Here is a 72,089-nt window from a genome sequence, read left to right as displayed (position 1 = left end):
GTTTGACATATGTAGACTTGGATTTCTATAATGTTCTTCATACTTTGCTCGTATGCACTAGCGCCAACATGAATATCACCAACATTACTAACGCCACCACTAATAGCACCAACACCACTAGGTCCAGCACAGCACAGATATGTCACCAATATTGCCACTATCATCTTTGCCCTTCCTTTTTGCGTTTCCACACAGCCAAAGCCATCAGAGCTGCCTTCAATGAACAGTGGGTCCTTTCCACCATCCCGTTGGATGCAGGGTTATATGCCGTCGTACTGTGAAGAGTCGTCCCCATCAGGTGTGCCAGGAAGACCCTCTGTCTGTAGATATTCTTCCATCATCAGGGTTGCTTCCAGCCGTCTTGTGGAACGGTCTGTGACCATCAGGAGGTATCTGGCGACTGCTGATTGCGGCAGAGGCCCTACAACATCTACATGGATGTGCTCGAAATGCCGACATGGTTGAGGGAAATCTCCGATGCCTGATTCTGTGTGTCGGGTGATTTTACTCATCTGGCACGGTATGCAGTTCTTCGCCCACTCTCAAACATCCTTCCTGATCCCATGCCATATGAAATTTTCTGTCATCAGGCACGCTGTTGTTCGTCCTGATGGATGGGAGAGTCCATGGATGATGTCAAACGTCTGCTTTCTCCTCGACACAGGTGAGTGCCGTGCGGTAGACTGCTGTTTCCAGGTCCACGGCTTGCTCCTTCACCAGGTCCTCGTAGTCTATGCCCAGGTGGACTGAATTTATCTCGACTCTTGAGAGGGTGTCGGCCACTGGGTTTCTTCTTGCTGGACAGAGTAAATGGTGCAGCCAAACTCGGAGATAGCAGCCAGGTGTCGTTGCTGCCTCGCCAACCATGCGTCTCCTGCCCTCGTGAATGCATGCACCAACAGCTTGTGGTCTGTCAGGATGGTGAAAGGGCTACCTTCCAAGAGGGACTTGAAGTGCCGCACAGCTTGGTAGATTTCCAGCAGCTCCCTGTCGAATGCACTGTAGCAGGTCTCCGGCGGCTTTAACTTGTCGCAGAAGAAGGCTAGAGGGGGGGGGGACCACCTACTACCTGCTCCAGCACGGCTCTGCAAGCAATGTTGCTGGTGTCAGTGGTAAGTCTCAGGGGGCAGTGGGGTCCTTCGTCTGTTGATGTGTTAAGGTGGTGGCTTTGGCACTCTGGGGCTGACCATGTCGACGAAGTGGAACTCCTGCCAAGGGACTTAATGGACTTTTGGTGTTGGAAACTTCTTCACTGTGTCCACTTTGGAGGCCATAGGGTGGACACCTGCCAGAAAGATCTCACAACCCAGGAAGTGTACCTTTTCCGCTCTGAAGGTACACTTGTCGAACCTGACAACCAAACCATTCCACTGCAGGTGCTGCAGCACAGCCCAGACATGGAGCAGGTGTTCCTCTGGGGACCTGGAGAAGATTAGGATGTCGTCTGTGTAGCAAACGCAGAAAGGTAGGTCCTCCAAGATGGTGTCCATAAGGCGGAATGTGGCCCCAGTATTCCTGAGGCCGAAGGTGGAGTAGGAGAAGGTATATGTCCCAAACAGCATGATGATGGCTGTCTTCGGAACGTCGTCAGGGTGCACTGGTACCTGAAAATAAGACTTGAGCAAATCCATTTTTGTAAATACTTTGGCCCCGTGCAGGCACCTGTGATAGGTCCTGCATGTTCAGCAAGGGATAGTGGTCTGGTGTCGTTACTAGGTTCAGCCAATGATAGTTCCCACAGGGCCTCCAAGAGCCGTCTGGCATCCTTATCATGTGGAGGGGGGATGCCCACAGACTCAATGCCTTCCTGTAGATTCCCATCTGTTCCATCTCGGCAAGGCTCGTTTAGCGTCTTGGAGTTTTTTGGGTGGCAATTGACGGAATTTGGCATGTGTTGGCAGGCCTGTTGTGGTGATGTGGTGGATGCCTTGCTTGGCCTGGGCTCCCGGCAACTGATGCAGCTCTGGCTTGAAGGCGTCTGGGAACTCATGGAGGAGGGAGCTGTATCTGTTCGAAGAGATGGAGCAGACAGCGGGCATCCCCGGCCTGGTGGAGAGCAGCCGGGAGCAGCAGGTTCTGGTATCCAGCAGGTGTTCGGCCGACATCTACCAGAAGTCTGTGGTGTGCAAGGAAATCGGCGCCTAGGAGAGGAAACTTGACGTCCACGATGACAAGGGGCCAATCATATTTAGGCTATGGCCCAGGATGGATATTCTGCGGGTCAAAGTTCCCTAGCAGTGGATGGGGCTTCCATTTGTGGCCACCAGTGCAGTTGCGGCGCTGGACATGTGGTCGCAGTCCTCCCTCAACAGTGGAAACACCATTTGCATAGCCCGTGTGTCTACCAGCATCCGTCATTTTGATATGGCATTGTGGATGAAGAATCCTACTGGCCGGGGCTCCTTAAAGGTTTGCGGCCACTGCTGTTATTTGTGGCTGAATTTCTCGTTTTTTGTGAAAGAACAGAGGGCTCTGCAATTTCTGGCGGTGCTTCTGAACCTCCGATGGAAGTTACATCAGGCTGGGTTTGTCCACGTCCTCTACTGCTGCAGCAGCGCCCTCTTCCTGTATACCACGTTCGTGTCCTCTGCCTCGGCTTCTTCTGTTACCAGGTTACAGGCTGCAGGTGTTGCGGCGTGTTTGGAGGCCTTGGTGGCCTCGTGGAGTTTGTGTGCAACGTTCACCAATTCGTCCATTGAAAGGGCATCCACATCCGTGATTTGCCCCCTCACCTCCTGCAGAAGGCGCTGCAGGAATACATCTCGCGACAAGTTGATCTCCTTCCTCTGACCGTGCGCGTCGATGCCCGGCAACATCAGGAGACCTCGTAGTTCGTCCCAGGTGTCCCTGGGTGATGCGTCCCACAGGGACTGGGTCATCAGGTCAAGGGCGAGTTGGGCTCTCTCTGGGATGGGCGTGGAGTATGTCGATGAGCTTATCTCACAGGTCTCTGTACTTGACTTTCCCCAGCTGCGAGTCCAACCATGGGGTGATTTTGTTGAAGACCTCCTCTGGTAGCATTGTCATGGTTACGTCCGCCTTGGTTTCCTCATCTGTAATTTTCGCCACTTGGAAATGGACATTTGCCTGCAGAAACCAGGATGCAGTGTTTTGTCATGAGAACGGAGGTAGTTTTATCGCCTGGCTCATTGCTGCCTTCAAAGGCGAGAGGGGGATGCAGAGGATCTGTGCGTCCTTGGAATGACTTTCTACCTCAGTGTCTGACATTTTTTCCTCACACCAAAACGCAAAATACGCGCCATATTTAGTCCGTTAATGGTGTTTGGGGCTTGTCAGAAGTCAAAACTATGCGCTGCATGGTTCCATTAATGACTTCTGAGTATGGTCAGACGTGAATCATAAATGGCGGGGCCATACCATTCAAGCACGCCAAAACGTACCTGGAGAGGTACACCATAATTAGTCCGTTAGTGGCGTGGGTGTTCTCCAAGGAAGGAGCTTTCAGAGGCCTAGACTTTTATTGCCATGTGGTTCCGTTGAAGGCTCTCTGAAGGTAAAGTGGCCGTAGTGAGTCCGTTAATGGTGAAGCCAAAACTGCTGTGTTTACTGTCAATCCTCAGGTCACCAGTTGTGTGGACAAAAAGGTCGAACTGGGTATTAACTGATTTATTCACCTGGGCTCGGGTATACATGGCAGTGTGTGGACGGAAATGTAGTGCCCGACCTCCGATTGCTGTGATCTGCACTCTGAGCAATTTGTGATTGTTGACAGTCAAACAAATGGCAATTTTAAGAGACATAACATACAACGATAAAATATATATCGGCAGAAAGGCCAGGAAATTCTACATACGAATATTTACATGAGATTCTTGACACGTTAATAAATGTGATGCATGAAGGTGATTGATGCGAAATGAAGAGATGTCAGACATCTTTACAGGCTAATTTAATTATTAAAAAAGGGAGGTGGAGTCAAATTAATGGTAAAAAGGGGGTTACAGCTGGGGGTCGCTGCAGACATCCTTTTATAATGCCTACAGTTTACCATATGAAGTGCACTGTTGATACTTATTTAGGAGATACACTGCTACAAGGATTTTCAAGCTATGGTAAATAGTTGGAACCATTTGAAATAGCCTTAATTTGGATTAGGTTGCCAAACTAAAATAGAACACTGAACTTGCTTTAGTTTGACTATCCTAATTAGAATTTATGCTTGTTTCAAAAGGTTCCAATGATTTACAGTAGCCTGAAAATCCTCAAAGCATGGTAGTGCCATCAGTTATCTCGTAGGACACTGTAGGCATTACTAAAGGATGTTCAACTCTTCGGACTCTACCTGCACCATACAAGGGGCAAAGGAACGCATAAATTGCAATTAAAAAGATGTCAAGGATAGCTGAATAAATGCATCATATTGGTGATCCAGCCTATTCCCTAATGACATCAGTTATGATATACTTTTTCTTTGGTGTAAAAAAGTTCTTGTTACCAAATGTGTTTATCAAGTACTGTAAGAACGCCAAAATAGACTGCAGCAAAGACAATGTATGCATAGCCACAATGACTTCATGTTGTATGCATAAGACAAAATAGGTTAGGTGGTGAGTGGTAGCTTGTAAAAGTTCTGTACAAGTGAGCTGTGAAATAAGAGGAAATACTCCTGCAACTAACTTGATAGTTTTAAATCATGAAGAGATTTTTACAAAGTGTGGTTCCATAAAAAATTAAGTGTGGTTCCATATTAAAAAAATTTCTTTACTGCTTGGGAGCCAGGATTGCAATGCCCGGAGGAAGGAGAGTCCTCAGCATGCGGTACTATATAACCAATCAGTTACCTGCTCAGCAACCGTCTTAGAGAGATGTTGGCTAAGTTGACAACTGATTAACAAGATGAGGAAAACAAATTACCTCCCTTGTATTTTCCCCACTTAGATTCCCGTTTTCTCAGTCACTTTCAATCGTTGACGACGTATGCAAAGGAGTCTGAGGAACAGTCGTAGGGGTAACGTTAAACCACTAAAACATGCCTTGGTTGACATTCTTATGGCTGTGTCGATAAACAAGAAGTCTGTCTTAACGAGCATTGTTGCGAGACATGGTGTGAAAACCCCTTAGAGTTTTGACACCAGAATTTGTTCTGATGGAAAGCATAATGACTATTGTAGTGCTTTTATGGATGACGTGTTAAAATAATCTACGGGGTAAACATGTATTTTCGACATGGGTTCTCGTTTTTCGTTGATTTCAAAGCACACTCTCTCTCTCTCTCTCTCTCTCTCTCTCTCTCTCTCTCTCTCTCTCTCTCTCTCTCTCATCTTGTTACAGAAAACGAGTATTTTACTCCACATTCATAGAAAACCGAAAAGCACTAAGCAGATAGACTACATAATAAAATTGTACTCTAGTGTTAGTCATTTAAATATTGTCTTTGTAACTGTCATAACCTTAATTTTGAGCTCAAATTAATTACTCGCTTATATATAGGGATATTTAACCTTTAAAATATTTTTACATGGTAAACTCAATGGCTTCTTGATAAGAAGTTAACTATACATTTTTGGTGCCAGAACATTGGTATATTCCAGCATTTTGCAACAGAATTTGACAAAGTTGTCAAAAATGATGACATAACTTAAAACCAGCCATGTTTCTAAACAAGGAAGACTTCGATTTCGCCTCCAGCACTGACCCTCTGATGTGAAATGTTACGGCTAAATGCTAAAATTATAATGGAAAACAATTGCCATGGCACCTTTCTCAGTATAAAAATACGTGAACTATTGACTTTAACTGTTCTTTAAAAACTACAATTTCACAGAACTTTTTAAAACTTAAATGAACAATTTTGACTGTTATGTTAATAGATTGCTTTCCTTCTACAGTTATTTGTCAATACTGTACATCATATTTAACAATTTGTGAAACACCAATTACCAGATTGCAAATTCACTCACTTGGTCAGAATTTGTTTTTAACCGATATTAACGTTTAGTAATAATGCTATCAGCAATTATTTGTTATATTGTTAGTTTTAGCTATTTTACTTGAAACTTACAAAAAATACAATATTTCCTGAAGGTTTTTTTGTCACGTGTACTGATTTTCGACATTTAAAAAATAGCAACTTTATGATGATGTGCACATTCATCAACATTAAACATTTCAATATTCTGTAAACATTTTTAAGAAATCAGTATTAAATTTCATGACTAAATTCAACATTACCACTTTTTAAAGTTATATATTTAACTTGGTGCCACTCTTATTTATAGTAGTTTACATGACATTTACCTTTGTATACAATATTTATTTAATAAGCTTGAATATTCCTATACATTCTTCTCAGATGTCTTCTAAACTAGAGATTTACAGACATTCGCAAGTAAACTTAAGACAAAATTAAATGAACTTTAACTTAAAACTATAAGTCATCCTTCTGTGTTTGTTACAACAAAAGCAGACAACTGACTCAAATGCCTAATAAATCGTCTTAAGCTCATCACCATTTAATGTAATTGACTGACTGAGGTAAATGGTCAGAGACGTGCAAAGCTATTGTCCTCCTGCCACGTTCTTTTCATCCCCAGCAGAGCAGCAGGTTGGACTAACGTCAGCCTTCACATGTACATGTGGACCATCAGGCCAGTTTACATTTCCGTGTGATAACGCCTTGCAAAGTCATCTCATTGCCAGGTAATTAGAGAGGAATGTCCTGCACCTAGTTGGAACATTCCTTCAGGTGTTTCAAGGCTTGAGTGTTAAATCAAATCTTTCAAACTGTAGTTTTTAAATAACTATGAAATTATAATTTTGTACTGATCATCTCATATTGTTCACCAAATAAACGACTATAAACAATTCTGTTTGTTTGCTTACCTGAACAAGGCCATATAACTGTAAAAATTGCAGTAATGTACTGAACAGGCCAACAAGTTTATGTAAATTACAAATTTTACATTGCTCACTAGAGCAGACCTAAATATCAAAATAACTGTTTCACATGCTAACTACAGTACAAGAGGGATAAACATGCTTCCCTTAATTTTTAGCATGTTCTTTGGTCAATTAAAGATATATTCTTGACCTTTTATCTCACTTCCTCATGAATAACCCTCTTAAAAACTTAATCAACAGACAATCTCAAGCATCATACTTTGGGTGAAAAACTCTCCCAAACTGACATGCTTTACATACAAAATCCTTCCAAATTGACACACTTTTTAGATATAATATCCTCCCAAACCAGAAAACTTTTTAGGCACAAAAATCTCAACCTGACGCTTTTTAAGCACAAAATTCTATCAAACTGATAGAATTTTGTGCTTAAAAACTGACAGACTTTTTAGGTACAAAACTTTCCCAAACTGACATTTACAGGGTACAAATCTCTCCCAAACTGAGCTTTTGGGTACAAAGCTCCCAAAATGACACCTTTAGGTACAAAACTCTACCAAACTGGCACACTTTCAAGGTATAAAACTCTCCCAGACTGACACCTCTTTAAGGTATAAAACTCTCCTATACTACCACACTTTTTGGATATAAAGCACTCTCACACAACAAAAAAAAAAAAAAAAACGCTCCCAAATCGATACATTTTTGGGGTACAAAACTCTCCTAAACTGACGCATTTTCTATGTACAATACTCTCCTAAACTGACGCATTTTCTACGCACAAAACACTCCTAAACTGACATTTTGTGGATACAAAAATTTCCAAACGTGTACTTTTAGGTAAAAAACTTTCCCAAACTGACACTATTTAGGGAAAATCTCCTAAGTGACAAACTTTTTAAGTACAAACTCTCAAACTGACACACAATTTGGGCACGAGATTCTCCCAAACTGACGCATTTTGTAGATAATCCTCCAAAACTGACACATTTTGTGTATACAAACTCTCCAAAAGCAACAACACTTTGGATACAAAACTGACACTCTATGGGAGTTCAAAATATTACCAGCTGATGCCATTTTTAGGGGGTTTGTAAAAATATCCCAAACTGGCCCACTTTTTTTGTACAAAACTCTGAAAACTGAGACACTTTCAGAGTAAATTCCCTCAAAACTTGTAGAATTTTTTGGTAAAAAAAAAACCTCCAGTGACATTTTACAGGCAAAAACTCTCCAGTTTTTAGGCAATATACTTCCCTAAACTAACAAACTTCCAAAGTAAAAACTCACAAACAGACTTCCCGAGTAAAACTCGCTCTTTAGGTGGTAAACCAAGTTTTTCCATCCAAAAAATATAAGCATGAGAATTTCCACAGAAAAAAGAGGCTCCCTTGAATTAAGAAGCTTTCCTTGCACAAACCTCACCCAAATAAACACCATTTATCCTAAAGACAAACACTTTCAAGAAAAAAAATCCACTTTATTGACACTTTCTGACCAAGCAAACTGCCCAACAAACACTTCACAGAAAAAAAAAATTTTCTATGTGTAACTTTCAAGGCAAAAATCTCACAAACTAAAAGTTTTGAGCAAAAAATTCACAGATCATAACTGAATGAATGGACTTAAAAATAAAAATTACGCAGACTAATAGACACCAACTTCAAAAATCCCACAAATAACAAACATTCTGGACAAAATGCACTAAAATAGATTTCCTAGGCAAAACAGGTAACAGACTTTCTAGACAAATACATCTTACACTAACAAAATTTCTAGGCAAAATCTAACAAAAAGTTTTGAATGCAACAGCATTTTAACAGACCAACAGACTTCCTGAAAGAGAAAGCAATCGCACAATCACACTGTCTATGAACATGTATCATCAACAATCTTTCTTCAGGGCTAACAGACTGTCTAAACCACAAAACTATCACAAACAAACATACTTCCTGAAAGCAGATATAAAATAATACTTTCTGGAGGAAAGTATGAAGAAGAAACAGACTTTGTCAAAGTCCAGTTTCGCAGTTTAACAGATTTTCTAAAGGACCACAGAAAAACAAACCTCTAGACTGTGAAAGCATTTGACAACTTTCTGAATGCAAAATATAAGAATCTTCCTGAAATGCCAAAAAACATAAACCAATACGTTTCATAAATTGTAAAAGTACCACAGATCAGCAGACTTTCTAAATGGAAAACTATCATAATCTAGGGCACTTTCTAAATCAAAACATAACAAAGAACAGAGACTTTCTGAATCCTAATTACCCAGAGAAATACTTTCTGAATAGCCATTATTCAAACACCAAATGACGCATGCATACTACACTTTTATTGAAAATGAAATTGATGAGTACTCAATTTAATAACTGATGACCAATAAGACAATTCCAAATTATCATCTGAACTCAAAAGTACTAAAAAAAAAAAGTACAAATTGAATCTCCAAGTCTATATCACAAACTGATACAATAACATCAATCTCGGGTATTAAAAACACACCGATAGACAAAATCCACTGTCACAAAGGAATATCACAGCACCAAATTTCACTCCCGTTGACCAATTTGTGCATACTAAAACCCACTGTCACTAGGTGATTTCTTAATACCAAATCCACGGTCACCTACAAAGGGGCCGAATACTAAAACCAGTCTCTACTTGATATTTGAATACTGAATCCACCGTAACCCAATAAAATCTGAATACCAGACTAACACAACACTTTCTACATACCAAACACCCCTATCGCTAATTCTTTCCATATTACATACTCCACTGTCATGAACAAACCTTTTTCTTGATTCAAAACTTAACCAGTATGAAGGCACATTACATGAACCACACACTTAATAAAGAATTGTTATAATCTACCTTTAAGAATCATAACCTACACATGATCAAGACTTTTGTACAACAAAATCAATATCAAAATCTCGATGAACACAACACTGATCATAACCTCTTATAACAGCCTCCTTGAACCAATTAACAATACTTGTACATGCTTAATCCTAAACTCTGATTAACTTCAATAGAATTTTCCAATGCCATTCCAAAATAAATATAAAATTCAGTCTATTTACACTCCTGAAGGTCAAACGTTTGAAAACATCTACATAAACCCAGACATCTTGAAAGGTATATTGCATACGATTGTCAGGTCTATTATTTATTATACTGATCTGTTATTATCTTAATATGTATAAAAAACCGATCGTCCTGACATCTGTAATGTTTACGTTCTCAGAATCGGCTGATTGAGTCTACTATTGAAAGAATTGGGAAAATCATTTTTTAGTTGCTAAAAGAAACGAATGTACTAACGGAATTATTTTTTATTTTGTACATAAAAGTTTATGATACAGTAATTCATGTTTCATTAAGAGAGAGAGAGAGAGAGAGAGAAATACAATTCATACACTAGACAGTACGTACACAAAGCATCCAAGCTACAAGCTATTAGATTGGCTACTTACAACCCTTCCAGCAAATTACCATCGAGAAAAGTTGATACCCTGCCATGTGATTTGCTACTTCAAACCATTCCAGCCAATAGCAAGTCATCATGGAGAGAGAGAGAGAGGGTGAACTGATGTTTAAATTGGTAAAAACAATTACAAATGTTGGGACGATCATTTTTTATACATATTACAATGATAGTAGATCAATATAACACAGTATAAATGGATTCTGTAAGTGAAATAACATTTTATTGGTATTTTTGCTGTTTTTTTTTAAATTAAAGGATATGTATACTAAGAGAGAGAAGGAGCCTCAATGGCTCGGTCGGTAGAGCAGCAGACTCGGACTTCATAAGAAGTCTGTGTCGCGGGTTCAAATCCGTAGCCGGCTGGTCAGAGGGCTGACACTTTGCTATCCGTGTAGACACCCCGGGATTATGTATGTAATCAACGGATAGGTTTGCTGAAAGCAAATGGGTGTTACAGACTAATACACACCCAAACAAAGCTACTCCAACATCTTCTAAAAACATAACAGACGCCTTACACATCTCGAACTGTCGGCCTAAACTGCTCACGTCTGCTCGCTGCTAGGGGAAAGGGAGCTGGGGATTTGGCACGATACATATACTGTACACGTGTTACCGGGGTCTAAGCGATGTCAGGCAGGGCAGCCGATCGAGGCTACGGCCTATCCCAACGCCAAATCAAAAGTCCTTCAAAAGAAGGCATCGTGCTTACCCCATATGAAAAATGGGAAAAAGCACATTAAACAAAGAAGAAGTATACTGACAGAGAGAGAGAGAGAGAGAGAGAGAGAGAGAGAGAGAGAGAGAAATACAACTCATACACTAGACAGTAGTACACACAGCATCCACGCTACAAGCTGTGTGATTGGCTACTTACACTTCCAGACAATCAGCATTGAGAAAAGTTGTACCCTGCTCTGTGATTCGCTACTTCAAACTCTTCTAGCCAACAGTGTGTCGTCTCGGGGAGAGAGAGAGAGAGAGAGAGAGAGAGAGAGAGAGAGAGAGAGAGAGAGAGAGAGAGAGAGAGAGAGAGAGAGAGATGAGGAACGTTTCCTCATATGACAAGGAAAATCAATGTTCGGTATATGTATGGAGATAGTACAATAATGCTTCCAACACGAGAAAGGCTTCATTATTAAACATTACCTTGGTAAACTTGTCAACAATATTTGTATCTGTCAATTCTAGGACAAACACATCCTTCAAAATTCCTTCAAGATTTATATATACACAATTGCTTGTGTTTAATTACTATTTTATCGATTTGTAAGATTTCTCACACATGATGTAATAAAATACACAAAATGAAAAGTCAGACTACGAAAAGAAGGTGTTTAAGCCCCAGCCTGGTACCCCCTTTTAAGAAGAAAGCATGTTTACGATGTGTGATTAAAAGTATTGTCATTTATTTGACCAAAAGGATAACTTTCAAGTTGCAGTTCAAACGAGCTCTCACAACTCCTTAAAAACTTGTTTAAGGTATTCGAAGTGTTGAGTTTTCTCGATTGGGCAGTGGGCTCTCTTGCCCGTAAGATTAAGGACTGTCCTACTATTCCTGAAGATAGTGCCTCCCACTTGCTGGGGGTCCTCTCGTGTATCCATAAAGGAATCAGGGACGGTTCACAGGAATTAGCTTCCCTTTACACAATGGGAGTTTTAAAGAAGAGAGAACGACCGTGTTCCTACACCTCTAGGGGAGTGACTCCCTCCCAGAAGTCGGCCCTTCTGTTTTTCTCGCTGGATCATCACCACCTGTTCTCGCAGGCTACAGTTCTGGAGATTTCTTCAAGAAGAAGAATACACAAGATGATCTTGCTCAATCTTCTAGGCGACCTAAGGAGGTACCCGCTCATGCCTCCAGGACAATCTCCCCACGCTTTCGTGGGCAGGGATAGTCACCTAGCCAAACAAAATAGCGCGATCCGCGAATTTCAAAATCTTTAGCTGCCGGTTAATAGAAACTATAGCAGTGTAATTACTTGGTAAGTTACTTATATAAAGATACTTTTCCCAAAAACTTATTCTTGCTCATTAAACACTTAGCCTTATTGGAGCACTGCACAACTTCCGTAGTTTATTTCCTTCAAACTTAACAACTATTTCCTCCAAGAATTTACAGGCTGTCGATCACCTGGAAAGAGGAGGAAAAAGTTAATTAAATCATGAAAAACTAGTCTTTTTGGCTTACAAGTCATCATAAAAAGGACATAATTAGCTATAATCAGGCTTCAAGCACCCTATTTCCAGGGGTCTCTGACTGAAAGGAGCACAGATGGATTCTTTAGTGATTTACCAAACATTTCAACTTAAATCTCAGTAACAGTAACTGTTAATGTCATAATTTTTGGCCTACAATGCGAATGTATTATTATTATTATTATTATTATTATTATTATTATTATTATTATTATTATTATTATTATTATTATTATTATTACCTTCGCCTTAGTGGTCAACAACCTCACCTCTCTAGTTAGAGACCAGAGTTCAATCCCACTGAAGAGAAACATTTTTGTCTGTTTCATGAAAAACCCACGGTGCACTTGTTGACCTAAGCAGTAAATTATGTACCTAATGGTAAGTCGACTGTGGATGGTCAAAACCAGAGCAGAAACAGCACAGGACCACTACCCTCATCCCAACAAGCCAAAAGGTTAAGGTAAAAATCCTCTATAGCCAATCTCTCTAAAAGGAACACGAGCTGGGTAAAAAGGATTACTCGGGCCTAAACATATCTATACCTAGTTAAGTCTCTCAACACTGCCAAAATGTAGTAAAATTTATCTGCCCAACATTATGATTGGTTACTTTAGCAAACGGATTTTTCCGTAAAGACTTTTTATGAGCTATTGGTAATACAATAGGTAACCTTTATTCTGTCTCTCACTCTTACTCATTCCCTGTTCACTGTTTAGATCTTTAAACTGTACTGAGTTCAAGCTTCCATGAAGAAGAGAGAGAGAGAGAGAGAGAGAGAGAGAGAGAGAGAGAGAGAGAGAGAGAGAGAGAGAGAGAGAGAGAGAGACTGATTTAAGCAGCATTATTTAGAAGCCTACTTATAAATAATCAAAACCTCTATAAACCTTTTACAATGGAGAACTAAAACCATTTCTGTACGGCCAGATCTTTTTATATAATCGAAATTTCTACAAACCTTTTAAAACAGACCTGACAACATTTCTGTCATACAAAACTTATTTACAAAAAATCTAAATTCCTATAAACCTTTTAAAACAAAAAACTGAAACCATTATACTAATTAAAATAAAACTCTTGCAGTAACTACCATATTTACATGTTCTGTGCTTTACAAAACCCCATTTTCAGATGCAAAAATAAAACTTCATATTACGATACTTACTCCAAATAAATTAATCATTACTGCAGTTCACTTCACAGCTCGTTGACAGCAGTTTATGCTGCGAGTAACATCAACAGACCTGTAAAAGAAAAGAAATTCTTTTTAATTCTAGAAACCAGTCAAGTTTTCATTTTGCTCACATGACATACATAATGTTCAGTTGACCCCCCGGTATTCGCGGGGGATGAGTACCACAACCCCCTGCGAATAGCTAAAATCCATGAATATTTGACACCCCTCTAAAAATGCTTGTAACTGCCTATTTTGATAGTTCAAACACCAAAAAAAAACTCTAAAAACACTTATACCCGAGTATTTTAATAGTTTTATGACAAAAAAATGCATTAAGTCAAGCAAATGATGTGAAAATACAGTAATTAGTGAATATTTCTCTATGAAAAATATCACGAATAGGTGAATTTCCTGCAAACAATGTTTATATACGTTCCACAGAAAAATCCGCAAATAGGTGAAAGCCGCGAATAAGCGGGGGTCCATTGTACTTGTTTAACTACAGTTTCATTAGGTACTATTAATAATAACAAATCAGACATTTTCCCCAAATATGCAAACCTAAATCTTTTTCATAAGCACATTCCTTCGTGTCAAGGATTATAATAAATTTTAAAGTACTTTTTATTTTTGCTACACATACAAACCAGAGCCTTTTAAACAGAAGTATCCACAGTGCAAGATGGAATGGTTGTTGAACTTAAACAAGTTGCTGGCTGCCAGTTACTGGGGTGACTGGGTGGTTACCCCTTACTAACCTTCTATTAGCCACGTTTTCCTTCAGCCACAGGCTGCTGTGGGATTATGATAAAAGTCTCTGGTTTGTATACCTAAAAAAAAATTACTTTAAAAACTTGTTACTCGTTCCTACAGAAATACAAACCGTCACCTTTGACTTACCCCCTGGGTGGGAGCTCGACCTTAATAACTGACTAGAGTTGAATGTTACCTAAACTGCCAGGCTTCCATTCACTTTTCCATCCCTTGCTAGGATTCCTAAAACCTCCTATTTGGTGTGGCATATACGATAACAGAGTGGTAGGGCCCCAGGCATGAATGAGACTACTTGAGAGAGGAAACTCACTCAAGTAAGGAGAACCCTGAAATCCCCCATAAGGGAATTAAGTCAGCTAATCCTTGCTAATACCAAGTGATGGGTCTAGGTAGAAGGGAAGTGGTTTGTTTGACTACTGGGAAGCAGGGAACCCTCTGATACTTAAGCATCATCCAGTTGCTGCAACAGCAGACGTACCAGACATTATTATAAGGGTGGGCATATGGTCCCCAGCCTTCTGCAATACACCCTGGGAGGGGGTGTACTCAGGGAAGGAGAAAGGCCTTCCCAATAGCAATAAATGCTTCCCACACGGTTTTTTTAGGATGGGGAAAAACACAAAGCGAGTAAAATGCAAGGATGTAGTTGACCTTATCTAAATTAAGGCAACAGGTCCTTAATTTGCCAGGGAGCAAAGTCGCCACTCCAGTAAGCTAACCTACTATGAGATTCAGAGCCTTTGTCCCGATGTTTTTCCGGAATAACTTTTTTTCTGTGCATTTGACAAAGATATTACTTAGCCATAGTATACTTTACATTCCTACCTAATTTCGGCAGCATTCTTTATTACTTATATCAGAAAAAAGTATATTCATAAGAGTAAAATAAAGCAGCCGAAGCCAGTGGCGGAACACTCTAATGTATGGGTTCAAAGTTATACATGACGTAAACATATGGATGGATGGATGTATGATATTTAGGGCAAAAGCCCAGGCACTGGGGCCAAGAAGGCCATTCAGCGCCACACGTAAACATATGACGTCCCAACTCCTCCCACAAGGTAACGACGACAACAGCTGTCTCTGAAATTCTGAATGAATATTCGTATCTTGTCAAGGCTTCAAGAATGGCGGCTATAAGTCATTGTCCCCGTGGTTGCAGGACAGCTTTTGTGATTCGACTTGCACAATTGTTTAGAAGTGAGGAGGCCCGTGGCAAACCCTACGTAAGCTTGTACAGGTAAATGAATAATAGGGCCCCTTTTTTGGATAAGGAGTACACCCGGACATCCAAGGCTACCAAGTTTTGTCATCTGTTGACTTCCAAAAGGTGCAGAAAGATAATTATATTCCATAAAGTGTGTAAGGAAGGTACTGAGTGACATACTGGCTGAGTGTTGTCTAGTTTATTACTGGTTCCTTACTGAAAAAAATGTGCATTGTTGTTTTAGATTTAGCTGGCCTTGTGCCAGCATGGGCTCTTGCTCCTAGAGCAACCCGTAACGAAAATGTACAGAATCTTCTTGGTTGTTATTGGCTGGTGCGAGCCACAACGTAGTTTCTACCCACAGACAAGACAGAACATAGTCATTGATGATGAGGAGGATGACCTTCCTGGAGAGCGATGGAGAATAAATTGTTTTTTTGTATGGGATGTTTCATTTCTGTACTTACAAAATATGTTTTTGAAACATATAAGCCTAACAATAGTTGTTTCCATTCTAAAAATGTATTACACATATTGATACTTATCAATAAATTGGAGTATATCGATTTAATGATCTACTCTAAAAACCAACTCCTCAAACAGCGACAAAACTTACAGAAAATACACCTTTATGGTGTTCAAGCCACTTTATAAATAAATGGCAATCTCCATTTTAATTTCCCTATCACTTATACTTGACAGGTTACTATTTTAAACTGGACAGTCTTCACAGTGGATTGGACTGATTTAGATAATGGAATTTAGGGCATAGCCTAAGGGTGGAACCTATTAATGTCATTCAGGTCTGAGTAGTTGTTGGAAGTGTTGGAAAGCAAGCACGGAAAAAGCAATGCATAAAAATTACAGAATATTAGCAAGAAAAATAGAGGGTTGTTGGTCATTTTGTGTTAAGATCACTTACCAATCTAATCCTATGCAACTGTCTATTTATGACAATGATCGTCACTTTCATATTAGGAAAAGTATCAAAGGAGCTACGAAGAATGCCAAAGTTTTCTTCACTTTGTTAATTGAGTTTTAATTATATAATTTTTCAATGGAGAAATAGTGATAGAAAGTAACTTCTCGGATTACTTGCAGAAATTCTTTTCTTCAAGGATTCTAGCACTCGACCTCATGGCATAAATCCTATATACTACTACCACTACTACAAAGTGTAAACAAGGAGTATTGGTTGTATTTCATTGTTGCCATTGTATTTCATTGTTGCCAGAGGTTGAGACTTTTTCACGAATAGCCAATCATCCATCGAGAAGGAGGCAAGTAAATGACGTCATAAGTTACGTCATTATATCTGAGTTTGCTGGCAATGTCTACAAGAATTTGGAGTAACTCTTATAATTACCGGAATTATGCAACTTTCCTAATACAGAATACGGTCAAAAATTAGGTAGGGATGTAAGATACCCTGTGACAAAGTGTCATCTTTGTCAGGTAGGCGTTGATAAAATTTTATTCTGTAAAAACACCGGGACACCGGTTGCAAATCTCATAGTAGGGTACTGCAAATTAAAATAAATACAGTAATACGCTTGTGACCAAACATAAGGAACTGGGTCCACCACTGGCTAAGTAGGGGGTGCCTCCTGCCCCCAAACCCCCAACCTAATCTAACCTACAATAAATCAAATAAAAAAAATGTTGCAACACAACTCAGCCTAACCTAACCTAGGATGCTGGTTCCCGAAATTATATACTTATCTAGTGTGTGGTCTCTTTTAAAAACATCCAGTAAACTTTACCCTAACAAGAATCACAACTTGCTGAAGTAGGCTATCTTGGAGAGTCTAAAACATATCTTGTCATTTCACCATTTTGCATTTTCAACCATCAAAAAAACCCTGGTTTTACATAGTCAATATCCACAACTGTAAGATATTACAGGGTTTCTGTATCTTTAAACTGCTAATTTATTACCAAAATGAACATCATCATCATTCAAAACACAACTGATAAAATTTAAATCAGTCAAAATAATCCAAGGAAGAAATGTCACAAGTCTGTACCAAAAACAACTTTAAAAAGTCCCAATAACAAAATTTTTGGCTGTTAGTAAATATCTCACTAGGGGTAAATTTTTAATAGATTTTACTATGATTTTTGTATTCAGCATATTACCGATAAAATTACTTGCCCTGCATATTTCTTTGTTACCTTTGAGTGATGGGTTAGTTCTCTCCAATGTTACAAAATTCTAATAATTTTTTTTCTAGATTTGGAATTTCTCCAAAGCATCCTTTCTGAGAAAGTGAACTGATCCTGTATCGCAATTTCCTTAAGCTCCCCTACAGTTTGAAAAATACGTCCTTTGAAGCCTTTCATTTTTTTATGGGGATGAGGGATCACTTCAGGTTTTTCCATCAACTATCTGACCCTACGACTATATCCTAAGGTATTCTAGGTCCTGCTAACTCTGTCTAACATCTAAAATATGCACAACTTGTGTAACAAGTTAAATACCTAGGCTATCATCAGTAGGTTAGCTTAGCCAGAGAATGGGTTCCATTCATGACTTAACCTCTAACTGTGAATTTTAGGCTTCAGGCAACAGTCCAATGTAGAACTAAACAAACAATCTTAGTAAAACACTTTAATCGATGAAATTCCGTCACAATAGTCTTATCAGCATGAAGTTATGGCCAATTAGATGTCAATAGTCTGGGGGAAACTAGTTTTTAATACTTTTTTGCAAGTTAGCAAATATATGGCTTTGATCTACCAATATACCCATTAATCTGCCTTTAACATACAAAAGACTTGACTTACATTCAGTATACGAAAGATGAACTGCCAATTACATCATTGTACAATAATACGGATGAACTAGTGACATTTCAGGAACAGTAACGTCAGTTGACACCAGTTCCAATATTATCCCGACGGGATTTGATGTCGAACACTTAAAACGACAAATATTTAGAGAAATTTCTCAATATTTTTTAATTAAAAGATCTGAGTATAAGAAGCGTCCATTAATACTGAAATTTTAATATGGACTGTTGATATATCAGCACAATATAATAAAAGCCCAGTAAATAATGCTATAGCACTGGAGTGATTAAAACGTATTTTACGCAAATATACAGCTAAAAGTCAGACTACGGAAAATACGAGAAATCTCGTGGCTTCTGTTGTTTGAGACAAGCAGGTAAATCCTTAAGAGGAATGAAAATAAACAAATAAGCATAAAAGGAAACCAAAAGGAATAAAATAGGGTTATATCTATGAAGTGTTCCTTTTCAGCTATATTACAAATTCATATTAAGATATCTTATTTTAATTATTCATCGCATCTAGTGGTTTCGTAACGTTTCCGCATTCGAACTGCATCTTGGCTCAACTAACTTGAGACCATATGTAGTTATTCTTGTGTTGACTCCATCCGCTGGCTCTTATGTGCAGCAAGTCTTTCAAATGTTTTGGACGCCCAGTCTTTAAAGCTTGGTGAGTCGTTACATAATTTTAAACTTTATTCTAGCTTTGATAGGGAGCCAGCGCAACTTAAAACAATAAAGCAGCACACCCAAGTCACGGACTCTGACAGCAATCAGAACTGCATTACTATCTATAATTGGCCGAACATAACTATAGGTTTCTTAAGTTTTTTTTCCGCAAACATAATTCAGTTTGTTTCATTTTAATTGTTTATATGTCATCAAGTCCTTGACACTTGTAAGAACATCATTCACTTTTTCATTTGTATCCCCGATGTCGTATTTAGAAAAACAAAACTTTCATGTGCAAATAGCTTGAACTTAACCCCCTGAGTCTGAGGTACATCCGGTTGAACATGTGCAAAATATGGTTGGGCCTACTGTACATTCTTCCTTGGGGTACTCCTCCTCTTATTGTTTTGTGAGATGGCTATGGTTTCCAAATTGTACACAGTATTTTCAATCATGCAGGTAGTATATCAAATACTCAATGGTTTCTCCAGTAATTCCAATGGAGCGTAAATCATTTAGAAGTTCATTCACAAGTGTACCAGAAGCTGTGCTGGGATCGAGTAAGACCAAAATACCACATATACTTCATCTATTATCATTAATAGATCATTTACAACAGAGCATACAGCAGTCTCCTCAAAATATAATTGTCTATAAGCTGGCTGGCTGTTTGACAAAATATTTACCCTTTCCAGGTGAATAATTAATTATTCAAAAAACACATATTCTAGCATTCTGGAAACAAATGATAAATTTGAAGCAGGTCTGTATGAACATAAATTTTGATAAACAAGTGCAACTTTCACAACTGCTTTAGCACTAGCCACTTTCTCAGATGTAGCGAGTCTGCATTAAGAGATGCTGACAACAATTTTCATCATTATATCAGTAAGGCTTGAAAATTCTTCCACTCCAGCAACTTCAGATATTAGTATCAGGTCACTGTCGCAATTTTCTCCTAAAAAATTCCTGGAAAATGTCAGTCAGTTCTTGGTCACTGAAACCTTAAGGGAGTCCTTTTGTAACCCTCAACATTTCCGGTTAAGCCACAAAGAACTCTATATAATTTTTTCAGATTTATTTGTACTTATTTTTATTAACGATTTTTTAAAAGCCTGCAATCTTCCCATGCAGTTTTAGTCTTTATCCTTCGCCACTTGTCACTATTTGTTGTCCTTTGTTTCCCCTCTTTGGTCTGTCTCTCAACTTGACCGTAAGTAGTCTACACCTGATAATCATGCGTTTCTGTCTCCACGGGCACATATGTTCACTTTCGATAACCAAATTACAAGCATCCATAACACAATTTGCATTGTTCTCACTAGATCTACGTTATCATGATCACAAGGAATATTTATATCTTCACTCATTACCGGAATCCCTTCATTAACGAAAACACACAAAGATAAATTCGACCTGTTCCTAAAACTTGCGTTCTTTAGCACATTGCATTTCAGTACCGATATTTTAAATGTTATAAGCTTTGTTTACACGGGAGATAATACACTACTCAACACTAGTGCAGTACTCCTCAAGACCAATAGCCGATAAAGTTATTTACGATGTCATTTACAGTAAAACATGATCTAAAATGTGTATCTGAGTCTTCAATCGATTCCAATATCCCTCATTATACCTCAAGTTTCGAAAAATTAATTTCAAACTTAACTAGATAGCTTTTGTAAGTTGCCGTTAAAGAAGTCTGTATTATAGGCTTTGGTATTGATGTCAGCTGGTAATTCGTCTGTCTCGCGTGATTTTGGCCCATAGCCAAAAACAGTTGGCCGGAGACAAATTATTTATTCGTCTTTAAAAGAAAATAGCAAAAATTACAGTAGCCAATAGGGGTTACTCTTACAAAATTGTTGCTGTATTGTTCAAGATTTTGGTGGACAGTGACCACATTTTGTTCTTCAAAGTCCGTCTGAATTTCTGCCGTAAGCTGTTGATGAAAACATTGCATTATCTTCAAACATTCTCCTTATAAAGTTAAAAAAATAAATTTCTTTAAATTAAAAATGAACAACAAAAACTAGTTTTTCAGTGGCTTTGAAATACGTTCATTTGCACATACCAAGTTTTTATTTGATTAATTTTACCGTACTGGAGGTACAGGAGAACTGTCAAGTACCCCACAAGTGGGGCGGGGGCGTCACCAAACGAGACCTCACTTTCCATAGACTTAAAAGCCTAAGAGTTATGGACAATTAGTTTAACGACCGAGTTGCCATTCTATACTCTTATAGGGCTAGCTCGTAGGGTTTATTCCTAATGAACACATCAGCTCTACTTCAATATATTGCAACTCTTAAAAATTAAATTTTTGGATAAACTGTCAAAATTTCTGTCGGAGACTTCCTTCAGAGACCTGATATATGTCAGTATGTCAAAACTGGAGATTCACCATAGATAAGGTTGCCCATAAGTAGTGTCGTGCATTCTGGGACTGGGTCTTGCGAGTTATTCATTAAATACCCAAGAGGTAAGACATGCAAGATCAATTCTGAAAGACTGAATAGGAAATACACTTGGCGGGGCAGTTTTTTTTTTACGTGACTGAGCTAAAAAGATTTGCAGGTTTCGAAAGTGTTTCCACCGTAAGACACAAAAGACTTCTGGAGCTTCCTTTTGTTTACTATACCTTTTCCACTGCCAAAAAGACCAGCCAGCACATTCCCTGCAACAGTCACAGCTTTCTCTTTTTTCGTACAGCAGTTATACCAGATGTAACTCTCTCAATCGAAATTCAGTCCAACACTTTAGCAAAAATACTAGTAAATAAAAAATTTTGATTGATAGCACAGTGATGAGACGTATGCACAGGATGGCGGAGGATGAAGAAATGTCGGTGTCCAATAGATGAGTGACCCACCTGCCTACCACGTATAAGTACCTTGTTACTAAGCTTCAGCCAGAAACAGCTCCTAGATGGCACTGGCTAGCGAATGAGACCTGGAGTACAACGAGTAATAGACAAAAGTACAAGGTACATGCATTCAATTTTCAGGGAGGATATGATGAACACAAGATAGAACATACTATGTACTCAGATCTTAATAGTGAAGGCAAATGAAGTGAAAAAGGGACAAGAATAGATATTTGGATGAACAGGCTGGTGTAGTTGATAAAGTGGCACTAGTGTTAAGATAGCCCTCAAAATTATTAATGGAAAGAAAATACCTGTCTGAGGGAGGGATTATTCAGCACTAACATCAGAAGAAAAAGAAAGATAATGCTGGGCGGTACATTTTTGATAAGATAGCAGAGATGAAGGGGATAATTTGAATGATATACTAGATGAAGACCTGAATATGCTTAGAAATGATGTTGCTAGGAAATACTTCCCTATTGATGGCACTGGTTAGTTTACATACAAACATAATTAAGTTCACAACCTTTGAGGAAACTATTTCTCCAATGTGTAATCTGGTCTTCAAACCATTTACATGAGTGTAATACTGTATGTATACGAAGGTTTCTGTGGTCTAAGGCAATTGATGTTTCACCATGCATGTGACGGCTGGAGTGTAAATTTCAGTTTTTGTAACTGGTTTCACATTCTTGGGTTTAACCGTTTCATTAATAGTTAGCAATTTCCTTTTTCTGGAATCTTTTTGGTACATTTAATTTGAAGTGGGGCTTCTTACTCACTGGTCCATTTTTGTGGCAATGGTTTGTTTCTTGATAACAGTTGTTTATAAATTACTTTTTGTTTGACAGATTGATAGTTTCACTGTAATTTGTGTCCAGCTTTTTTAACGAGCTCTTTCTAAGGCCTTTTCTTTTATTTTGAAGTTTATATAGTATTGTCATTATTTTCACCTCGTTCTTCTATAATGTCTTGCTTAATTTCCTGTTTCTGTGTGATAGTGGGTACGTATTAGAGATTTGGGTCTTTCATGCTAATTTCTTTCTGGGTTGTATTTTTGTCTAAGCTCTGTTCTATACCTTGTCATGTATATTATTTTTTCTGTTTTACTTGATTTTTTAAAAATCTTAAGCTGAAAACCCTTATGGACAGAGTCAATAGACTATAAAACCAAGAGGGCTCCAAACGGAAATCAGCCTGCAGAGAGAAAAAGTTACAGGAATTAAATACCTGGGAGATTAGAAGATTCCTGCACTTGACAAGCTATTCTACATTTTAGTTGCAGCCAAGATGAAACTCCTGGCAAACGGTTTTGTTTTTTATGTTTACAAGTTATTCACATGAATGTTAGCTAAAAATTGTTGCTTATGGTTACAGTATTTCATTAGGATATATTGAATTCAGTATAGAATTTAGGCCAAAGACCAAGCACTGGGACCTATGAGGTCATTCATCACTCAAACAGAAATTATGAGTAAAAAGGTTTGAAAGGTGTAACAAGAGGAAAACCTCGCAGTTGCACTATGAATCAATTGTCAAGAGAGGGTGGAAAGTAAGATGGAAGAGAATATGAAAGGAGGTTCAGTAAAAGGAACGAAAGGAGTTGCAACTAGGGGCCGAAGGCAAGCTGCAAAGATCCCTAAGTAATGGCTACAATGCACCACGAGGTGCACTGACAGCACTAACCCCCTATGGGAAGCATTCATTACGTTAGTTTTGTAATTTTTATTTTTTTGGCAGACCATTTAAACCCTTACTTCAGTTCCAGTTTAGGCTGTCTTATGAACATTTCCATTCTTCAAGTATTTTTAATGTATATATATGTATTATGCACACTTACATCTTGCATGGTGTTTCTGACTTGTTTGTGGACTTGGTATGGCATTTTTTTGGCAGTGCCCAGGTTCACAGCAATTTTAACATGTCATTCAAATTTGATTTTTACCATTTATAAATTGGTTTATTTATTTTCCTGCTTGGAGTATTGAAGATTTCAGTCTTACTCATTGCTGTCAATTTTACATTTTTTTTTAAACTGGTTCATCTTCATTATTAGGTAATATCTTTGTCCTCTGAGCACTATTCATTGTCCCATGTTTTGTTATCTACAAATTGTACGACAAGATAACCTCAAGTACTTGATAGCTGGTGTTCAGTATCTGGTGACTTATTCTCACTTCCAAACAGAATCATAAGTCGGAATTAAAATTTTCAGTTTCTGTTACCTGAAAAGATTATAAATGTTATTTCCATTTACTTTTAATTATAGTGAAGAAATCCAATGGGAAAATAAAAGGGGATGCCACAGGTCAAAGGTTGTGGATTCCTATTCCAGCTAAGAATACAAGTGTCATTCTGCAAAGAGAGGAGAAATGTTGGTGCTTTCCAAAGGCAGCTGCCCTGGGACACCGGCCCAACTATACACCTTACCCTCACTGCTTTAAGAGTTCAGTTCATTGAGATCAGACCTAGCACTGAGGGGAAGGTTTGACAATCTACCCTTCACTTTCCCACATCAGGTAATAAGTTATGATGTTCAACCAACTCCAACATCCCCCCCCCTCCCCCCACTTCAATGTTTCATAAGCAGATTGTTTTATAATCCAAACTATTTTAGCCTTAATTGTAAAGTCTGTTTTAATAAAAACAAAGACCACTTGTTACTACAAGAGAAAAAAGCCTGACTGCAATTTAAGTCAGCAGCTATGGTGGAAGGCTTCCGGTACTTTTATGTCTAACATCACAAGACCACTGAAGCATGTCTCTGCTGCCATCCTCTATGGACATAATGACTGCAATGAGTCCAGGATCTGCGGAGTATGCCCACCTCATGATCCCAAGCCTACAGAGTAGGACTGATCCTCATTCTCTGCCATCTGACTCGTGAGCTGTTCAAGCCACCATAGGAGGCTCGGACAGACCTCACTTAAATTCAGGCAAAGCAAGTGGCAAATTACACTGCCTTTCATATTAAATCCAGCATCCAGAGGGAAGGAGTCTCTCATTCGTTTGTTCCCAAGCTTGTGGTCAAACCTCACAACTAACTGGTTCTCATAGCTTTGAGACCACAATCTCCACCCTCTTTTGCTGCTGACCATGACCAGATGTTTTTGTGCCAAATGTAACCCTTACAATACTATCCACTCAGGACACAATATATTAGGATAGTCTCAGCACTGTTTGTTAGTACTGAGGGCTGGTGTCCAAGAATAAATTTTCTTTTTTGATTTCACAAAAAGATCAAGCAGGCATAAGTTGTCCAGGGGGGTCAACACACAGGGAAAGAGCTCATAAGTCAAGGGCATTGAGCTCATAAGTCAAGGGCATTGTCCCACCCTGATTTCCAGCAGGAACTTAATGTTCTGCAGATTCTGAGGGCTGGGTTTGATACCAAGCCACCTTAACCAATGCCTATCTTGAGGAGATCTCTTTAAAGTACTTTAGACATCTTAGGATCTGAGGTAATGCAACATATACAGTGAAACAAGCTGTCTAGGTAAAACATTTTGCCAAGGGCACAAAGGTGATGCACGGCTGGTAACAAAAGGATATGTGACCAGCACTTCTTTCCATTCAAGAGCATTTAAGCAAAGTAGGAGCTACCCCACCTTTTACACGCCTACCAATTAACTACCTCGGCTACCAAGCTTCATTAAGTTTCCTTTGGGTGTACATATTCATAAAATGGTAAATAATCTTGTAGGTTGCTTTATTGTCAACAGCAAATAGTACAGTATTTTGAAGAATACGTTCACTAAACTGGTTTCTGTGCAAGTGAAAATACAGCCCCGCTGAGTGTTTGGTTACTGCTTTGAAAATGTTAGCTTATATTACTGTTTTGTTACATCTTACTAAAACAGGCTATACATACAGTGAAATGTGAATATCTGCTATGTATTGGAGTACCAATAGAAAATGCAGTCAGTTGTCATTGGAAGACACCCTTTCAAAAAAATCTATGAAGTACTGCAGGATGAGGATTCCTGATTAGTGTATTTCCTACCATAATAATGCCATATGAAGTACTGCAGGATGAGGATTCCTGATTAGTGTATTTCCTACCATAATGATGCCAATTGTCTTATGAAATTTTCCCACCTTGTCCATTTCTTATGAAAATTGTAAATACAAAGAAATGCTTATCCTATCATTTTGATTAATATAATTAAAATGAGTTTGAATCTTTCCATTTCACCCAAACTTGCTCATCTTTATGCTCCTCTCTATTCTGGCCTCAAACCCTGTAAGATGCTGAAACAAATTTATTTCCACTGTGGCTTTCCACTATTACAAGACCTTACTCCAGCTCTTCACTACTAGTTTTCCTACAGGGTGGCCATTAAAATTCAATCCTTTTCAACTAAGTAAACCTGGGCAACTTATGGACAGCATCTGTTACATTTGATAAAATTTCTTCTACCCATACACATTGCTCACTGGGCAAATAAAGCCCTTTTCCAGATACATATTCTTCTATTGCAGGTCAATCCTCTATCAACCTACAGCTAACAATTGCCAAATGCATATGGTAATCAAAACCTGTTAAAGGAAACTTGATTCCTAGCAAGGTAGTGATTATTACATACACAGTGCAGCAGATTAAGTTGAGTCCAACTGTTTAAGGAAATGCCTTTCAACCAGTGACAATGGATCATAAGACCAGAATAGAGGGGGCAATAAAAAAAGTAGCACCAACCTTGATAATACAGCACCTTTTGTGAAGATTCGTTAAGTATAAAGAGCGGAAATTATTTGCCATAAGACCAATGCTTCTCTGAACAGGAAGGACATGGTCACAAATAAAACAAGAATCTGAAAAGGTGAGAATGTCATACATATATGGCTGCTATGCATTGGGAATCTCATGAAAAAAAAAAAAAAAAAAACAGAACATGGAAAACTGGGAATATTAAAAAAAAGTCTTCAAAGGAATCACAGTATTTTATTTTCCCCTACAACATACAGGGTAGAAGAGAGATTCCATAATTAGGATTTTTACCTAGTCTTGAAGAGATAACTTTCCTATGGTTAATATGAAAAAATCCTTATGCCTACATCTTTGACATTGCAGACTTGTATTACAAGGAATGGTAGAGTACTTGGCAACTAGAAACTAATTATACAATATCTGTATTGTTTCACATTTACATAATCCAAACTCCTTGCTCATACTTCTTAAATACAGCCATCAAAGCAAACCTACACTCACAAATATCAAATATGAATAAGTATGAATAGCTAGGAAACACAGCTTGATGAAGACTTTATGTTGTAAATATACATTTTGTATTAAATAATACAAACGCAACACAATTTATCATTTCCTCAAAATAAACTAATTTCAAAATAACCTTCAATAGCATAAAAAAGCCCTATTCATAGTGCTTTTGCAAGCTATAACGAGTAACAGAATGCTGCAGGTATCCTATTAAAACAAATTCAGAATGCTGCAGGCATTCTATTAAAATAAATTCTTAAGTAAACAAATCAGATCCCACATCAAAATATCAACCTGACAACCAAGACACAAAACTTAACGTAGCTGCTCAACTGCTCCATCAATACTGTCCATCAGTGACTTCACTTTGCCCCACTGAGAGGTAGACAGAGAAATGCCTGAAATAAGATGACGATAAATTTTGAAAATGTATTTAAAAAATTGAATATAACAATTCCATTGTTATATCCAACCCTCATCAAATAAAAATTTACTATGAACTTGTCAGCTACTGCTAAAATAACTTGTAAAATAAATGGTAAAATAACTCAGCAAAGACTGAAAAGACATAGGGACACAAGGGAATGATCAAGCAAACCCAAAGCAGTGTTCTGGTAATCCATGCCTTCTTGTTACATACCCAGAAGACTGCAGTAGGAATTATCTTTTCCTTCAAGGCTTAGGGGTTACCAGTTATAAAACACGACTGCCCTGATCATAAACCCATCAGCATCAACAAAGTAACTGTGTTAATCCAATGTCAGATGCTGCTCCTGCAAAATCATCTACAAGTTCATAACTTTCAAAGCATGGAAAAAATACTAATTTTGAATGTTGCATGCATCTAAATTTCATAATCTTTTTTCCTTTTTAGCATCGTGGAATGATGTAAAATCCAGTGACAATAGTATAACCTATGACTTTCGAGTTAACTTGGGAATGTATACAAAAAAAAAATTGTGTGCTACTTATTAAAGACCAACTGACGAACAATTCAAGATACAAACAACTGTCCAGAACGTAACTTGTTCATAAGTAGGGTGGTGTTTGTATTATCAAATCACATTTCTCTATCAGGGTACCTTGTTTTACACCAATCTTGCAGCAGAGAGAGAGAGAGAGAGAGAGAGAGAGAGAGAGAGAGAGAGAGAGAGAGAGAGAGAGAGAGAGAGAGAGAGAGAGAGAGAGAGAGAGATCACCTGCCCATTGTAGCTGCCGCAAACACTTTATGGAATGACTTTTTTCTTGGAAGGAGTTTGACTCATTATAAGGGACAATGGGCTGCCCAGCGTACGGGTTTTTACTTTACCATACAGGTAACCACAATCATGGTCTACTGTAATAGGCAGGAGATGAGTGGCTCCTCTTACCACATTTACTGATTCTAAGGTAAGGCTGACATAATTTTTAGTATATATTTGTATTTATTATTTTTTTTAGAGACAATGGGATTTTGGCAGGTTGAAACAACCTTCTACACTCACCTGTAGCTTGATCAGTAAGTGCAATCTTATATTTGGATATTTACAAAGACGGCCAGCGTTAACATCCAAAAACTGCTTTTAAATCAAGTACATCTCACCACTTTTGTTTGCAGTAGTACTATCTCCAGTATGCAAAGTAAGGCACAGAATTTGAAGTGGGAAGGGGAAACAGCAGCAGTGGCAGCATATAACCATACTCAATTTAAATGTAAGCCCGTTAAAAAATCCTGAACTGTACCCAGGCAGCTTTCAACTATGTGTCTACACATATGAACTAAATCTTGGATAAATATTTCCATCAGTAAGTTCCGTTTACACCTTATGTGAATGCTCCCTCAACATAAACTTCAATTATTTGGTAAAACAGTGATAGGAGGTGATGGATGAACTATACACATGTGCTATTAAGGGAATATAAACCATGATTAATGTGGACTAACAACTAGCAGCTGACGTGATGTCATAGTTTTTAATAGCTGGAAGAAACTTCAAACAAAGACAATGAAAGAGACTTGATACAATCAATAAAGGGGCAATGTGGAAGTGGTGAGAATATATTGTAACAGAAGTTATTACGAGCAATTTTCAGAGCACTTTATAACTTATCTATGAAATACTTATATTTGTTGAAATATTTAAGCAGGAAAGTAAATGGTTTGCTGCATAAGTGTCTGAGATATGGGTTTGTTATGCCTCCTTGTGGCTGTTCAATACCTTTATGGAGAGCTGACATGAAAAATTGGACAAATTTCTTTAGAGGTAGGTACTGTACTGAGCTCTCAGATAGGGAAATGGGTTGTGAATGGTGTGAGGAGAATATGAAAAGTAATTACGGGGGACTGATTTAACTCGGATAAACTATGAAGGGTAGACTAAAACTCATTGTGGGGAAACCCTCGCTTGACTGGAATCAAAAATTCTAAACTCCAACAGTCAGCCCTACAAATAAACCACCTCCAGTTACACAAACTGCAGAGTAATCAGTTACAGAAAGTTGAGGTGCCTAGATATAAACAAATTAAAATTTTATCTAAATGAGAGAGCGAGAGACTAACCTTTCTTTCCAGGGAGGACTTTCCCATCCTTCTCGTAAAATTCACGAATATCAACATAGACTCGTCCTTTGAATTCTCGTACAGTGACCCTCCTGAGGCCATCAATGTCAAAGTAAGTCTCTCCACTGTCATTTGTCCTGGCTGGTCCATCACCTCCACCAGACTTTGATTTCTTAGGTGGTGGTGCTCTCTAGAATGCAAAAATTCATGGTCATTGGCTTTACCTCCAATTCAAGATCATCATAGCCAGCAGGATCTCTTGATCTTCATGAACTAGACTAAGTGAAAGTTATGTTCCCACAACGTTCTGAAAATTCTAGGGTAGAGAGATAAACCTATAAGTACAGTATTTGGAAAATTAAGTTAAAAAAATTATGTATCTTTGAAATAATTGAAAGTACAATATTAGATGAAAATTATGTAGGCTAGTGTAGCATATTTTGTTTCCTTTTTTGCCAGTGACTCTTGATGCCAATTCTGACAACACAAGGGGCAACATCCTTATTAAACAAGCCAGGAAGCCATTAACTAAAGCACTGGACTGTTGTTTTCAACTACCCTAATCGACAGACAAACAAATAGCTACCAAGAAACAAGGTGCGCACAACAATAAAAGAGCATAAGACATAGGGTAGCATTAATAGTTCAAACTTTAAAAACCCTCTGACACCAGCTAATGTAACTTTAAATTATACTTGGGTTTCCAAACACCCAAGTTTATGATATATTTCCTGTGAATTTAAAACAAATAAATTTGGGCCAAATCCACTTTTTCTTGGAAAGGCCTGAACCCCAACCACAACTGTGCTTATAAAAGCATATTTGTAATGCAATATTAAAACGACCGCAAGTACTCACATCTTCAGGTCCGGAATCAGAATCTGAATCACTGCTATCTTTTTTGCTGTGCTTGGGCATCTTGTTGTTTAGATGAGAAACCTGCACAAACAAACATTTTGCTTAGACTTACTAGTCATTTGTACATATTAAATTAATAAAATAATTAAAACCTCAAGAACAGCTTAATAAAGTCTTAAAATGGTGAATTTCAAGCATTTTTTAATTTTCACTCCACATCTACATTGTCAAAACTCACACCGGAGGAAGAGAAAAAAACCTTACATCCTTGTCACATTCTGTTATATAACTTTTTACTCATATAACATCAAAGCCTTCAACAATTAACTAAAACAATTAAAATATTTGACTTACACCCTTCACTAAAGTGGTCTATTGCCTTTAAAGATCATGTAAAGTACTGTACACTGTTTTCTGAATAATATTAGCACTGATTTTAGGCTGGATAAGATTCACATTTTTATCAATACCTTCTGATTATTTTCTTTGTTGCTAGTACCAATTTCAAATATGTTACATTAAAAGTTATTCATATTTTCTTGGGTATACAAACCAGAGTACAGTGCATCACCAACTTATGGTGGATTCGATTTTACAACGTCAAGTTATGGCATCATTAAGGGCGAAATACAACTTACAGCATTAATCAAGTTATGGCGCAGTGCTGGAACGGATCCTCTGCCATAAATCAAGGACCTACTGTATTTTAGGTAGTACTGCTTCTCAATATGAAAGGCAACAGTTGTTGAAGTGTAGTAACAAGATGACATTTTCGTAATACAATAATGTTTAATATAGACTTACCAAGTAATTACATAGCTATTAGTTTCTACTTTAACGGCAGCTTTAGAATTGAAAATTCGCAGTAGCGCCCTTTTGTTTTGGTGCAGGTAAGTGCCCCGCCCACTTCCGGGGAAGTATAGGTACAACACAGTTGAAGAGCTCAGTTCGTTTATGCTCTATGTCCATGTGTGGGGAGGAGGGATGGGCTCCGATCTTGTAATTACTTGTTTACAGTATATATAAAACCTTATTTTATTAAAAGATGTCATTTTTATATATGTAACTTTCCAAGTAATTACAAAGCTGAATCTCACACATGTACTACTCAGAAAACATTTATAAATGGAAATGCATTTGAAACAAATAAAAAGTTAGCACTGTGGTACAGTGAAACCCCTGCTAATGCCTGAGTATTTTAATAGTTTTATCACAACAAGTGCATTTATTCATGAAAATTACATGAAAATACAGTAATTAGTGAATATTTCTCAGTGAAAAATACCGCGAATGGGTGACTCCACGAATCGTGAGAACGCGAATACGGGGGTTTACCATATTGCTTGTTGTAACCTTACCTGGGGAGAAAGCAAGAGCAGGAAGGCACTGCCTCTCAGTCATTGCTTATCTTGACCTGTTGGGACATGACCAGTTAACGTTATGAATTGCACCTACTTCAGTGGGAGCTTTTGGTCAGGGACAAAGCTAAAGAGAATAATTGCCCTTGGCCTGGGTGTGAGCATACACCAACCAACATGACCATAAAAACACAGATTGGAGGGTACTCCAGTTACCAAGTATACCTAGGCTTCCCAAAACTCAACAACCTTAAACAAGACTAGGAGACAGAGGAAAACAGAAGGATCACGCCAGCCGCGGAAAACAGACCCAGCGTACTGTAGTCCTCGAAAACTGTCTTGACATCACATAAATAGCGGTTGGCAAAGACTGGGCAACACTTCCAGTAAGTCGATTGGATAATCATTGAGAGAGAGAGATTGTGTCTGAAAGCCAATGATGTGGCTACTGCCCGCACTTCAAGGACCTTTACCTTTAACAAAGGTAAACCATCTTCTTGCATCCCCAAGTGAGATTCCACAATAATTTCTCTCAAGAATGAAATAGCATTCTTGGAGAGAGGGAGCAAAGGATTCTTAACCAAGCACCAGAGATTACGAAAATCCCCTCTGATATTCTTGGTTCTCTCGAGGTAATACCTCAACGCCCTCACTGGGAACAACACTCTCTTTTGATCTGAAGGTCCAACCAGTTCTGTAAGGCTTTAAATGGAAAAAGAACGAGGCAATGGATTAGAAGGGTTCTCGTTTTCAGCTATGAAACCTAAAATGTAAATGCATACTGCAGTCTCTTGGGGAAAACCCACTTGTTTATCCAGAGTGTGCAGCTCACCAACTTGTCTTGCTGTGGCTAAGGCAATTAAAAATAGTCTTTCTGGATAAGTCTCTAAAAGACGACGTGTGAATTGGCTCAAAAGAAGGGCCTGATAACCAATGTAGCACTACATCTAGGTTCCAAGACATTGGGAATTGCAACTTCCATTTTGTGGTGTCAAAAGGATTTAACCAAGTCCAAAATGTCTGGATTAAAGGAAATGTCCAAACCTCTAGGCTTGAACACTGAGTTCAGCATGGATCTATAGCCCTTGATCGTAGACATTGAAGGCCCTGGGAAGATCTCAGGTAGAGTAAAAATTCAGCTAGTTGGGCTATAGAGGTAGAAAAAGATGAGATGCTAAGTTCCTTGCACAATCTGCAAAATACTGCCCACACAGCTTGGTAGAGCTTGGAAGATGATTCGCATCAACATCTCACAATAGCATTTGCAACCTCTCTTGAAAACCCTTTAACTCTCTCAAGCTTCCTGGCAGTCTGAAGCCTGTGCGAGCGAGAGTGGACAAACCTTGATGAAACCAGTTGAAATGAGGCTGTCTGAGCAGATCTTTCCTCTGTGGAAGGAGCCGTGGAAAGTCCAATAGAAGTTCCAGAAGGTCCGGAAACCATTCCTTTTGAGGCCAAAGGGGGGACACCAGAATCATTGACGGGTGATGATAAGTCCTGAACTTGTTTATTACTTCCCTCACTAATCTGAATGGAGGAAAAGTGTACACCTCCAGGTCTGACCAGTCCTGGAGCATCACATCCATTGCCCACGCTTGAGGGTCCAGCACCGGAGAGCAATACAGAGGGAGGTGATGGTTCCTGGACATTGCAAACAAGTTTACCCTGGTTTTCCCCACCATTTCCACAGGTCAGTGCACACCTGTGGATTCGGCGACCATTCCGTGGGTAGAGCCTGCTTGAAACGGCTCAACTCATCCACTAATACATTTGACTTGCCCTGAACAAGGCGGGTGAGGATATGAGTGTTGTTGTGAGCCCACAGGAGGAGATCTCTGGCTACCTCGCACAGCCTTCTTCTGAAGTTCTGTAGCTACTTGTTCCATCATCTCTTGAGGGAACAGGCTGATTTTGTCCAACAAGGCAAAAAGAAGAGAGGATCTCTGGGACGAAGTCAGTCCCTTGGTGACGAATGAGCAACACATTTCTCTTTTCTTCAACATACCTGCAGAAAAGAGAGCAGCTGGTTCTTGTGTCCCATCTCTAATTGCCTTATCAGCGCATGAAAGAACCCCGAGCCAGTCTTGCAGCGAAATTATCCTGTAAAGGAGAACAATCCTCAATCTTCATTAAGTCGCCCACCATCCAGTTGAGGAAACTGAAGATCTCTAATACTTTGTAGGTGTCTATCACCAAGCGGTTGAGCTCAGAGGAAGAAAACAATCTTTGCCGCGTCAAAGGCTGATCTACAAGCAGGATCAATGAAGCCAGAGAAGTCTCCTTGGGAGGAGGCAAAAATTCCCAGGGAGGGTGCTCCCCTGGTCACATAAAACACATACTTCCTCTTTGAGAGGCACGAGTCAATACCCGACAACAATTTCTTGGAGGAAATTCAAAGTCATCTTCGGGAGTTTAGTCGAGCCTGCTGGTCGCTGTAACATGAATGAAGAGCCAGGAGAAGGCGGCGCTGTGGTGGAAAATTACGATGGAAAGCAGAACAAAGTTTAACAGGGACGCATAAGACAACAAAGGCTGTTCTTGTTCAGGTTCCTCTTCTGCTGGCGAATTAGTGGACAGCACCCAGCCCTGATGTGGTTCCTCCAGTAAATGCGCGTCATATTTACAGAGGCTAACCTAATATTACAGCCCTTACTGCAATACCAGTTACTAGTCACACTCGAGTCTTAACAATTAAGTCAAAAAACCACACAGATAAGCTAAGCTTATCTAAGCTATGAAAATATGGCACAGAGGCTACCAAATCAAAGAATACTTCACCAAATCCTTCGAAAATAATCCAAACCATCCAGTGATAACTCCTGAATTTCAAAACAAAGCTGCTGAACAACCAACGCATGGTCACTGAGCTGCAGAAACGAACTGAGCTCTTCAGCTATGTTGTACCTATACTTCCCCAGAAGTGGGTAGGGCACTTACCTGCACCAAAACAAAAGTGCTACTGCAAACTTTCAATTCTAAAGCTGCTGTTAAAGTAGAAACTAATAGCTATGTAATTACTTGGTAAGTTACACATATAAAACGGATAATTGGCAGTATGTAGGTGATCACCTTCCCTTAACCCGTTTCTTTTTCTTTCAGCACCAGGGACTAGCCTATATGGGCATGGTAAGGTGGGATTATGATATCAGGTGGGATTATGATATAAGGTGACTGCCTAGTTGATATCACCACATGGAAATGCCTTGTTCCCAGTGATGATATTGAGCTGGAAGACCACCTTCATCAGAGGAAAAACCAAATTTCCCCCTTCACTGGTCCATCAAGACAAAAAGAGAGGGTATTCTTGGACTCCTCCTCCTTGCCCCTGATGGTAATACAAAGAGACATCAAAGACAGGCTGACAGGTTCTTCAATTTTGCCACTAACTAGTCCCAAACAAAATACTAAAGGCTGTAGAATTCTCCAACAAGCTTCAATGAGGCTAAGGCTAGCAGAAAGTCTAGAGAGTGAGTCTCCACCCAACGGCTCCCCACAAGGCTCTATATTGTATGAGTCAAGCTGCAAAGGCCAGAGTCACATCCACCCTGGAGAGAAAAGCTCCAGAGTTAGGCAAGCCTGTACGTACGACTTTCCTATGAGCATGGACAGCTCTACCTAGGAAGATCGGTAGATAAGCCCTTAAGCTAGGAACCTGGCTCTCACTAAAGAGAATGAGAGGATTTGTCTCTACAAAGGTGGATGAGTAAATCCAACTGGATAGACCCACCTTTGACATCAAATGGTGATGGGCTACTTTCCCAGTACACATTAACCAAGACCCTTCAGAGGCAGCCAGACATCTCCCGAGCTGTCCTATAAGAAAAACCTATTCTGTGGAACTAGTGGAAACACACTGAAAAGTGAGCACTTAAACAGACTGGTGGCACCTCAAGACATACAGCTGACATACAGAGGTGGGCCAAGGGGGATTCTCTCTGGACACCTCAATTAGACTAGCTGGCAGAGTAGGATACCACTCAGCATAGGACTTAGGAGCTATTGTGGTTATTGGAGACCTGGAGCAACAAACACTGATCACTCAGCAAATCAAACTGAATACTGTAGAAAAAGACATATGTACATGCCCGGGATGTCTCGGGTCTGAATAAAAGTATGAAATTCAAGTTATATGGCCCAGTACTGGGGCTGGGGAGGTAGGGCTGCCACAGTAAGTTATGCACACATCTCCCCATAAAACAAAAATGGGGTCAGAAGACTAAGGAAAGGTGGAAGGGGACGTTATGTGGCTGCATTTCTTCACCTAATGCATCCACAATTCTGTCTCTTAGCTTCAGCAGTGGATTAGTATGGGGAAGTAACAGCGTTCAAGGAAAATGCCTGCATTCAATACTGCAGAGTTATCTCCATCACAAAATGACTATAATGAAATTCACAAGGACTGAGCTGTGGTAAAGGAACATAGGAAAGATACAAGAAGCGGTCATACCAAAAGTGAAGATGAAGAAGGAGTAGGTGCAATGGGCACATGCCACTTTCACACCCAGGGAGAGCTTGGTGCACGCGCGCACACACAGCCATGTTTTCATTGATCTAATGCAATTTGGTTAAATGTACAAGTCATTAGGAAAAATGAACCACTTATAACCCATTTGGATATATGCAGGCCCTAAAACCAACTAGGGTATAATAAAGTTTACATTATTTTGACCACTTATACAGAAAAATGTCGTATTTGAATGTATCTGTTTTGGAACTGCTGTATAACAAATCACTGATCTAAATGTTTAACTGGGTTTGGATATCGTTTGATATGGTATGGGTAAAATTAAATTTAATTTCTGTGGATAACAGCTGGCTTGCCTATCACCACCCCATACAGCTGGCTTGCCTATCACCACCCCATACAGCTGGCTTGCCTATCACCACCCCATACAGCTGGCTTGCCTATCACCACCCCATAAGTCTGGAGGAGGTTAGGGTGGGGGTGGAGTTCTGCTATGTAACAAGCCAGCACCCTTGGTTGAGCTAGAATAGGGCGTCAGATTACAACATATGCCTTTAATTTACAGCATTTTATACAGGCAGTCCCTGGTTAACGGCGGGGGCTCCGTCCCCAGCTGGGCGCCGCTAACCAAGTCAGCAATAATAGCGCCAAAAACCCAGCTTCATGGCGCCGTTAATCGGAGACTGGCGCCGAAAACCCGGTTAACATCGCTAGCCAAGTGCCGTTACACCAAAAAATCGTTAAAAGATGCCGCCGGTAAGCAGGGACTGCCTATATCAAGTTAGGTTGGGACTTCTGGCCACTAAAGCGCCTGGCATCCTAGGTTAGATTACATAAGGATGTATCTTATGACTAACCTTGCAGGCCTATATTATCTTACTTTATAAAAAACTGGATGATTGTTCCTGACATTTTTCAACTGGGTTATGTTTTTGACTGTTGTAATTTATTCTTTCATACCTTTCTACCCTAACATGGGTTAAAGTTCGTTTCCGGTCCAAACATCCCTACTCGATTTTTTATTATTTCTTTTGAATCATTAAAAAAATTAAAAAGAAAAAATTCTATATACATAATTCTTGCAAACTAATATTTATCACATTAAAAAATAAAATTTATGTAAATAATTGAGGATTTTTTCTAAGTTTCAATTTTATCGGTAGTTCTATATATCAGCTCCACGCCTGTTTTTATCTTTTCAACTGGTTTTTTCTACACTTTTAGGGGTTCTGATACTGGCGGTGCATCTGTTTGTTTCGGCCAAATGGAATGTCCTTTGCCGTGTTTAGTACTGGCTCGGGGTTACCCATATGTTAACAAGTTATTGCACTTGCCGGACGGGATATGAACCGTTCGAAACAGACGTACCCGTGCTCTGTCTTGTGAAGATCGTGTATGGAAACCCCTTGTTGGATGGACTTCGGGGGTTAATTACAGGTTAATTAGACTCGAGCGCCAAAAAATGAAAGGTAAATTCATAATTAGCAACCAAAAAACTGCAGAAAAAGTCATGTTATAGTGCCGTCGGCGACGCAGAGCTACCCTATATTTCATTTTATCTTACCCATGACTTCAAGAGCTCCTGCGAGTGCATTTGTACATAAGCATGTCCGTGCACTTCACCCACTTATCTATCATTATGTCACACTGTTTTGATGTGATTGGAGAACATCATTTGCGCGGGCGTTCTGTTGACTCGGAATTTGAAATTATTGGCAAGGATCATCAGGTCAACTAAGTCGAAACATTTACTTCTTGTAATTAGGCCTCTTTTTGAATACAACTGAAATTGCCCAATAATAAAACAGGTTTTCGTTTGGATCTTACTTCAGAGCCAATGAAAAAAAAAAGTCATTTATTTCATTAGCCTACTAATTTTCCGTTGATTATTTCAACTTTCACCCACGACTGATATGCAGCAAAATGTTTGTAGTTCTCATCATTCACACAATGGACGCCGCGTGTAATGGGTGTGAATATACACAGTATTAGTGCCTCAGGAAATTTTTCCATGGGTGTGAATATACATAGTATTAGTGCCTCAGGAAATTTTTACAAAGTATGACGAAGCCTCATCTTTTTTTAAGAAGTCACAGAATTCTTCCAAGTTCTGTTACACACCCGAAGTGTTCCAAGCCCTGTACTTTAAGATCAGGTATGAATTTGTGTAGCTGTACCAGTAGTGTTTCTCCCAAAATTGAAAAAACGAAAGCCTTGTGGCTATATTGTTAGTGACTTTAAGGGAACCTATCTTGAAAGAATTCACTTTCCTTGAAAGAATTCATTTTCCTTCCTGGAAGTTAGTTTTATATGTGAGTGGCTCTCAAAAACGTAATGTACATAAGAAATTGTAACCTACAGTTTTGAAAAGAGCTCATCAAATTACGACTTAAAAGGGAGACCATACCCCTCCCTCCATAGCTAACATGGCAAAAAACCAGTCACTAACACCTAGGTTAAGTTAAGTATACCTTAGTTTTACCAGACCACTGAGCTGATTAACAGCTCTCCTAGGGCTGGCCCGAAGGATTAGACTTATTCAACATGGCTAAGACCCAATTGGTTACTTAGCAACAGGACCTACAGCTTATTGTGGAATCCGAACCACATTATACCGAGAATTGAATTTCTATCACCAGAAATAAATTCCTCTAACTCTTCATTAGCCGGCCAGAGAGTTGAACTTGGGCCTAGCGAGTGCTAGGCCACAACTCTACCGACTCCCCCAAGGAAGAGCTACTACCCCTGGGTTACGTGGTATTTTTTATTGGCAACTTGTAAAATTTTACCCCCCTAATTAAGTCATGACCTACCCTAACGAGGACACTTTGCCCTAACCTAGCAGGGGGGTTTGCCTTCGCCCTACCTGGTAACCCCAAAGTCAGCCACTACCCATCACGTTGCATTCTACCCGTTAACCCAACTTACCATGGGCTATGCAACCCCAACCACCATCGCCTTCTTCAGTATTTAATTTACAATAAATACGACGGTAACTCTACTGGAAAGCTCCGCAAGATGATATCGTTCATCAATAATTTTTTTTTTTTACTGAAAATATTAAAGACATAAAACTTGATGCATATAACGCGGTATAATTTTTTTTTTTTGAGGGGGGACCGAAATAATTTAACTTGCCGTCTTCTGATTACTCTTTTACGTTCATCCCCGAAGGACTGCTACTAAATACGCACTTCCCGACACCGACCCCCCTCCTCTGTGTAACTACCCTCAACAATTCCATTATCATTAGCTTTTAAACTCGATAACCATCCTGATGCTAAAATTTGCAAAATGGTCCGCTTCGGCGGATACTGTCCGTCCGCGCTCAAATTTTGCAAACGAGTAAAATGCTCTATTATCTTGAATAGATCTTATCCGGGCGTTACCAAAACCACCGGTGACACACACACATCCTGTAGAATATCACATAAGAAGATGATATTACGTACTGTACCTGCTTCAATCAGAAGAACAGTCTAGGGATGCAACCTAAGCGGAACAGTTGATGGCGGTAACTTGCGGACACAACTATGCGAGGAAAGGAAAGATGGCGTCTTTTGTTATGAGGGCGCTGGGATTCGCTCTTAACGCCATCTGTTGAAGTTGAGATGAACTAAACGGGCTATCGTTGACTATTCCTGTCCCTCGTTGTACAAAAAAAAAGCTTCCTTGAACCTAAATATCTCTTGACATTTAAAAATTTAAAGTGGAATGTAACAGAAATAAGGTTAATTTATGATTTAGCTTGGTGAAATAGAGTTGGTCCAATGAATGTTTTATCTTTCATGTTTTGTGTTGGAGACCTTCCTGTTGCAGGGCCACCAGACTGGCCATTTTTAATCCTATTTCAGATTTTAGTTTTCTTGAATTATTAAACTTTGGTTACTGTGCCATAACTGCTCTTCAAAACGTCTCGTATCCTTTTAGTTTCGAGACAACCTGTCACTGAACAATATGGATGACGTTTGTTCTAAAGTCCTTTTCTAATATCTTTGTTCCACTTGACTCCATCAATCTATATTTATCAACGCTTTCAGTGGTATATTGCTGTATAATGTGATGATTTAAACATTTCGGAGTCCTACATCACATGGATACTTGCTATCCTTATCATGCTCCTTTTTTATTCTGTTAGACATTTTATATAAGAAGTAAAGTTTATTTGGTTTGTCAATATTTTCAGAAAGCTTACAATTCAAATTACCCTTCGACTGATGTTGGCTAATTTTAAAATTTGCTTGCACCACCGCTCTTGATTTAATGATCAGTCTATTCTCAGAATCACAAGCGCCATGAAAGTATAAACAAACCAACAGATGGCTTGCCTCACTTTGCTCCTCCGCTTTACTTATTTTTTTTTTAATTTTGTCTCCAACTTTAAACCACTTCTTGTTCGGCAAAGCAATCACTGTCTTTGCTTTGCTGTTGTACCCGTTTTGCCTCAGGACACAACACTCGCATTGACAGAATTTTATTCCCGTCAGTCGAATCACTTGCCTAATTTACATCCATCATAAAATTTCCATGAGCGTGTGCGTTTGAAAAAAGCAATGACTTTCCACCACTCCACCTAAAAAAATCTCGTCTTTTATTAAGAAAAAAAAAAATAATGATAGAAATAAACTGGCGACAACTAACTTGTCAGTTCATATGCCTCGGAATTGACAGATGTTAGCTAGCGTCATCTACCGGACAGACAGTAAACTATCGAAATGCTAAGGTCTATGAAATCGTAGATTTTCCTGTCTTTGGCACATAGTCTTTATCTTGGTAGCGAATAAGCAACGCACATATGGATCATTCGAAGTCAAAACAAAAATCCCAAGTCAATTTACCATTTTCAATTAAATCTATCTATATCATAGGGGAATTAAAATAGGAAAGAAAAAAATGTGCATTTTTGTAAAATGAAAAATGAAGCTTGCAGACTCATCGCGATATGAAACAATCCGTCTGTTTCCTTTCCAAAATTTTTCTTCTTGAATAATACAGATTTTTGTTATTAAATATTGTTACTAGCCAGATGGGCCAGAGAGTAAATGAGGATGATAATAAGCATATAGGCCTACACTGCGGAAAAGACAAAGAACTGAGAAACACAAAATGAATGGGTAAATGAAGACGAAAGATTGAGAAACAAAATGCAATGCGTAGCTGAAAATAATTTAGATATAAAATAAAGAGGTGGGGGAGTTTCTAGCAGATCAATCTTTTTGACGGAATGGTTTGCGCGTCAGTAGAAATACTTTTTTTCAGAAACTTCTGAATTGACATGAAACCGACGTCTTGTAATTACTTTCCATGTTTGTTTTAGGTTTAGCCAGTCGCGTGATGACACGGGCTCTTCCTCCCAGAGCAGCACGTAATACGTTACCACTCCCATTCCATTTCCCACATCCAGCATTTCTCATTCCCAAATTCCCACCCTTCTTCCCCTTCTCGCCGTCCCACCAGCCATTTCCCATGTCCTATGTAGGTGAACCACCAAAGTCTACACCGCTGGCACATTTCGATTTGACCTTGACCTGTTACAATCTCTGTAGTATTTTCCAATTTTCTTTTTCTTATAAACAGCAGAATTTAGAGATAACGCTTCTTTTGGAAACGATAAGTTATTAATACATGAATATGAATAAAAAGTAGGCCTGTCATCCATGATGAGATTTGAGTGTGGGTCCGGATCTGGATCTAGAGCTTCTCTTCCGGTCCCATTCTATCGATGGCGCTCTGTTTGGCCCACAGACTGAAATGCTGCGCAACGTCACACTCAGACGATCCATGATTTTGCTTGTTAATTTCTGCTACTTACAAAGTCTAAATCAATATGTAATTAAGGAATGAATAACAAAGATTGTGCACCCCGGATACGAAATGCGACTTCTACGCATGAAGCGTGCCTAATACAAATTCAAAGCAAATTTCCTTCCAGATTTTTAAAAACTGATTTACTTGGCATTTGATCACAAATGCATAGCAACAGTGCAGTGTTCAAATGTTATTACGTACAATCTCATAATGTTTGTACGTTATCAATGCCAGGATTAATAGAGTACTCTCTTAATCGTGATCAATGCTATGAATCCATTCTTTCGTGCTGAGATAATATGAATAATTCTATATAAAACAATTATAATGATAGTTTCTGTCGGGGTATAGAATATAAAACGGGTAAAGATAAGAGGGCTTTCGTTCACTTGCGTATTTCTGGCAGGGGAAATACACATTGGAAGTTGAGAAAAACTTGCTTTGTTTTTGTTTTTCTTCTTGAAATATGAATGTACATTTTTGTTGACAATTTTTATTCTCTGCGCATGCTCTTCATTAGTGCCGATAAGCTGGCTTTGTCTTCATCCTTGATTCGGGTTTTTTTTTTTTTTTTTTTTTTTTGCAGACGTCCATTACTTTGACCACTTGACCTAGCAGACAAAATCAGTGATCTATGACTGAAGTATATCTTAGTTTAACCAGACCACTGAGCTGGTTAACAGCTCTCCTAGGGCTGGCCCGAAGGATTAGACTTAGAAAACTGTTATATATATATATATATATATATATATATATATATATATATATATATATATATATATATATATATATATATATATATACAATTGTTCTGTGCATTAGTAGTGTATGTGTGTGTGTGCACGCGCGCCTCTTTGTATAAGTGGGAATGTGCGCGTTTATATGGATAGCACCAGCCAAGCGGATATTTGTATTCCTCTCCCCATGCATACAGTGACTTACATATATAGTTATTCTTACTCCCGTCCTATATACGAGTATAGCTGTCCTAGATTACACTAGAGCATTTATTGATCTCTTTTTGGGATAAATAATATATTTTTTTCCCTATCGACTTACTCTGAAATCCAAGCCTAGGACAGGTAAAGCCAAAGAGTTTCCTTATGATACTTTTATAATTACGATACTTGAATTTTCACTAACGTCACTATTCTTATAGCTAATAGTGGCGATACTTTTAAAAGCACTAAATAAACTTGATGAAGTGATAAAGACGAACTTGAAAAACCATCACACCAGATTTGTTTTTTGGTTCACATTGCTATATGTAGTTAATATTATTGGTTTTCTTCCGTCTTCTGAAAATCCCTCAATGACATGATTTACTCGCTCTGATAAGATACTTTGAAAAAAATTACGTTGTTTAACATTAATTTTTGTTCATTAACTTGTTACATCACCTGTATGGTATCCCTCCTTAACATTTACATTCTTTTGTTAAAATTTTCAAATTCAAGTTAATGATATAATGATGTATTTAAAGTAAAACTATTAAACTCGGAGATGGAATTCATTCATAGCGATAAAATAGGTAAAGACTATTGAAGTGATTCTCCTGTTCTTGGTATCTGCATTTGGCTGGCGTCATTAAAACATTCCTGAAGGGTTGAAGAAATTTCCTAGACTATAGAAAGCATAAAAAATATTTTTATTATTCTAAATAATAATCCCTACCATTCACTCCCAAGCTACCGTAACATAGCTCTGTCGAATCTTAAACGTTTTGCGATCCATACAACGACTTTTCATTTCATACTACATGGAAATCTTTATGACATTCACAAGTCCTATACAGCTAAGCTGCTTATTTGTAATCCCAGACCTTTCACCGTAAACGACATTTTCTTAACGTCATATAATTCCACCGCAGCTGTGATGAAAACTGGTTCGCACAAAGAACCCCCTGAATTTGAAGTCCCAGAAATTTCAAGGGTGTTACTAACATGGTGCATTTGGTTATGTTTAGTAACACCCTTGAAATTTTTGGGACTTCAAATTCAGGGGGTTCTTTGTGCGAACCAGTTTTCATCACAGCTGCGGTTAAATTATATGACGTTAAGAAAATTTCGTTTACGGTGAAAGGTCTGGGATTACAAATAAGCTTCGCTGTATAGGGCTTGTGAATGTCATAAAGATTTCATGTAGCATGAAATGAAAAGCCGTTGTATGGATCGAAAAACGTTTAAGATTCGATAGAGCTATGTTACGGTAGCTTGGGCGTGAATGGTAGGGATTATTATTTAGAATAATAAAATTTCATTGAAAAATTGTATAAAATTTTATTCATAATGTGTCCATTTCATAAATGATACGCGAATTTCTGTGATTTCTTACCGATTATGAGTGTTGCTGCCATAACGTTGTTGGTTACTCGTCTGTGAACAACCACATATAATGAATTAAAATAGGTCATGCTATATGGAGAGTGAATATTGTGATGACACACGGGAAACACTAAGTGTTTGGATCTAAAATCTGGTGAATTCCAAATAAACTACAAATTCGAAGTGAACTTTACCATTATCATTACCTTATTTCTGCCCGTCGATGCTCACTAAACTTCTCTGTAATTCCAAGGGCTTAGTAACCTCACTAAAGAGTTTACAATAAACAAACATAATGGTAATCAGTACACAGCCTTACCCGTACTTACTCTGTTATCAGCCATTTCAACTTTTTACAAGTAGTCACTCTCCAAATGCAGAGAACTCCTCTTCAGGATGGTGAATTGCCAGAGAAGGCTACGGTCACCCAGCTTCTTAGATCACCTTGGTTTCAAGGAATAGAGAATGTAAAATAAACTCTCAATCAAAATTAAAATTTCCCATCATGTTTTACTTCTGACGCGTCCGTACACAATGGAAGCGGTAAGATGACCGCTCAATGCGAGCATGTTAAATGCTTATATGCTCTTCTCGGAATGGACCTGGTTCATTTTGAGATCAGTGTGAATACATGAAAATAGTTTACAGTATATAACTGGAATAACAAGATAATTTCAGCGAATAAGTTTTCATCAGCATGATATTAACTGAAAATTATGTATCCATCTGCAAAGCCTGAAGATCAATATGGAATAATTCGCTCAATAAAATTATTTTTGTAGGCACAATTGTGTTCGAGTATATTGGCCCTGGCTTTGGTATTTTACTGAAGTTTTATTATGCATTAAATCTTGCCATATCATACTAGCTTATTTGTTTATGATTAATATATAAGCCTTTAATTTACACCTTCCTTTTTTCAAATTTCATATACTGGGAAAATTACCAAAATTACAATCGCCATGAATTCGAACATACTGCAATGACAGGTGATTCATATGTAAACAAAACTCGCCCATTCTGGTGGCCTAGTGGTATTCTTTTATTAAGTCATATTTATATTTTATCTCAAGTGATATTCGACCTAAACTTGTGTCAGCATCATGCCGCTGTTTGAAGGTCTTACAATAGGTCTTATGAACGACAAAAATACGACAGTTGTGTTTGATTTTGGAACAGCATATACGAAGTAAGTTTAGCCTAGGCTAGTTTCAGTTAATACAGTCAAAATGGAATGCCCCAGCCTAGGATTCCGTAATTTAAAACTATCAATTAAATAACAAGCCGAAGACAATAGAAGGTGCTCCTGATCGTTGTAAAACTACGAGATAACTCCAACCGGACTATCACCTTGGAAATTAATTTTTCTTTTACTTTTAGTGTTGCTGATGAAGGAGGTGGTGTTGTTTACTGCCAGTCAGTTATTATTGTTCATAGCCTATCTACCCAACATGGTTGAGGACCCTTTGGGAACGTGAGGTTTTGGGTTGGGGAGATCATTGGGAGAAAGATCACCGGGCTGCCATGTTGTTGTTATGGGATGGTTCCGCGCATGCGCAAATCATTAGGGAGCCATAGGCTATGTTCTAGAAGGGATTGGCTAAGGAAACCTGTTATAAAAGGAATTATACTAACCTAACATCCCCTAACCTAACCTAACCTATCAGGCCATGTTACTTAGCTGGGGGTTGCCTCCCGGTGAAGGAAACTCCACTCTTTACCAAAAGCTCCTCTATAACACTGCGCATGCGTGGTAGCATTCCAGGATGGCCAGCATACTAAAACATATCAGTTCTGATGCTAATTACAGGTTAATTACAGTTGACCAACAAAAAATAACAGTAAATTGTAATACGCAACCAAAATACCATAGGAAAAGTCAATTTCCAAGGTAATACCTGATGTGGAGCAACCCCATAGTTCTACCGTTGTCATAATCACACACTGTAGTCTAACATTAATCTTAGGCTCTACTTAGGTTGACCAAGGCCCACTACTAGAAACTGTTATATTGTAGGCAGGCCTTGAGATGGTCAGCTAGCCTGACCTAGATTCTTGAAGCTCAGTGGAAATTGTTTAGACTTGTGGCCAAGCTATTTAATTCGTGTGATAGCCAAAGAAGTTGACCATGTGGTGAAATGGGGCGAGTGCAGAACAACAGGAACAAGTTCTGCGGGCGGAAACAAACTTAACCTTTCCTAGAATATCATGTCTTGACCTAACCAAACCTTACCTTCTTAACCTCACTTAGGGTGCCGTGCCCCCATGGACCCCCCCCCCACCAAGTAACACTAAACATCGGAAATACCTGATCCCGTCATTCTGCAAACTACCTTAAAACTGAAGGCTACTACTGTGACCTGGTTCCTGTCTGTATGCCAAATGGGATATTTACTGCCTCTTATTTATGTTTTTGTTTGTTTAAATCTTTTGTGTGTGTATGATATCCACTTTATTTTTTTGTTTTTGTTTTGACATACATCCCCAAGGAGCTGATAACTAAATATGGCACCCATATTACACGTAAGCTGGTAGCTACTGAACTCCAGGGGCACGGTAGTAGTCTTCAGTTTTACCGACTATGTATGTTTTTGGATAGGCTTTTTTGTATTTTGTGCATTTTTAATCATTATTGTGGGTGAAAATTACGCACTTATCCCTTCCTTCTATTGTTGGGAAAACTACACATTTATCCCCTCCTTCCTTCAGTCTTCAGCAAATATTGGGGACCTCAGTAGGAAATGGGGGAAAAATTGCAAAATACTACTACTGCCCTCTAGCTTGGCAACTACTGTACTGGCTTAAATGTGAAATGGATGCCATGTTTAGTACCAGCGCCTTGGAGATGAGTGTAAAAACAATGTAAGACTGTAAATATGATAAACGAAAGAAATAAAAATAGACAAAAACACAAAACAAAAGACAGTAAATACCTCGGTTGGTAATTGGTGGGAACCAGGCCGCAGTAGTAGATGGCAATTTTACCAAAAACAGGTTAATGGGTTAGTGAAAGCCAAGAATATGGGAAATGCATATATAAGTCTGAAAGGTAAGGACTGCTTAAATCACAACATAGGCTTAATCAGTCAGAAAATTGCGTAGTCTAATTTATGTATGGAAACAGTAACAACCCCCAAAATTAAGCATGCAACTGTAGCAAGAACAGTTACAGGAATAGGGTAACTTATATAATGGTGTGTAATGGCTATATTTGTTGGTGCAATATTTCGGTTAAAAATGGTGCAGAGTATAAGTTGTTCAGCATGTCTTTAAACATTTAAATATAACATTACCTAGTCAATAATGCAGTCAGAGACTTCCCTTTATTTTTTCCCTTGAGATTTCTCTTTATTTTTTTTCCATGACCCATAATTTTCCTAGGGTTTATTTGTGAATGGTAACCAAAAACTACTCTGTTTCTAGTTCTTTTTATGCACTTTAGATGGTTCATGATCACCAAGGTGTTAGGCTAGGTTTTGGGTGAATCATTCAGACACACATCAGCCTTGGCTTCCATCTCAGTCAATACAAAATTATCCTTAAAGATATTTCATCAGGAACACAGTGCCTTTTCAGAGCCTTGATGTTGTATTCCAGGAGGACAAAGTGTTATTATAAAAGAGGTTTTCACTTGTCTCTTTCTATTAGAATGGAGAAGTCAGAAATCAAAATGAACACTTTTTCCTTTGGCTGAGAACTTTTATAATGGAGGCGTACGAGAACATTCACATGGTAGATGTCCAAAAGAAGAATTAACATCCATGAAGTTCAGTCTGTAGCAGTGGTACAGTAGTAGCTTGTCAAAGGAATGTGGAGGATTAAAGGCTATCCTGAATTATGCTTTGTGGAGATCACCCAGCACATTTGAGGTTTTATTTAAGGGACTTGAAGCATATGTTTCTTGATGTTTATTCACTCGGACCTAATGTGGCACCAGGCCTAGTCATAACTGTCCCTATAATGAGGGTAATGCCTCTCATTTTTCACAGGTCCTCATAAGGTACTCCTTCCTTTTGTAAGAAGTAGCTTTCTTGGGTAATGACATGTGTCTTATGAAATTAAGTTAAACTTAACAGTTTGTTTCAGTTGTTTGTAAAACAAAAAGAATAAAAGAAGTTTTAGAATCTGCCAACCATGACCTTACTAAGTAGGATTCTATCCATCTTCTTGACCTCTTGTTTGTTTTAGGAACTCCTGTTTCCCTATCATAATCTCTCAGGAACCTCCCTAAATCAGCACTGTTTTTATTTAAATGAAATTAACAATAATAATTATTTTTGTAATACAGACCCTTCATTTTACATGAATTACCCTTCTCCCATCCCCACTCTCTTTGTGACAGATCTAGACAACACAGGGGAATGACTTATTTACAGGGTATGCAGTGGTTCCCAGATGTGTACCTGGCAAAGGGGGAGTGTTCTTGTTTTAGATGTGTGTGTCTGGAGCTGTAGTGACAGAGGATTTGGAATACAGTATATAAATTGTATGGTTTTGAAAAACTTGTTATTTTGGTTTCATTGTCAATTTTATAAGTCAGTTTGGCATACCTTGACTTTATAATTGCTTTATAACTACTGTTTCTGGTTAGGATAAGGAATTTTTTTGTTTGTGGGACTGGCAGGTGATGTTTTACTGTATTAGTCGGGTTAGTTTTACTTGTATTTTGTAAGTTGTTTCAGTGTCATGCCACAAGCTCTTTAAAAACAGTTTAGTGTTTGATGGCCAGGTTAGAGAAAGAAAAGACCTAATTTCCTGTGTATTAATTTTGAGCACATTGGTGCCAGCACAACCAGTCTGCAATTAGTCATAGTGTTACAACCACTTGATGAATAGGTTTAGTTCATGGCACATTGTGTAATATTAGTATACAGTACTTTAGTTCTAATGAATTCCAGGAAACTTTACATGTACTGTGCAACGTTCCAGGTGGACTGAATGCCCAAGAGAGCATTGAAACGTCTGTAAAAATAAGAAATTTCTAATTATGAAATATAAAGACATGTATTATTTTGCTTGTGTGGTTTGCTTATCTCAATATGAGGAAAATAGTGTACACAAATTATCAGTATTTGTTTTTAGAAACATCCACATCTCACAGATGTAAAAAATAGAGAAAGGCATAAATAGAAGTAAATTGACTGTAAGCTTTTCATCATTACAGTATATTTTTAAATACAGTATAAAAAGTATTCATTATTATAATATATTTTTCAATATAGTATAAAATTTTTCACAGGGCAGGATTTGCTGCTGAAAGTGGACCCCGAGTCATTTTAAAATCGGAGGTATTGTGCAGAAAAACTGGCAAACATGTTCCTGTTTTTGAGTATGAAGATGAAGAGGAGCTGAGACATCATTTGGTAGATTTCATCCACAAGCTTTATTTTAGGTATGCTTTCTTTTGTATTTTCTCTACTCTCTACATTGAATGTATCATGCATGTAACATAACTGTCACCATCATCATTATTAATATTGTGATATCAAACTTTACTGTACAGGGCTAGTTATGAAATACCATAAGTCCTCTCCACTCTCATTATGTGTGGTCTATGTCTTCATCTGTGCTCTTTCTGTAAAGCCTAATTTTGTGAACATTCTTGTTGGCTATCATCCTGCTACATTTTATATCTACCACCTTTTTGAATAGCCTCCCCTCTTCCTACCAGCTCAGTCTTTGAGGTCTTGGATTATATTCCAGCCTGTGATTGCCACATCTCTCAACAGTGTTGTGATTTTTGTAACATGATCTTCCAAAAAATGCACCAGCCACATCTGTTCAAAATTTCTTCCACTTTCTTTGTTGGTACCCTTGTTTGTTTACAAATGGGGTATTCTTATTTACTTATAGTACTTCATTCATACTTTTGTTGGCTTTTATTGCTCTTTCAATATAAGCTTCACCACCCAGTGTGTCCCCAAATTAAAAGAAATACTATACTCCACTTGTCTAGTAATTCTTCATTCATGGTCCTTCACCTTCTATTATCTGTCTACTTTTATACCATTTGGCAACAAGATCCCTTAATATAATTTTTTGCAATTCTGAATATCCCAACTGTACTTTTTCCTTTCTGGTTACAATTAGTTTTGTGTTGTCAATATTGATTTTCAGTCCTCTTGCTGTTAATCACCTCTTCCATTTTGCAAAATTTCTATGATCTCTTCCTTTGGTTCTGCAGCTTTTAGGAGCCTCCCTTTTTAGGCATCCAATTTTTCCGATATACCAGTTACCCTCCTCACTCTAGATTTTGTGTTACAGTATAGCACCATTACTAATGTCATCAGTCTTGCCAGTTCCATGTTTTTGTAATGCCCAACTATTGCTAGTCTTAGTACAATGCTCTACCAGATGGTTTCTCAAGATTCTTAGTGTTGTACATGGTATATATTGTTCATATTTGTATGACACCTCTCCTGTTGATTACTTTGCTATGAACCCAAACTGACTATTGTCGATTTTGACTATTTTTCTCAGCCTTTCCTCTAGCTTTTTTATCCAGTACTTTCATCATATAACAATTTTACTCTTAATTTTTCTCTCTATAATGCATCCCTTTTAGCTTTTAGATTATTATGATATCTTTTATATTTTTTCCCAACTGTTTTCAAATCTTTTCCTTTATTTTTTCATAAATTCTGGTCAGATTTTCATTGTTTGGTTTGCCAGCTTTTTAGATACAAAAATACTGTTGTTCCTACAGAAATATAAACCTTTACCTTTTATATACAGAATCATTAAACTTGGTAACAAGTAAGTAACTGGTGGATAGGGAGGTTGAGTGGGGAAATACCCCTCACGGAAATACCCCTCGCTCTTCTACAAACACTAGCCACTTTTCCTTCAGCTGCTGCAGTGTGAGAACAGATTGCTGTGCTCCTCATGACTGCTAAGTTGAGCACGTGTTTTTTGTATGTTGTTTGATTGTTTTGTCTGAGAGGCTTGAATGATTATTTCCTTCATCCCTTTTACTTTTATATTAATGAATCTCTGCTGTTTTGTATATTAATCTTGCAATTTCATGAGTATTGCAGTTGTAAGGGAGATGATACTGCTGTTGGGAGGTGTTAGTCAACAGTCTAGTGTTGGCCTAGCTCCTTCCCTTGTATTCCACAAGTCCTTCCAGCTCCTTCTCTGATTACACCTCTTCTGAGAAGGGGGTGTTGTAGGATGTGGGGATCATATGCATTATCTGTGTTGTCCGTGAATTTTGTTATTGCTGCAACGTTATGTTGTTGCTTGTTGCATTTGATGTTGTTGCAGAACTTACAATGTCTTTAGCTCAACATGGTCAAGTCTGTAATAACAGTTTTCCTTCCAAGGACTACTGCTCCTCACATGAGTGAGGAGGGGAAGCTCTGTCCTTCTGTTGCCTCCCCCTTGGCATTTAGTTCTCCTCCTGTACCTCTTCTCCCTCTTCTTTATGGGAGAAGGAATAAAATGCAAAGTCTAATCCTTTTTGAAGGGAGCTGATGGCTCTCAGTCACCTATGGGTGATTGTTGTAGCCTCAGGCAGGGCTGGTAGGGGCTTTCCTTTACCTATCCACCTAGACATGGCTCTTTTTTGCATAATCCTGAGGGATCACCACAGAAAAGTGTGCTTGTCTTTGCAGATGCTCTGCCTCAGGACTCACTTGTGTTCAGGATAGCCCCCTCCTTTTTTGGGGAGGGGGTATATGCAACTTGCTTGTTTGGTGTGGTGCAAGGTGTTTGTACAGACAGCACCTAGGAATAGGTGGGCTGACACTGTCCTTACCCTCTTAGGAGTATGGAGGGGGAACCAATACTCCTTGATTGCTTTTTGAAATATGTGTGATACCAAGACCTTCAGGTAAGGTCTTCAAGTTCTTTCTCTTGTGTCTCTTTGGAGACACACTACAGAATCTGTGTCATATTCCACAGGTTTATGGGTTATACAGTCCTGCTCATACCTGGTCTGCTGACTAGTATGCAGGTAACCCTTCCTATTGTGCTCCTTTGAAGTGCACTTGGTTGGGACAACCAAGCCTATTTCCTAGGCACATGCTCAGTCTTAGGATTGTGCATATGCCATTGCTGAATAGGTTCAGTACACATCCTTTGTGAGATACATCAGCTCAAGGATTGTGCAGCAGTGAGTGTGCTTGCTGCTGTTTTCCTGGAATGCAACCAACAACTAAAGAAGCTGAGAAAGTCTACAGGTTTGTGAACCACTTGTCACTAACTCTCCCATTGACTCCTCTCCCTTTCCTTTTTAGGCAGACACAGTTAATGCCAACTCCTCCCTTCAGTGAACACGTCATTCTGAATGGATGTTGGATTGTTGGTGGTGCATGGCAGTCCTTTTATACTATTTTGATTGGTTGGAGGATTGGTTCATATGTAGTGGTGTCACACTCAGAATTGGATGGTCTTTTATATGGTAGCACCTTCTACTGCTTTCTTGAGTGACATCATTATTAACCTATAAAGGATTGTGTAGCAGTCATTCCCTCTCTGTCAGTGTGTATGCAGACTTTATCATCCACAGACATACTGGATGTTTGCACTGCAGTTCCTTATGGTTTTACGTTACTAGAGATGTTCTAGTCCATTGACTAGGACTTTGGTTTTGACTGATCATATGGAAGTGTACAGCTTTGAGGATTATATAGAAAATTATTCAACTGAAAGCCATACTGACTTCATAGTTATTTATTTTAGAATGAATAAGACTGGTGAAAAGCTCATAAATCAGTATTTGACATAATAAGAATAAAAGAATTCCTCATTTAAAGGAATGCACAAAATCATGAAAGATTTTCATGTTTGGCCTACAGTAATTCAGCTGGGGTTTCCCACCCTGTATGGTTATTAAAGCCTAAGTAAAAGAGGTTTGTATCTAAAGAATATAAATTGTAAAAATAATTACTGATCTAAGGTTTGAATAAAAGCTTTTGCCCTTTACAGACATCTCCTTGTTAATCCAAAAGATCGCCGTGTTGTTGTAGTTGAAAATGTATTAAGCCCTTCTAAAATTCGCAATACCATTGCTAAGGTTCTCTTCAGACATTATGAGGTAAGTTGAAATAACTGGCTTCCTTTTATTGTGGTAGAATTGAAATTAGTGTGAAGCATGTTTTTTAAGCAGTTCTTCATTACTTAATTTATAAGTTTTGCATTACTCAGTCAGCAGTCACAGTTCGGAAGTTTGAGAAAGTCTTTAAACCAGTGGCTTCACTGCTGAGCTGCATTGGGATAAGCATCAAACAATCATGCTTCAGCTACTTGTCCATGTCTCAAGCTTCATAAATTGTAGTAGAGGATAAGTTTTTAAATTGATGTGTATTCAAAGCAACAGGCTTTATTCAACTTATGATAGCGCAACAATCTGCAAAGCAGAAAGATTACAATTATATTCTTAATACATGTCATACAATTTACAATCATACATGCATTTCATACATTTATAAAAATACATTCATGTCATACAACTTACAAACACAAATACTCTTTCAAATTCTCATTACACTACACAAAAGCATCATAGTGCCATCAGTGCTAAACTAAGAGCTTTTCTAACACTTTTTACAGTTCTTCATTGGACGGGTTGGTATCGTTCTCGGCTAGCACTCTGCTGGGCCTGCGTTCGATTCTCCGACCAGCCAATGAAGAATTAGAGAAATTTATTTCTGATGATAGAAATTCAATTTTCGTTATAATGTGGTTCGGATTCCACAATAAGCTGTAGGTCCCGTTGCTAGGTAACCAATTGGTTCTTAGCCACGTAAAATAAACCTAATCCTTCGGGCCAGCCCTAGGAGAACTGTTAATCAGCTCAGTGGCCTGGTTAAACTAAGATATACTTAACTTTTTACATCCAGAATAGTTCTGTGCAAGACATGAAAGTAAGACCAGGGAGAAGAAACAGAGTATATGACTCGTCTCACTGATAATAGGATGTTGTTGTTTAGTAACTGTTTGTGTTCCTCACTAACTCGTATCAGGAAAGAAAAGGTACCTTAGGGATCAGAACAGTTAACACTAAAGGCAAGAGTAAATAGTAATTTTTCTGTTATTAATAACTGTTACTTCTCCCTCTCTCTCTCAATTGTGTGTGTTGTAAAGATCTTTCAGAAAGCTGTAAATTGAGCAAAGATTTGTCAGTTAAATTGTCACATAAATTCACCTGAAACATAAGTGAGAGATGATTAGAAGACAGACAATGCCTAAAGATCTGTATTAAAGAAGCTTATATTAGATCAAATGGTCAAAATGCTAGTCCTCAAAACAAGCTTCTGTTGCTATTTCTGGATGTGTGGAGGTTCTGAATAACATAGGACCTTGGCTGGCTGTGTAATTTCATTAGAACTATGGTACTGCTGGTATCTTTATGAATCTAGGTCTAATTGTTTTCTTCTAAGAATCTGACTGATTTAGTGTCAGAATTGTTACCAACAATATTGTGAAAGATCTTTATTGATAAAGTTGTACTAAAATTCATAATGCTTTCTACTTTCAAAGGTTTTGTCTCTCTTATTTGTTCCACTACAAACTGCATCACTGATGACCCTTGGAGTTAACACTGGACTTGTCTTAGATCTTGGTTATCAAGAAGCTACACTTATCCCTGTATATGAAAATGTGATTATATTGAATGCCTGGCAGTCACTCCCCTTGGGGGGAAAAGCTATTCATGAGTAAGTATGATACTGTATTACAAATCCTAGACAGTTATTCTACTGCAGTGGTTCTTAAACTTTTTTGCCCTCTGCATTATGTATAGATCCCACGGTCCCCCCACCCCTGACACTTTTGCCAACTATAAACAATATTTTGCCTATTTGCTTATATGAATATATGGATGAATGATAGATTTTTGTTTTATTGGTGTTAAATTTTTTATAAGTATGCACTGTTCTATATTTCAATTCATAATAAGACTTGATATGAAAATTGACTTATATTTTGAATTTTTGGCATGTTTTGAGATAATAATTAGAAAACAGATGGAAGCAGTGATAATGTTTTTGGCAATTTTGCAATTAATATTCACAAATTAAAAAAAACAGGCACCATCTGGCAACCCTGCTTGCACCCCCCCTGTAAGCTTCTGGCACCCCTTAGGGGGGCGCACCCCCCAGTTTAAGAATCACTGTTCTACTGTGTATTTCAGAAACAATGCTGACCATTACTTCCAAAGACTAAAATAAAATTTATTGTCTCCTATATGCATGTCTTAACATTGATACCTGAAGCACCACCAATTTAAGTTCTTATAGTAGTTTTGTTAGTAGTTTTTAGGAAGTGTTTATATTTTTGGAAATTCAAGAACATTTTTTAAGACCACTACCCTTTGACCAGTGGTGGATGAATTTTGATTTGCCTGTCATTTAATTTTTTTCTGTGGTAAATACCATTATCAGATATTGTAACTTTTCAACAAGCATTATATTTTTACTGGCCATGGATTTTTATTTTTGGTGACAGCGTCTTAGTTCCTAAAGTGCCGGTAGGTAAGCCAAGTAACCAGTCACTCATAATAATACTAATAGTAGTATATAAATATATTGCTCCTAAACATGGTAAACTATATCCAGTTTGAAAGCTTTGGTTAAAAGACAGGCTGAGGTTACCATATACTGTACTGCTTCAATCTCCAGGTCTGTTCCAGTAGAAGCTACAGCAGCTCCACTCTTTAGGCTAGTGACTTATCTTGTTCTGAAGGTGGTTCTACCAATAGGCTGGGACTAGATAAATCATGGAAACTATCAATCTCCATAGATCTTGCTTTGGTGTGTGCCAGAGGCTTCAATGTGATGGTATTGATGTAGAAGAGTAACATTAGCAACCATTAGATCCTGCTAAGGCCACCTTGTTGTGCATAAATAATGAGCAGATGTACCCAATAGAGTCATTTGGTATATTATTCATTAGTGAAATGTAGATCCCTGTAGGACTTACAGATTCAGTTATATATATGAGCCCTTTGTAACCATGGCCTATGTTCTGTGGTCACACTTAATTTGAATATACTTGTTCTTCACGCATCCTCTGTTCCCATGAACTTAAAAAATATGAACTCATTGTAGACCTAACTTGAATCTTGATTTTCTATGATATGGTAAGAGCATAGACACAAGGTTGTCAGAATCTGGCATCTGGTACTGTGAAGGGTCATATTTAAATTTTCATAATTGATTTTTTAACCTTACCCAAAATGGTATAGTCTACAAACAGTATGCTTTGATGATAGAAGACAACACTCAACTGATTGCTTATCAAAAGATGCATTTTAAAAGTCTCTACAGAAACTTCCCTAATAAGAGAAATTCCTCCACCAGCCACACTTTCACAGATTCCACAGGAATTTGGAACAGCTACACTTTTGTTCTTGGAATCACCCATCCTCTGGCAGAGGCAGCCAAGGCTATCTTTGACCAGGTAACGTCGCTGTCATATGCAGTTGGTGCAGTGAAGGAGGATTAATCTGAAATATACCACTATTCCATTATTAGCTGACCTCATATTTGTTTCTGTAGCATGAGAGAAGTCAGTCTCAGCCTTAAATAATAGGTTCCCACTTTCTGGACCTTAAAGTGTGTGGACTTGACGTAGGTTCTTCAGGAGAACTGAACAAGTTATCTCAGCTCCTCAGGATGTCTAGAAACCCCCAGGATGGGACTTTTCATTAGTCCTTAGGATACTCTCTAAGCCTCCATGCTAGCCTTTCAATCAAGCTTCTTTATCTTTCCTAGTTCTAGGGATGGTCTTTCTTCTGGCTTTTTTTTGACTTCAAGATGAATCAGTCATCTGCACACTCTTGAGTCATTTAATGTATAATGAGACTGAAAGTCAGTAAGTATGTCCTATTGAATTCAGCCATGTAGCTGGACCAAATCACAGTACCTTTTGCCATCTGCCACTCTCATACCATGCAAATTAAGTGTAGAATTCCCCAGTGCCATGTCAGAGCATGTCATTGGTATCTGGAAAACATAAGTGGTTCAGGGAAGACACTTTTAAAACTTTTTATGTTATGGGAGGACGTATCATAAATAAGTAACCAGTAGTACGGTTCTGTTCTGGCTCAGACAACTACAGGACATTACCAGTGGCTAAGTAGTACTATTGTACTTGTCTACTAGATCAATGTACTTTTGCTTTATTCACCTTTAAAACGCGATCATATTTTTAACCGAGTCTATGGCATGCATTTGTAGGTGCTAGACAGTGTTTTTGAATTCTTATATGATGGATGTGACACACAAATAGTTAAACTCCGACTCATTTAGTCCTCTGATAGCAGCGGAACAGGTTCTCAGCTTTCTGCATTTATCATTGCCTTCACCTGAACCTTCCTTTCATTTATCCTTTCTGCCATTCTCCACAAAGTAGGCTCTTCAGGCTTGTTGCCATTAGCCATTATGCCATTTGTAATAGATTGTTGCTGTCCTGTGCTACTAGTCTCTTCCTGGAGGACCTTGGGCCAGTACAGGTTGAACTACCCACAACATTTCCTGACAGGTCTGAAGCAGAAGGTGGAAATAGTAACTAGGATAAGCAAAATACGGACCACTTAGAGTTTCTTTACTTATCTGGGTTTCTCACAAACACAACTTCCTGTGTGTTTGTAGTTGACTTGGGTTCTGTGCTAAAGATCAGTGCCAAGGTGCTTTCACCTGGATCACATGGCTCCCAATTAGCCAGGTCTTTAATATTTAGCAGGTCAATTCTTCCCTCCTAAATTGAAATTCAGGATACTAATAAAGTAATAGGTCTGTAATGATACAGGTATAATTTTTAAACTAATTTTTCCCAGCTTATGAGTCATACAACACAAATGATGACACTTAATTGTCAGACTCTGGTATTTGACCTCATACTTGCAGTACTACTTGATGAATGCTGTTTTCTTTCTTTTTAGGAGTCACTGAAGTGTTTAGGATGATTTTGTGCACACAAAAATGGAACTAAATTAATTTTTCTTCAAGATTGATTTAGTTTTAATGGTATAAAAAACACTATGATGGTTTACATTAATAGTTTTTCAAGTACACTATGATTATTTGCATTAACATTTTTTAATTATGCTTTTGCACATTACCATTTTCCTCTTAATTTCAGTTCACTAAGTGAATTGCTGTTGGACCGGGGTTTGGTTGTTGGCGACGATGGTAAAGAACAACGACTAAATGCTGCTGTTGAGAAACTACCTGACAAGATACTAGAAGATATTAAAGGTATGTATGAATATCTTTAGGAAAGGATAATTGCTCCAAAAAATATTTATTTTTACTTTTTACAACAAAAGTTAATAATTAAAAAGTTAGATACAACTGAAATATTTTATTCAAAAGGAATTCCATTATCCATATTTCACTATTACACCATTATCATTAAGATATGGTCTACTGCAGTTGCTAAGTTGATAATTAAAAAGTTAGATACAACTGAAATATTTTATTTAAAAGGAATTCCATTATCCATATTTCACTATTACACCATTATCATTAAGATATGGTCTACTGCAGTTGCTATCATATGATTTTTATAAATATTTACTCCACCAGCTCACATTTTACATGAAATTTATGTTGATTACTGGTGGATGGGGTATTTTGGAGTGAAGCAGCTTTCATATTATAAAAGATATATTACTTGATATTTAATCATTTCAAGTTATCTTGATTATGAATTGTATTCATGACAGTATTTTAGTTTTTTCAGCATTTAAAATGCAGATGTAAAAAGCAAAAAAATTTACTAACTGGAATTGGTCTGATGAAGATTACAAACCTGTCAGATAAATTTCTGAGATTATTTAGTTTTAATTCTTGGCATAAGCTCATGATTGAAAATTTGGGGAGTTAGTTTGAAAACCACCGAGCTGCAATGTATGGATCTTACCCTAAGTAGCATCAAGGAGACGAGTTTGTGTATTTCCTGAAATGAAAACTAAAACCTTAAATGTGCTTTCATCTGGTGAAGGTAGAGAAACTAGGTTGTTAAGAACAGAAGAGAACTCATAGTTGGATATCATTTTGAGTTCTGATTTGTTACTACTCTTGGGGAGTAGGTAAAGCAAGATCCTCATCTTTTGATTAAAGCATGTGTATTATGTTGTACATGTGTGACTGCATGGTGTGAAAGTTGCCAAATAGCCAGGATCATGGGTTTTGCAGCCCCATACCTTGTACGTCTTGTTCCATAAAATTAGAAAAGAAGGAAGATACTGCATCTTGAGGATTTGAATGTGTGTATGTGGTGTGGAAGGTAAAAAATGCTTAAGTGATTTGTTTAAGGGATGAAAGCAGATATTTTGGAACTGAGTCGAAGGCGAAAGGCTTTGTGTGCAGAAATGGGAAGGACAGATTATGTCTGCAGTTCCTGAAAGATTATTCTGGGGATGGGGAGAAATAAAAAGTACAACACAAATTCATTAGTGTGAGGATTGTATGAGTAAGATTAAGTGCGACATGAGAAAAAGTTGCAATGTGATTGTGTATGGACTAGGATGGGAAAGAAATGAGAGTGATAGTAGTTTTGGAAGAGTCCTAGTTTATGTCCTGCTGGGTTTGATGAGTATGAAAGTGTGGTTATACTGTGTGAAGAGAGAGTTGGCAGTTTGGGGAGATATGGAGTTTCTGGAGTAGATTAATAGAGTTGTGTGGAAAGTTGAATGTTAGAAAGTTAAAAGTTTCCAAAAGGAAACATTTAAAAGTATACTTTGAAGAGAGAAAATGGTGAAGAGAGAAGTTTGTTAGGTTATGTGTTAGTTTAGAGTGGATGGAACAGCAAGTTGATGTATATAATAGTGAGAAGAGGAATGGCAATTATTTGATTGAGTATCCTGCGATCATCTGCGAAAAATGTAACCTGTTTAGCTTCAACCTTTTCCTTCAGTGTAATGCATGAAAATAAAACTTCCAGTTTAAGAACTTATTTTAATTAGTCACATTTTCATCTTGGTGTACTGTAACCAGGCCTAACCTTTTTTTTTATTTATTAGTGAGAACCTGCTTTGTTACCACAACGGAACGAAGCAAACGTTTGCAGAACAACAAGTATGACAGGTCCCTGGAGCCTCCTCCTCCCCCTCCAAGTGTGTCATATCCCATGTCTGGTGATCGAATTATAACTATCCCAGGCACAGTACGAGAGCTGACCACAGAGTTACTCTTTGAACAAGATGAAGATCGACTCAGCATTCCAAGCATGATTTTAAATGCTTTGTTACAGGTTAGTACCTCTACTTAACAGGAGTAAGAGTTTTTTTTTTTTTTTTTTTTTTTTTTTTTTTTTGTTACTGGTTGCAAATCAAGCGTCCAGTAAAAAACCATTGGACAAAAGTCCCCATCTTGGATCAGTATTGTAATTTGTTGAGTCTGTGTTCCCCACTTAACAATGAGCTTTTAGGGATGCACTAAAACCCACAAGGCTTAAAAACTAAGTTTTTTGTAAACAATATTTTTGGATGGTTTAATGTCTATATAACAGTATACTACTGTACTGTAGCTGTAAAAAATTGTTTGATAGGTTTATAGCCAATTTGCAAGCCTATTTCATGGCTCAGTCAATTACCGAGGACCAAATTCTGTGACTCTCTTTCATGAGCTGTCACCAGAGGTTTATGTGAGTTAACCACTTAGGATAGGAGTTTTCTTTGAGTTGATTGTAACCAGAATAAAAAACAAGAGACTTAGATATTGTCGAGGCAGCACTAAAACGAAGAATAATTCTGTGCCAGAAAATTATATGTGATATTATTCATATACACCGTGTAATAAGAATTATTGTATACGTAAATTGGCAAAACGTATACATGCATCTTTATGCAGATGAAATATAGTCAAAAACCTAAAAAAGGTAAGAAACTGTCAAATGAAAGGCAGTTAGATCAAATAGATTTACAGTAAGTGCATGTATATACATTACTGATGTCATCCTTCATTGAGCTCACTTTTAATACTCATAAGATATGATACACATTAAGGAAGTCCTTAGATTCGTACTGCAACTGTAATGTAAAATTATAACACTTTCATGTATGATATATATAATACAAAATATTCAAAAAATTATGAGAATAAATTACAGTATATATACATGTGTGTATAAAGTATGTACTATATTTATGTATTTCACATATATATATTTATATTGGGAAATCTCAAATTTCTTTTCAGTGTCCTGGTGATACAGTGCACAAATTATCAGAAAATCTTATTATTATGGGTGGTACTGCAAGTCTTCCTGGAATGAAACATCGAATCTTAGCAGAGTTAAGAGCTCTTACATCTTCTCCTCACTTTTCTGAAAGAATACGCATTGACTCCTTCAAGGTCCATAAACCCCCAGCAAAGGACAACTATGTGGCATGGCTTGGAGGTTAGATTTAAATTTTTTTTCATATTAAATTTGTTTTATTAATATCTTCATGGTGAACAGTTTAATTACAGGCGGTCCCCGGTTTTGACGGGGTTTTAGTCGTAACCGAAAATCGTTAAGCCGGAACATCGTCGAAAATCGTCAAAAATCATAAGAAAACCTTACTTTTAATGCTCTGGGTATTGAAAACGATGTAAACTGCATTATTAGTTTTACATCAAAAAACCTTCAAATTATGATTATTCTGCCATTTTGGGGCCATATCTCTTCCGTCGGATCGTAACCCCGAACATGCGTCGTAAGCCAGGAAATAATTTCTGATGAATATATTTGAATGAACGCGTCGAAGTCGGAATATAAACCGGGACTGCCTGTATATTGTTTAGATACTATTCTGTGTATTCACTAAGTATGATATATGTGCCACTGGATCTTAAGTCACTACTGTATACAGTATTATACTATATATTTTGTTCAAGGCTTTTGTTTTAAGCCCAAAAGCCAAATGAAATCAAATTTCCTGTTACTGAGTTAAGGTTCATTAAGACAGTGGAACTATAGTACTACCATAGAATGTATTTTTTAATCATCCTTTAGTTTTTCTCTCTCTGGTATCATAAATTGCTTTCAGTTGTAGTTTTCACACAAAGTATGAACCATTACTGGGTATTTTACACAAAGTATGAACCATTACTGGGTATTTTACAGAGACCTTGCTTTGCCTGTCTCCCTCAACTTTAGAGAACATATTACTTGGACAGCACCTGACTAAAGATGTCTTTCAGACCAAAAAATAAGACGGTGTTTATTAAAATAAACAATAAATAAGTTTATATCTTTACAAAATATGAAAGAAGTAAGTGGCATAAAGGCTAAAATGTTAATATGACCTAGAATTATTGCCAAATCACTCAAATCACCTTCCCATAACTTTCATCCTGGTGGACCACCATCACCGCAGAGGAAATTCATATGATTAAGGTTCTTGGCAATCTTGATGCTTACAAGTTCTATTGGAGGGGGTAGAAACAATTATCCAGAAGGATATTGGCCCTTACACAGTCAGAATAAATTTTCATATCTTACTGAAGGCATGATTGAATATGTATGATATTACAATGGAGGTCAAGGGCTATGCCTTTTGGAAGGTGCAATAATGTACTGGCAAGGAATAAGTAATACTGGCCACCTGTCATTGTTAACACCACCAACTTTGAGATCATGGGAGCCATCAGAGTTGGTGAAGCATAACACTGATATTTTGCTTGACCCTATGAATTGCATGTGTCCCTTTTAGCCCTTGTGTATTTTGGGAAAAATATTCTCATAAAGCCACAATCTCATCAAAAGGATAGACTTCCAAAGAATAGGACTTCCTTTCATACAATTTTCATGAGTTGTTTTTGCAATGGCTAAGCATCCTCAGTCAGGACACTGCTGCCTTGCTAGTTACCTTAATGCTGACAGTGCCATGTCTGTGAAATCTCTGCTTTTACCCATCTGGCACATTGAAATTTTGAGTATTCATTTTCCCAGCAAACTGAAGCCTTCATCTCCAGGTCTGGCCTTCTCACTAATACCCCTGCACCTCATTTTTGTACAAGCAGTCAGCAGTACACTACATCATGCTTATTGTGCCTACTAAAGCTTTACACTTTCCAATAGCCACACCTTCCATGAAGGATATAGTGCTGTTTTTTTTTTCTGGACAAAGCCTTGTTCTTGGCTCTTATTCTATCACTAACTGTTTGTTTCTTCACCTCAAAGAAATCTCACATCACACTCAGTCCACCCTTCAACAGTTGTTTTGAAAAGCTTTAATTTCTACCTGAGTAACAGATACTTATATGTGGCTCCACAGTCATGGGACATATTACTTGCAATCTCAGAAACACAACACTTAGATAGTCACACGTGATGTACAAAAATCACACAGCGTGTGCAAGGCAAAGAAAAAACCACTCAGTGTCCAAAAATCACTTGTTTGCAAGGCAAAGAACATAAACTTGCAAGTCATTAGACAAATGATTAATCTGAGAATCAAACACAGCCTGGAGTGATGACATGGCATGTGACAGAGAAAGACTAAGAGAGCTAGATATTGAAGGGGGGTATTCTATATGCTGTAAGTCAGAGCTGCCAAGAAATTTATGCAAGTTGTGATTAGTCATGTCCAATTTTTTGTTGCAATTTCTCAGGTTTTTATAGTAATTACCAAAATCCATTATCTTGAAGTCTGATAAATTGTGAGCCACTGTAGTAAGAGATATGTGCAGTATGTGGATCTAGATTTCATTCCACAGACTTGACCTGCTGGGACCTTGGCTAGTGCAGTGGCTTTGCACACTGACTTCTGTTCCAGCACTGACTGCTCCAAAATATAGAGCCATAAATAACTGCATAGGTCCTCCAGTCAATTAACTAGTCTTCTCAGTTTAATTGTTAGTTGGGGTCAGTGTTTTGAATAAGCCTTTTCCACTGGCTCATTTCATAAATTGTTTGCACTGAAGGTTTATGGATGTTTGCCCATCCAGACTCCAGCCCCCCCTACCCCCCTATTTATCCCAACTTGGGAAGGATAACAAGCAAAATCATTGCGAAGAGGACCAATGCAAAATTATAAACTGTATGCAATCCTTTCACTGAAGATTTCTCCAGTATCCTTTTACATTAAAAACATAATTTGTGAGGCTTCAGAGACCAGTTCTTAAAAATCATGAGTTTTCTTTATCTTCAAATCCCCTTCCATTAATTTTTACCCCGCTTTATTTTCCTTATTTTCATTTTTTCTCTCAGAAGCCAAGCCAAAGGAAAACCTACATCCCCTATATAACACCTAGTTTTACCCTCCTCTTGTTAAGGAACATAACATACTACAAGAAACAAAACTTCTTCCCTCTGCAGAGTCAGCCTTGTAGATTACTCAAACCTGCACAAGGAACAATCCTCCATTATAGGGCCAGGGACATGGTAACCCCACTGCCTACCCTGCAAAAATGCACCCGCCCACCCCCAAGGTGCAGGCAACTACCACAGGTGCAGGGATGCAACACCCCTATCACACCACATCCTCATACTGCCCCCAGCCCACAAGTCCACGCAGCTACAAATGGGTACCAGCATCATCCAGGCCCAAGACAAAGGGCATGGACCAGCAACCCCACCCACCAAGGCTTGTTGAAAATCTGGAAGACAGCACTCCTTAAGAGAGGAGAGTATGCATGTATATTTTTTTACCCTCTGGAAGGGATGGCAACAAAATGGCTCAGCCCTCTGCCCTCCCAGTAAGCCCTTAAGGATTAAATACCCAGGCCCATGGCCCTTCCTGACCCCAGCATAGGCCAGCACTTCCCCCACAGCAGAGAGAACTGGTGGACAGCACACTGGGAGCAACCCATGGACCCACAAACACTAAAACACTGACCTGGGGCTGTCATGTCCCAACACTCACAAGAGCTGACCACACTTCATGCAAGGTTCCCATCTTGTATTGCTGTATTGGAGCAGATACATGAACAACTCCACATATTGAAGGAATGGTATATGCATTGCTCTTCTGCTACCTATAATTGAAAGGCAAAGACTGTTTTACTGATTTCAGAATGATGACATGTAAAACAAGTGAATAATTTTGGGAATCTATTTTTGATTGTTAAATGGCTGATCTTTAGATTGACATACTGTATAAAGGTTGTTTAGATGACTGCTTAGGTCATGCAGCAGCTCCCATTTGAATTATGTATTATAGTTATTATTTCCTCAAGGAAAAAAGTTGATCAAGTATAAAAAAGTCATTGCTCTGAGACTTCCATTTATGTGATAGTCCAATTTTTAGTTTTCTGGAAAGAAAACTGTTGTGCCGGCTTTGTCTGTCCGCCCTCAGATCTTAAAAACTATGTAGGCTAGACGGCTGCAAATTGGTGCTAATCATTCACCCTCCAATCATCAAACATACCAAACTGCAGCCCTCTAGCCTCAGTAGTTTTTATTTTATATAAGGTTAAAGTTAGCCATAATCGTGCTTCTGGCAACAATGTAGGATAGGCCACCACCAAACCATGGTTAAAGTTTCATGGGCTGCGGCTCATACAGCATTGAACCGAGACCACAGAAAGAGAGATCTATTTTCAGTGGCTTTGATTATACGCTGTAGCAGCTGTACAGAAAACTCAATTGCGCCGCAGAAACTTTGGCTAATTTTTTACTTTAGTTTATCTTTGCTTTTGTTCTTTTATTATGGTGATATGAATTATGTAAAGTCTTTCTTTACATCTCTTTTTGTTGTATTTGATTTGAAATATTCAGCATATAATGGTGGTTTTGTAATTTTTTTTATTTCTTAATATGTTAATATACAATAAAGGTTTTTTTTTTTTATTTCAGCTGCTATAATGGGTGGCACGGAAGCTGTTACTCTTCGTTCATTACCTCGGGAGCAGTATCTTTCAAATGATTTACTTCCAGACTGGTGCAATCTAATGTTCAATATGAAAGATGAAATTGAAGAAAGAGAAAAGGGTGCATAAATATCAATGCAAAAATTGAAGAGTGGCGACTCTTAAATATATCTTCTGCTTCAGTCAGTCATTGTGCATTTTCCGTCGTTTTCAATATTACTCTCTGATGTGAAAATATAAGTTAATGCGAGAAGTAGGTAAGCTTTGTATATCAGCTTAATATTGTATTATATATGATTAAGATTACAATTTTTTGAGGCATGTAATAAACTACAGTATACCAACTTAATTATATGTAATGAGTAAATTTTTTGAGCTACCCAATGGGTGACAAAGCTTGCCTAGATACGTTTAGCCTTTCTTATTATTTCGTTACAAATTTTTATATAAAAAATCTCCACGTCATGTCATTTTAAATGTCAGAGTTCACATTATATATTAATTTCGACCAAACGTGTTTTAAAATTATTATGAAAACTGAGAAAAGTATTTGAAAATACTGCACAAGCCTCACAACACTGAACTAAAGCTTTAAGCTCAATAACTGTAGCAATTTCCTTTTTGTAAATATCTCTTTTGTTAGTGGTGTAATTAATTTTAAAAGTATATTATTCTGTAGCTAGAGGGAAGCACGAATCTTGTATCAAAATATTAAAAAAATTATGAGAAAAACAAAGAAAAAAATAAAAAGTTATCAGAGTTACTGTTTTTTTAATTTCATAACATGAAATTATGGTAATTCCATAACATGAAACTGTGGTAATTCCATAACATGAAATTGTGGATAACATCTCTTCAGTATTTTGTTAAAGGCTTATATTATAGTAGGTATAACAAATTAAGTTTATAAATAACTTACCAGCAAGTGTTTAATTGAACGATGTTCGACAAATTACAGTTTCCAAGACGACTTGAGAGGAAATTTAACTAGTACTGTATACCTACACTAAAAAAGATAGTATTATGAAAGGACAAGATGACAAGTCCCTACCCTAGCTTGGATTAAGGTACTCTCATTCATTTATGTTGGGGTCAATGATAAAAAAATGCTGACCACATGTTAGGTAACAGGAAGACCAAACATGGCATTTTTTACCAGTAAACTTCTTCTTGTACAAACAAACAATATCTGCATACATGCAGTATTTAATTTATATGTTAAATACATAATTTATTTATTTCTACTTTCCTGTAGGTTTAATTTTTACATTTATTTACTTAGAATAATAATTATAATTTTCCACTGTTATTTACTTAGAATAATAATTATAATTTTCCACTGCACAGAAGTAATACCTGTATTTCAATTCTTCTGAAAAAATTTACTGGTTTAGATTAGCTCGAAACTTCTAAGAAAATAAGTACTTGGGGATATGTTTAACATATAGGTGTATCTCTTGTACACAAACCTGTTATTTACTTATTCTATACAGCTTGGAATGAGGTGCAATTAGCACAGAATAATTATCAACCTCAAGAAAGAGCTTGGGTTTCCCTTTCTGACAATTATACCTCACTATCCCATCGCCAATAACTCTCACACCTCTTCTGAACCTTTATCTTTTCTTTCCTCCATTCTAAATACATATCACATATTTTAAATTATGATCAGGACAAGTAGCTTACCAATATGCTTACCTCTGTTACTCAAAGTAGAAGATTTGCTGTGCTGTGCATCACTGCCTTCCCAATACACAGCTGGGCATGATAGGAATGGCATCGTCCTTGTAATCTTTCTCACTGTCAATGTGATCATCAGCATCCTGGGTACTTGGAATAGCAGTAGCAATCTCAGTCAAAATGTTCAGATATCCAGGATCAACACCGTCTTCATCCAAGCGTGAGCCCAGTTGTTGATAAACAACTTGAGGGTGTAGTTCCAAGGATTCTGCAGTCCATTCCCCATAAGTATCCCAGTTGAGATACTTTCCTTCATTCTCAAACACCACCAACACTTGCAGGAACCTCTGTCACTAATGCATTTTAATAACAATAATAATAATTAATAAAAATAATAATCTGGTTCCTCAGGTGAGGGGTAGATATTGTACTAGAAGGCAAAAAAAAAAAAAAAAACTTCCTAGCCCCAGTCACCGAAGGCTAAGCTACCCCAGGTTTTCCTACTGACAGGATCTCTCTATCTTGCTGTTCACTCACTTCAACTCCCTCTTTTCAACCTTAAGCACTGAATGGCTGGAAGTGCCCCAGTGCTTGTTGTGACAGGCTGAACATAAATCAAACCAAATAAATGTTAACCCCCCCAGTGGGTTTGAAAGACACTGTACAGTATATCAAGAGTCCTGGGACTCCAATCGTCTCTTTACCATTGCTTCCCTGTTACTCTTGAGAAAGAGTAATGGTGAGCCCAATATCAAACTGTTCCTCAGAGAAAGACTACTTTCATAGGAAACTTGTCATGAGAAGAGTGGTGAAACCAAATCCTGCCTTCTCAACACAATCTTTGCCCAAAGCTGGCACTCTGGTATGACAGGAAAGTCAAAACCTTTCCTTCCAACGCCAACAATCTGCTGAGCTTCATCTTCTCATCTTGGGATTACATGCATGTCAGAGCAAAGTCTGCCATTGTGTTCAGCAAGGGTCAAGCCATGAGGCAGCCTGGAGGAAAGCCATGGCAAAAGACTCCATGGTCTGAATTGGAAGCTGAGAACGACATTCCCTCTCGGCAAAGTCTCCCCAGGGAAGGTTTTTCACCAACCCACAGGCTGATGAGTCCACACTAAGGGATTAGTCTCTCCAGGAGGGGAAGGAACTTGCTTGATCTGCTAGACAGCAGGGAGCTCTCTGACCTAGAGATCAAGGAGCTCACTTGACCCAAAGCACCACAAGCAAGCTGAAACCATAGCAGCCCAACAGACGGTCTTTCTTCAGAAGCGCACCTGAGGGTAAACTTACATCTCCCAGAAATGCTTTTCCAGTTGGACTGCTGAGGTTTTGGAGTAGAGGAGGCATCCAGTTCCCTCAAATTGTATGACGCATAAGCTAGGTCCTGTCCCGAGAGAGAGAGAGAGAGAGAGAGAGAGAGAGAGAGAGAGAGAGAGAGAGAGAGAGAGAGAGAGAGAGAGAGAGAGAGAGAGAGAGAGAGATTTAAATATAAAATTTAGACCAAAGGCCAAGAGCTGGGACCTATGAGGTCATTCAGTACTGAAAATAATGATAAAACAATTGTTAGGAGAGGGCAGAAAGTCAGCTGGGAGAGAATATGATAAACGGAGTTATAGTAAAAGGCAAGAAAGGGGTTGCAGCTAGGGGCTGAAGAGATGCTACAAAGAACCTGAAGTCTGTTCCTGGGAGTGTGGTGTTTGGTCAGCACTACAGATACCCAGAGAAACACCAAGCGCCATAGAAGACCCACCCTACGAACATTCAAAATCAGGGCTGACACCCTGTACACTTCCCTATGCTTGTGGCAGCCAAGCTAATAGAGGGTACAGTGGAATGGGCATTTGCCCTATCATACATGCGCACCCCTTGAGCATGTGGTGACAAATAAGCTAAGTGAGAGGTGGCATGGTCAGGGGTGAACAGATCATCTAAGGGGATCTACCACAAGTAAACCCACTGTTGGCATGTACATGGTCCGTAGACCTAGAATGGACAAGGCAAGAAGGATGGGTGGGCTCAACCCATATGTATCCATAGAGACACAGGAAGAAGAACTACCCTGGTTACTTACAAGCATACATTCCAGAGATTAGGTACATGCAGAGCAAGCAGGCCGTGTTAGCTTTACCAAGAATGTTTCCTGGGAAACACTAAAGGAAGAGCCAAGGTCAGCCCTTGTGTCTACGTGAGTGATGGGGTACTGTTTATACTCAGTGAGGCCCATGCTGACCCAGCAAAAAGCTAAGCATTCACCCAAGGGTGTCTGAGAGCGATTGCTCCCAGAGACTTAGGATAGTGCTTGCTCAAAGCCTGATGTGACTAATTGCAAGAGGTCTTTTTGGATTAACATTTCTTCCTCCTGTGGGAGGAGGGAGAGGTCGAAGACTAGGAGGAGGAGATAGATGAACTTGAAGGAGGCGGAAGAGAATGAGGAAGAATGTTGTGAATGCTGCTTCCTTTCCCTGACTTGTGCTTTGTTCAGCTCCAATATCAGAAGATTGGTCAAGCCTTGTAAAGAGCTGGGTGATTTACAAACAGCCACCACAGAACCCAAGGAAAAAGAGTCTGAGGATCTATGGGCAATGTCCCAAAGGTAAAAGGAGGCTCATGTGGTCTGTTGTGACCACATTCCTGTCCTTAGTACCTGTCCGAAAAAGTTGTTCTTGGATGCAAGGGGCAGGCCAATGCCCTTGACTTCAAGAAATCTCGCCTAGAATGTATTGTCCACCATGTCGGCTGTGGTGTACATCCGCTAGATTATACAGAGTCAAAAGAAATGGAGGTTCTAGACACCACTTCTTGACTGAGTCGGAACCAAAAACAAGTTGTTGGCACTAGTTTGGAGGTGAAGTCCTAAGTGGTAATGCAAAAGGCCTTCGGACACTTGGTAGCCTTTAGGGTCCTTAGAAGCAGAATGCTCTTACACTGTTGATCTCCGAATGAATCAGACAGAATGACAGGAAGTCATAAGCCCAACAATTGAATCATGGATGTGAAAGATGTCACCTAGATGCCAAAAGCATCTGGAGTTTCTAGGGGGTCACTTATCAAGTACTGACAAGCCCCAACATTTCTAACCAACTCTTACACCTAACATGTTGCTAAATAAGACTTTCAAACACTTGAAATTAATTTACTGTGTTTGATACTGCTTCTTGAGAGCATGTTGAGCACTTGAACTTTGCTCCTTGTCAATACAGTACTTGCAATAGTCTCACCAGCTTATTATTATTACTGATACATTTCAAGCCAAAGTGGAACACTAGTTGAAAAATCAGAATGCTACAAGCTAAAGGCCCACAACAGGTACAGATAAGGACACTGACAAGTCAAGAATAAACTATGAAACAAAAATAGCAAAAGAAAACAATGTCAAATATGTAAGATAAATAACAAGTAAAATACAGCCACAAAAATCTATGAAGTGAGAAACACATCTGTCAGCTCAACAAGTTTCAAGGATTTAACTGCAGGGTTAGGAATATAATTATTTATAATTTCATTTTAGCTACACTATCTGTTAACGCAGAAATCATTCCTGAAAAATGTGACATTTTGTTTGTACTGTCAAACAAAACAAAAAGGTCACAACATTGTGAAAAATGTGCCAACAGCAAAACTAGCAACTCCACAACCACCATACTGAACGATAGCAAGAAGAATTCTGACATGAACAAAAACATCTGAGATACACCTGGTGGAAAACAGGTGAACTAGACGGTCATCTGGGTCTGCAAAGTAGTGATCACCTTTATTTTGAATACTGACTGCACCTGCTGCCACAAAGATATACATAGGTAAAATTCATCCCAAAAAGATTACATTTCTAGTCACTACAGAGTCCACCAACAACCACTCTTTGCAATCACTTGGTTAAAAATTCAATAACATTATTAAGAAATGGCCCACCAATTTTCATCCAAGTTTGAAAATAAGAACCTCAGGATTAACAGTCAAAAGCAGCACTAAAGTCCAAACAAACAGAATCTGGGGCTTGTATGACACTGGAAATCTGAAAGTAGCATCAAGAGTAC

The 72,089-nt window shown here is 38.3% G+C and overlaps 2 protein-coding genes and 1 long non-coding RNA gene across 5 annotated transcripts; 1 reads left to right on the top strand and 2 right to left on the bottom strand.

Annotated features, from left to right (window-relative positions):
• Positions 1-12,118: 12,118 nt before the first annotated feature.
• On the bottom strand, positions 12,119-22,338 carry LOC136828531 (uncharacterized). The gene is made up of 3 exons (XR_010850091.1): positions 21,826-22,338; positions 13,725-13,803; positions 12,119-12,494 (listed from the first exon to the last, which is right to left on the bottom strand). It is a non-coding gene; the product is annotated as an uncharacterized lncRNA (long non-coding RNA).
• A 4,641-nt stretch (positions 22,339-26,979) lies between these two features.
• On the bottom strand, positions 26,980-40,109 carry Ssb-c31a (single stranded-binding protein c31A). 3 transcript variants are annotated; one of them, XM_067087131.1, is made up of 4 exons: positions 39,949-40,109; positions 30,669-30,749; positions 29,811-30,000; positions 26,980-27,669 (listed from the first exon to the last, which is right to left on the bottom strand). In XM_067087131.1, exons 2-4 carry the CDS (start codon positions 30,726-30,728, stop codon positions 27,587-27,589), a joined length of 333 nt encoding a protein of 110 aa, XP_066943232.1. In that variant the 5' UTR covers positions 30,729-30,749; positions 39,949-40,109; the 3' UTR covers positions 26,980-27,586. The 3 variants fall into 3 exon arrangements, with proteins under 3 accessions (XP_066943232.1, XP_066943233.1, XP_066943234.1); XM_067087132.1 differs by having other exon boundaries at positions 39,944-40,074; XM_067087133.1 differs by lacking the exon at positions 39,949-40,109 and adding an exon at positions 39,881-39,938.
• Positions 40,110-45,593: 5,484 nt separating this feature from the next.
• Arp10 (Actin-related protein 10) lies at positions 45,594-67,135 on the top strand. The gene is made up of 8 exons (XM_067087121.1): positions 45,594-45,812; positions 49,863-50,015; positions 53,555-53,663; positions 55,109-55,284; positions 58,712-58,827; positions 60,597-60,826; positions 61,774-61,975; positions 66,359-67,135. The coding sequence occupies exons 1-8, from the start codon at positions 45,727-45,729 to the stop codon at positions 66,499-66,501; spliced, it is 1,215 nt and encodes a 404-aa protein (XP_066943222.1). The 5' UTR covers positions 45,594-45,726; the 3' UTR covers positions 66,502-67,135.
• Positions 67,136-72,089: the final 4,954 nt, after the last annotated feature.

Source organism: Macrobrachium rosenbergii, chromosome 43, assembly GCF_040412425.1.
Source record: "Macrobrachium rosenbergii isolate ZJJX-2024 chromosome 43, ASM4041242v1, whole genome shotgun sequence".
Lineage (NCBI taxonomy): Eukaryota > Metazoa > Arthropoda > Malacostraca > Decapoda > Palaemonidae > Macrobrachium > Macrobrachium rosenbergii.
This window is presented reverse-complemented; position numbering and strand designations above follow the sequence as displayed.

Bases quoted from the DNA above. Each gene is read 5' to 3' on its own strand.
- Ssb-c31a (XM_067087131.1), bottom strand. From the start codon at position 30,728: ATGCCCAAGCACAGCAAAAAAGATAGCAGTGATTCAGATTCTGATTCC. The intron at 30,001-30,668 runs GTGAGTACTTGC...TTTGCATTCTAG, and splicing joins CTGATTCCGGACCTGAAGAT to AGAGCACCACCACCTAAGAA. The intron at 27,670-29,810 runs GTTAGTCTCTCG...ATCTTATTTCAG, and splicing joins AGTCCTCCCTGGAAAGAAAG to GCATTTCTCTGTCTACCTCT.
- Arp10 (XM_067087121.1), top strand. From the start codon at position 45,727: ATGCCGCTGTTTGAAGGTCTTACAATAGGTCTTATGAACGACAAAAAT. The intron at 55,285-58,711 runs GTAAGTATGATA...TCTTAATTTCAG, and splicing joins GGGGGAAAAGCTATTCATGA to TTCACTAAGTGAATTGCTGT. The intron at 61,976-66,358 runs GTTAGATTTAAA...TTTTTATTTCAG, and splicing joins CTATGTGGCATGGCTTGGAG to CTGCTATAATGGGTGGCACG.